Source organism: Raphanus sativus, chromosome 2 (genome assembly GCF_000801105.2).
Source record: "Raphanus sativus cultivar WK10039 chromosome 2, ASM80110v3, whole genome shotgun sequence".
NCBI lineage: Eukaryota > Viridiplantae > Streptophyta > Magnoliopsida > Brassicales > Brassicaceae > Raphanus > Raphanus sativus.
This window is the reverse complement of record NC_079512.1, coordinates 19154091-19223695: the sequence shown is the minus strand read 5'-3', so window position 1 is coordinate 19223695 and position 69605 is coordinate 19154091. Positions and strand designations below refer to the sequence as shown.

The window sequence follows — 69605 nt, the reverse complement described above, 5'->3', positions numbered from 1 at the left end:
CACAGGGGTGCGATGGTTCGGTACTATTGGACGCTGCACCGGCGGATGGAGTAGAGGGTGAAAAGGGAGTTTTACAAAACGCTAATTCTCTAGACGGTTTCGAGGTGATCGATGATATTAAAACTGCTCTCGAGAACGTTTGCCCTGGAATTGTTTCTTGTGCCGATATCCTTGCTATCGCAGCTGAAATTTCCGTCTCACTGGTAATGTAATATAATTCTCAAAATATGCGTGCTCTCAGTTTTGTCCACAGCTTGCATTAGCGACAAGATTAGTAGAAATCATTACGAGACCAAAAGTAGAAACGGTTAATCAACTAAAACAATTTCTGAAAATATTTCTTTACGATGAATACTAATCAGTTAAAAAATAATAATGAATACTAATCAATAGTTAATGAAAAAATAAAAGTAACATGAATTTATGTTCCAGTTTCTTAAGTCTTACGTAAACATTTTAACATACATATTGTGAACAGACACAAATTAACTATGAGAAAACCATTTATAGAGAAAAAACACAATTGAAACAAATACCCATTTTCTGGTTTGTTTATTGATTATATAAATACATAATTAACATTCTATTAGACCGGCCCATTTTCTGGTTTGTTTATTGATTATATAAATACATAATTAACATTCTATTAGACCGGCATTTTACAACCTTGTTATCTACTAAATACAGTTTTCTTAATCTTAAAAAGTATACCGTCCGATCCAACGAATGTGATATTTTAACTGGTGCATTAAAATTTAATACACTTTCTAAAATCAGTATATATATTTTGATGTTCGTTACATTCAAGGCGGGAGGACCGTCATGGGACGTATTGTTAGGAAGGAGAGATGGTCGGACTGCAAATAGTGCAGACGCGGCGGCTTCACTTCCACTCGCGGGTGACTCTCTTGACATCCTTACCTCTAAGTTCTCGGTACATGATCTTGACACTACCGATCTCGTCGCTTTGTCTGGTAATATGCACATTCACGTCTTAATTCTTTTTTTCTTTCTATGTATCATTGGCCGTCATATAGAAATATGATTATAATTTATTATATGATTATAATTTATTATACGTATAAAGATCTGGACTTCAATAGTAAATTGAAACGATGAGTTTAATTGAAATTTTGAAACCTAATAAATGTACAGGTGCTCATACCTTCGGGAGGGTGCAGTGTGTAGTGATAACCAACCGTCTTTACAACTTTAGTGGTAACAACGGACAGTCAGACCCGAGTATTGAACCGGAATTCTTACAAACTTTGCGACGACAGTGCCCGCAGGGCGGAAGTGGCACCACCAGGGTCAATCTTGATTCTACGAGCCCTGACTCATTTGATAACGACTATTTCAGGAACCTTCAAAACAACCGTGGAGTAATGGAATCAGACCAAATCCTATTTTCTTCGACAGGAGCGCCTACTGTATCTTTGGTGAATCGTTTCGCAGAGAACCAAAGTGAGTTCTTTAGAGATTTTGCGAGAGGCATGATCAAGATGGGAAATGTAAGAACTCTCACAGGAACTGAAGGAGAGATTCGTAGAGACTGCAGACGGATCAACTAATTGGATTTGCATAAATGCATCTTCAAGTGATCAAATTTTACGTGTTGTTATACATGAAATAAGTGGTATTAATTTGTGCTTTTCCACAACCTTTTTCTTCATTGGATTCTGTTTTACTATTAAGGCTAAGCATCCCATTGTTACTACTATTGAATATATTTTTTCTGAATAGTTGTGAAATCATAATTTCTTTTCTAAAGGGTTAAATAGAACCTCTAAGTGGACCAATAATATACAAAAAGGTATGATGGAAATAATATTAACCGGGAGTTTTTGGGTAAAATCTCACTTGTAGTCATGAAACAAACACGGTCTGATGAGAAATCAGTAATCGAAATGACACAAAATTCTATATTTTTTTTTGTTTTCAAAATCGTTTAGAATTGATATATGTGAACCAAGAAATCTGACTAAAACATCTTTTGCATGTCACTCTGACCCAAGGGGTGAAGGTAGAGAGGAAGTTTTAAGAGAGGCACTTGCCACCAGCATGTTAGTGAGCATTATAAATAGGATTCCACTATTGCTAATACCAAATTCAGGCTCTAACTGGTGACCTAAAGAATGAGTGGGAATGGGTAATTCTTTTTTATTCCTTAAACTTGACACCATTTATAAGGAATGAAAATAATTAATTCCTTTTCATTCCTTAAATTCGACACCATTTATAAATAATATCTTTGGGATAATTTGAAAAATACTCTATTGATAGTTTAAAATTTGAAAATAACCCTTTCTTTTTTAGTTTTTGAAAAATACACTTCATTAAATGTCAAAAGACATTTTTATCCATATAAAATATTTGAACAAATAATAAAATTCGAAATTTTTAAAATATAATTATTAAGAATATTTATGCTTAAGATTAGTCTGTGGTGAAATAAATATGTTATTTTACTATTTATAATTCTAAAATAACAACGACACTATGAAAAAAAAACAATTATGAAGTGTTTCTAATTTTATCATAAGGTTTATCTGTATGCTTCTTTTATTTTTTAAAAACTTTATATAAAAAATTTGCCGTAAACCATCATTCTTCTACAAAAGAAAATTCATGTCATTCTCTGTAAATATTTCATTCTTGTAACAATATTATCTATCAAAAAACTTTTAAATGAATAACATCATGTTTACAAAATCGAATTACAATCAAGGACACAAGCAAAGAATTGACAAGTCTGAGACTACGAAAAGAAAAGAAAAGCTTGAGACTACGAAAACTAGAAAAAGAATGTTTTGCAGAAAGAGAAAACAAGAGATTACGATGAAGAAGATGAGGCTTGTTCTCTTTTCTTTTAAAAACCAAATTTAAGATATATTTTAAAATATATGTGTAGATATTATTAAGAAAAAAACAAATTTTGTTGAAAATGTTAATTTAAATATTGTATAAATTTTATGCTGATTATTTTTTTTGATAAAATATTAAATATTCAGACATGGCAATTTAATAAATTTACATATACCAAAGTGTATTTTTCAAAAACTTTAAATAGTGGTGTATTTTTCAAAATAAAATCTCAAATAAGTATATTTTTCCAAATTTTCCCAATATCTTTTCTTCAGTATTCCTTATCATTCCTTTTAATTTAAGGAATCAAAGAAGAAATATATTCCTTATGAAATCCGGGAAAGAACAATAGGGAACAATATTCCTATTATTTTTTTCCTTTCCATGGTTGTTCCTATTATTTTTTACTGGTCACCAGTTAGAGCCTCAGTTTGACCCAGAGGATTCTACTAATGTTAATACCAAACTCAAACTTAAAATGATCAAACAAACTAACAAATCAACCAAAATGAGCTCAAACGACAAGGCATATAATAGAAATCTTTAAATAATCACTTCAATAAATGCATATGCACATAATATTTATATTCTTTTTTATTTTGGTGATATCATAATTTTTATTCTTCTTAGACAGAAACTAAATAATAGAAAAATGCAACTAAAATAGTTTAAATTAATAAATTAAAAACTAGAATTTGATCCGCACGGTTTTTATTCAAAAAATGAAATGCTTGCACAGGATAACCATATCAATTAAATGTAATCTAAACAATATGCAAGATTGAGTGATAAATGTGGTCTCTAAATTTGGAAAATGATTTAAACTATGTGGTAAAAAATCAAATTAAATAAATAGTTCTGTTTATATTTTGGACATGAATTATTAAATTTATCCAAATTAAGTTATTAATTAAACAAAGTGTGAAAAAATATTAGAAACTCTAAATAATCAGTTAAAAAAGATAATAAAAAAATCTGTACTTTTGTTTTAATAGAATAGATATAGATATGGTTTAAACCTTCATAAAACATAATATAGAGATACAAAAGTAGCTAAAGGTTAAACCTTTGATACAGAGATTTTCTAAAATATTTTCTTTACCAAAAAAGAAAAAAATATATTTTCTTTATCAATAAATATATACTAAAATAAAACTCTTAACAGTTAAAGAAAATTAGTTGCTGCATTTCGCTTGAGTAAGATGGTGTCATTATCAAATTTCATCACACATATCGGCTGGTAATTATGAAAGGTACGTAGGCAGAATAAAGTTCTAAAATTCTAATTTTCGTGAGGAATTCAACGAATCAATCTTTAAGCAGATGACAGCAACAGTGCCCAATTATTTTGAGAAAATTGGCTCCATTTTGATGGCTTCAAAAACAAGCAAACAAAACTACATTCAAATCTACGCGGGGGTGAATAGTAAGCATTATCAAACTTCAACAAATCATTATTTGATTGACAACCTGACGAGATTTTTCTTTTTGCGAGCTTTCGCGGATTTTTGTACAACAGATCTGTAGCTTAATTTATATGTTTAGTGAATTAATTCGATAAATGAAATGGAAATAGTTTTTTCTTGCTAATCTAAAATTATTTTGTGTAGGTAAAATGATTACGTGACAAAGACGGTAAAAGGTGATTAAAACGATGATTGATATCATTTCAAAACGGTAAGTTAATATCATTCAGATATTTTGTACATATTCTATTATCTTATTTAATAGCTCCGTATCCAGTAAACTAATATGATTATTTGTGCTGATATTTTTAATGGATGTGACTGGGACTGGGGGAACATATGAGAGTAATAAGGTGAAGATGGTATAGAATAGTAGAAAGAAAGGGAAAAGGGAAATTAAATGGAGTAAGTTTATTTTATTATTTTTCTCTTTTTATTTTAGATCAAAATTAAAACAAAAACGTTTTATTTTCAAACTATGGGAAGAAAAAAATAGGAGTAATTTTTTCTTTCATTTTAATTTGATTGATGAAAATAGAATAATTGAGAATTAGTCAAAATAGTTTCATTTCTAAAATTTGACCAATCATCGTAACAGATCAGCAAACTTGAAGCATTATGGTATGTGGGATATTTCCTAAGATGGTAAAGTGGTTTCACTACCTAATCTATCAATATATATGAACGAATTCCTCGTACGTAAAAACGCAGAAATTGTATTTTCTTACTAAATTTTTAATTTTCTTACTAGTGGTAATGGAACTCCAGCTGGAGTGTCCGCCCTGGGTTCGAGTCGCCTTGGCCATCTTCCCGTCTATAACCGTGCGTGCCCGGATGGAAGGCCTTGTGGGGATTAGTCTGGGCTTACCGCCTGGGAACCCCACGGTTATCAAAAAAAAAAAAAAAGTGATCTGTAGTTGTCTTCGCTACCTCATGACTTGAATTAATATGCAATTTTTATCCGTATACTTCAAGAAATGAATAAAAAAAGTTGTTTTCAAATGATTGTTAGTTTGATAAATTGATTATAAAAGTATAATATTTTTTATGCTCAAAACGCATAGATTGCTTTTAGCGTTTTTTGATTCTTGAGGACTTAATTATTATTTTTGTTTAGCAAAATTCATTTACAGTATTGGTATATCGTCTGTGTTTTTCTGTCCCACAAAAACCACCTATGATCAGTGCCGGCCTGACACGAAATTAAAAAATTAGAATGTAAATTTATTTGTTAAAATAACTATATTGGTCTATTACACCAAAAACTATATTTATATAAAAGTAAATATTTTTTAAAAAACTTATTTTGTTTTTTGATATATGTATTTTATATTAGTTTAATTGACCTAGCTACATAATATTTATTGATTTGACATGTTTTGATATTTTATTTTCACTAAATATGAAAACATATAGTTTTTATAAGAAAATTGAAAATAAAAAGGAAAAAAATTGTACACATGAAATGTTTATGATTCATGAGTTTGTCCTCAAGTCCGGCATTGTCTATGATAGGACTAGCATTTTACCCAATATCTAGATCCGTACCCGAATCCGACCCGAAAAATTCGTACCTAATTCCCAATTGAAACATACAAAATACCCAAACGAATATTGAATTAGGAAAAATTAGATATCTGAATTCGAACGGGTAATATCTAAATCCGAACGGATAATATCCGACCGAATAGATATCCAAAGATAACCGAATTTATTCAGATTTAACCTTATATATTTAGTTTACTTCTCTAATTTTATTTAAAATATTTATATTGATGCTACCGTATTTTAAGATCATGTAATATACATATAATTACGAACAAAATGATTTAATACTCACTTAAAATGCATGTCAAGCCTTTTATTTCATGCATTAACAAAAGTTACATCCAATTTTTTTAAAAAAAACAATAATTAAATTAGTGTCTTTTTATTTTTAAAATGTTATCTCCAAATTTATTAATCATTTAATCTATTAAAAATAAATAAAAAATCAGTTAAGTGAAAGTTATATTTTTAAATACAAGAAAATTGAGAAATAAAGAATTTAATTTTTTCAGAATCTAAATATACGAATCCAATCCAAAATAACCGAACCCGAATTAAAATTACCCGAAGCCAATCTACAATAAAGAAATATCCGAACGGATTCTACACCTCTACACTGAAATACCTAAACGGGTTCCATATCCCTGTATTGAAATATCCTAAAATCTAAAATACCCGATCTGAACCTGAACTGATATCCAGACGCCCACCTCTAGTTTATGATTAGGAAAACCTAAACACATTTTATGTTCGCTTTAGGGCTACTCATAATTTATACTTCACCAACGTAACTAATTAAACTGATAATCATTATATTATGATATATTGTGTATTACAAAAGAATAGTAAAGTCTATACATGTAGAATTTTCATAGAACACGTAGAATTTTCTTCTAACGTTTTTTTTTGGTCAAAATTTTTTTCCTTCTAACGTTAAGGCACACAACCTCTCTATAAAAAGTTGTGAAATTCTTTCTTTTAACATCAACCCACTAATTCCTTTCTAGTGTTCTTATCTCTCGGTTTTAACAAACGGAGAGAGACCAAAAATGGTTTTAAACAATACTGTTCCCTTGCTTTTGCTCTCTATTTTGATGTTAGGGGTTCTGGGTAATGCGCAGCTTACCTCTGATTTTTACTCCACGACCTGCCCTAATGTCACAGTCATTGCTCGGAGCCTGTTGGAGCAAGCAAGCCGTAGCGACGTTAGACTCACTGCTCAAGTCATGCGCCTTCACTTCCACGACTGTTTCGTGAACGTAAGATCTATTTCTATTCATTTAGCATTTTTGGGGTTACAATGAAACCGAATGATTCAATGCGCGTTTGGTCTCATGATTCATGTTGAATAAAAAGAATTATCATGATTCATGTTGAATATAACAAACCGTGGTTTACATTGATAAGGTCACTCACAAATCATAATTCTAGTTCTTTTGGCTTCAAAAGGTATTAATAGTTCATATCATTGATTGACCATACAAAGTACCTACATACGCGTTGTAAATTGTGACTCACAATTTTTTTTCTTTGTTTTTATCTTTTAAAAGTGGCCATTTTTTTTCTCTTGCTTCTGGTCGTTAAATTTCTAGAACCGGCTCTGATGGTGAGTTTAGTGGAGTCATTGATTTTTAAGATCAAATTTGAAGTTTTCTAATGTTTAATTATATTTTGGAGTACATACTCCTTTATTCAGATGATTTTATATTGCGATGTAAAAAGCCTATAAGTTAAAATATTATTTTTTCCTTTTGACATTTCTCTAGCCATGGGATAACTAAGTTACATGACATAGGAAAATACCTAGTTACGTTATAGATTTAGAATTTGACTAAGATAATTATAAGACATATACTGTGAACCGCAGGGGTGCGATGGTTCGGTACTATTGGACGCTTCTCTGGCGGATGGAGTAGAGGGTGAAAAGGAAGCTTTCCAAAACGCTGGTTCTCTTGGAGGTTTCGAGGTGATAGACGAAATCAAAACCGCTCTCGAGAATGTTTGCCCTGGAGTTGTCTCTTGTGCCGATATCCTTGCTATCACAGCTGAAATCTCTGTCTCACTGGTAATGATAATTCTCAAAATCTACGTGCTTTCAAATATTAAATTTTATGTCCATAACACGTACGCATTAGTAGAAATCATGAGACGACATCTTGAATTTATATTCCAATATTACGTAAACATTTTAATATAACTATTTCAACTTTCATTTCATTCAAGGCGGGAGGACCGTCATGGAACGTACTGTTAGGAAGGAGAGATGGTCGGACCGCAAACCGCGATGACGCCGTAGCTGCACTTCCACTTGGACCTGACTCTCTCGATATCCTTACCACTAAGTTCTCCGAACACAATCTTGACACTACCGATTTGGTCGCTTTATCTGGTACATTCGCATTTTAATTCTTTTGGCAGTCTTATAGAGATATGATAATAATTCATGAAGTATAAAGAGCAGTGACTTCAATAGTACTTTGAAGCAATAAATCTAATAGAGTTATGAATCATAATAAATGTACAGGTGCTCATACCTTCGGGAGGGTTCAGTGTGCAGCGATAAGCAATCGTGTGAACAATTTTGATGGTATCAATGGACAGTCTGACCCGAGTGTTGAACCGGCATTCTTGCAAACGTTGCGACGACAATGCCCGCGAGGCGGAAGTCCCACCGCCTTAGTCAATCTTGATCCTACGAGCCCTGACTCATTTGATAACGACTATTTTAAGAACCTTCAGAACAACCGTGGAGTACTTGAATCAGATCAAATCTTGTTTTCTTCAAGAAGAGTTTCCACTGTATCTTTGGTGAATCGTTTTGCAGAGAACCAAAGTGAGTTCTTTAGAGCTTTTGCAAGATCGATGATCAAGATGGGAAATGTAAAGACTCTCACAGGGACTGAAGGTGAGATTCGTAGAGATTGCAGACGGGTCAACTAATTTGAGTTGTTTCATCGCATCTCCAAGTGATCAGATATTATTTGTAGTTATACATGAAATAAGTGGTAGTAATTTGTGCTTTTCCACAACTTTTTTTCTTCGTTTGATTTTGTTTTACTATTCGGCTAAGCATGCATTGTTAAAACCAACCCAAAAGTTGATTGCAACCCTAAAAGTACACCCCATATTCAATCAATTGCAAACCCAACCTAAAAGGGTGTTAAAACTACTATTTAGTCCTTGTGACCAAACAAAAAAACATAAAGTAATTTTACTGTTCTGTCCTTCGTAAGTCTACACATAACAAACATAGTCTACATATCCGTAGACGTTATACACAGTCTACATTGTCGACTTAATTTGTAGTCTACATTGCAATTTAATCTAGTTAATTACGTTTAAAAATATATAAAATTAATTTTTATGAAATTATTAATTAATCATCAATGTAAAGGTTAATATGAAGTTTATAAACTAAATTTGTATATAAGTGAACAACTAAAAAGAATATATGTTGATTTGGTAACCATTTGAGACAATGTTCATGGTTTAGTAACAAAAGGTTACATAACATGTTATATCTTTAAAGGTTAGATCTTTAGGGTTAGATTTAGATTGATTTTGTTTTTGTTTATATTAACATGTTATTACTGAATAGTTTATATTTTGTAAATTTGATATCTGATACAATAATTTCCTATCAAACTAACATATAGGGTTTGAGTTTCGTGGTTTAGGGTTTGAGTTTTGTGGTTTAGGGTTTTATAGACTTACAATTCAGTCTACTTTAATAAGTGTACAAAAAGTCATTTTTCTTCTATAAATTGAGTCTATGAATAAAAAAGTGAAATCACACATTATAATATTAATAAATAAAAAAAGAAATTTGGTATTTCATATATAAATTTACTAAAAAAACAAAATAAAATAGGAAATTAAAATATTGTAGACCGACAAAAATGTCAGTTCTCATCGAATTTAACCTAACCGGAGTGAACCAAGTAAATTCTAACCAAATTCATTCTTCTCTCCGGTAAGTAAATATCTCCGGTTTAGTGTCTGTCGACGTATCAAGCTAGCATTTTAGGGTTTAAGTTTTGTGGTTTAGAGTTTCGTAGACTTAAAATTTAGTTTACTACTTTCAAATGAATGTATAAAAAACCGTTATTTTTGGGAAAGTTTTATTTTCCCGCTTAAAATTTTCCCGCTTTGAATATTTTTTTTTCAGAATTTTTTTTTTTTTTTGAAATTTTACATAATAATATATTTTGCTTTATTATATTAAAATGCAAAACCCTAATCTCATAATTTTTTTTCTCTCCCTCACGGCGCTCTTCCTCCTCTTCTCCTCTTCTCATGAACTCAAGATCCGACTCAAATCTCTCACGCCGGACCACCTCTCTCACGGTTACCTCCCTCTCTCTCTCTCTCTCTCTATATATATATATATATATATATATATGTCTCTCTATGTCTCTCTGTGTTTGTGTGAGTTTTGATTCATATTATTTTTGTTCTAGGCGGAGGAAGATGGAGAAGAAGTTTGACGGAGGAGGATGTAGACGAAGCTTGACGAAGGAGGCTCCTCGCCGTGACTTCTCCGACGACAAGCATGGTCTCACGTCTCCAGATCTATGCCGCCCTTTGTCCAAGCTTGCTCCCCTGTTTCTCTTTTATTTTTATGTTTCTATCCTTCTTGAAGCAACTTCTGATTCTTCTTTTTTATTGGAACTGTTTCAGATCTGAAGAGAGTTGTGTTGAAGTCTCGATTTTGAGGAAGAGGAACGAGGATCTGGTTAAAGGTCTGACTTTTCCTTTTTGGTATGAAGGATAAGGAGTTACCAGAAACTAACACAGTCCATGTCCGAGCTGGACGATGTATTGTCATTATTTATTTGCTGTAAAGTTTGCAACTTTTTGTTTGGGTTTATTTATATTGACTTCAATTTCGGATTATTCCTAGGTTGTATCCGTAGGTTCAAGGACTATGAGAAGCAGTTACCAGAATCCAAAGGTTCCTCCTTTTTTTTCTTTACTTTTGCATCATTTTTGTTCCTTGGGTTTTGTTTTGATTGGTTTTGTACTTTTGTTGATTCAGTTTTGGCGAAAGAGGCTGGCATTGATGAAGATATGGCTGGGGAGCTTCGAAAACAACTTAAGGTTTACCCTCTTTATTTCTCCATCATGTAACTACGTAACGCTCTTGGACTTGGTTCATAGTTTCGTAACTTTGTGTTTACTTGTGTCAGCTGATGTTTACTTCTTCCCACCATCCTCTTGACGCCAGAAATATATTGCTTGAAGGTAACTCGTGGAGAAGAAGCTGTAATTTGGACTGGTGACCTTGTAGGTACATGCTTCCCTTTATTACTTCTGCTCCTTTTATCTGGTTCCATTGTCTTCTAATCTCCACTATGAACCATAAAACGCAATCCGATGGTTATTCACCATTTTATCTCAATCATTATAAAAAAAAAACTTAAACTGTGACTGAGCCACTTTTGTCAACTTAAAACCTAAAACGCAAGTCCATGTTATTTCTCTTTTGTGCTTCCAATTAGTGTTTTATGTCAGTCTCTCACATAATATACAATGTCCATAACTTCTTTACCTCATCGGTTTCTTTTTCTTTTTCCTGATTTCAGTGGTTATGCAATGCATGCAAGTTACCGCATGAACCTTGTTTGGCTCGTGAAGTGACTCAAAGAAGATCATCTAGCGACTAGCTTGAAAGATTCATGTTGTTGAAGACTATAATGTCTATTCCCATGTTTATGATCTATATGTGTACCCTTTCAGTTGTGATTGATTGCTTTTGTAAACTTGCCAAGAGAAATCGTGAGTAGTCTCAGTCTTATCCATCTTTCTTAAGCATTGATTGCATTCTTTGTGGCCGCTACAACTGCCTTAATTGTGCAACCATTTTCCTGGCTATAATTGGAGGATACTAAGTTTTGGGTAATAGGTGTTTGTATTATATATAAGTTTTGGGTAATCGGTGTTTTTATTATATATGCCTGTACTAGACTATATTGTATTGTGTTTTTGTATCACTGTTGTATTATGAAATTTGCTTGGAATTTTTTTTTTGGAAACACTTGTAATTTGCTTGGATATTAATTTTCTTTACGGACTAAAAGTAGACTTCTTTAATACAACTTGAAAGGAATACATAAAAGTTAAGGCTCGCAATTTATCAAAAGTTCATCATGTAATACAACATCAAAGCAATAGAACATGTGTTGAGTACACAATACGGACTCAAGACCACAATTTCAATATAAGTATGTGTTTAGTACATAATACTGACTCAAGACCACAATTTCAATATAAGTTTCACATTCGTCTATCACTCGTAACATCTATTGTAACTATGTTTGAGAGTCTCATCTAAACATTTCTGATTTTTTTTTTATCTCAAGATACTTGGTAATGATCTTACCTGTCACTCTTCCATAAACTTCCTAACATTCTTCAACCACAAAAAGTGTTCTTTCTTCACTTTTAAAATTATAAACGTAGACGTACAAATATGTCTACACTTATTAACTAACTACATAGTCAAATCAAAAGGTTGATACTTTCATAACTATAAAAGATTTAACTTTTCAAAATAGTTCAGGACCATTAGGATTAACTAACAAACAATGTCAAACAATAAAATCTTAAAAATACATCATGAATAACACACAAATTCACTTTTTATATATTTTCGAACGTAGACTTTTTTTTCCGTCAACAAATAAATAGACTTTCTTATCAGTTTACGTTTGTAGACTGTCTTGTAGGTCTACTGTTTGGGTTAGTTTTTGCAATTGCAAAATTCACGGGTTACTATCTGTATTTTAAAAAATGTTGTAATTTTATACAAGTAGACTTTGTTTTCAGTCTACATTTTGAAAATGTTAGCTTTTGCAATTGACCAGAATTCATCCCAGATTTGACTTTGAAAAGTAGACTTCATATATAGTCTACAGTTTTTTATTTCTTAGAACAGGTTAGTTTTTGCAATTGACCAAGTTGACTTTCGAAAACTAGACTGACACGAACGTCTACAAATGTGTAGATGTTATATGAAGTCTACACATTAATCCGCTGGGTTAGTTTTGCATTTGACCAAAATAAAATAGTAGACTTCATATGCAATCTACTTTTTTTTTCTTGATTTTAGTAGACTGAATAAGAAATCTACACTTTTTTTCCATCATGGTCAACTTTTTATAATTTTAGTCAAATACAAAACTAACTTAATCAACGGAGTCAAAGTTTGGGTCAAATGCAAAACAGACCTTATGTAGACTTCCATAGCAGTCTACTTGTTGTAGACTGTTGGAGAAGTCTACTTTGAAAAGTAAAAAGTTTCGGTCAAATGAAAAAACTAACCTCTTTACGTAGACTTCTTGGTAAGTTTACGGGATATTTTTTTTTTTTATCAAAGGAAAAGTCGTAGACTTCCAAGGAAGTCTACTTTATAGGTTTTTAAGCATTTTGGTCAATTGTAAAACTAACTTGTGCGTTGACTTGTAGACCGCAATGTAAGTCTACGTATAGCCGTAGACCTACAAAACTGTCTACATTCGCGACACAGATCTGAAAAATGACGAAAACTATGTGAATAGTTACCTTTTTGCGGTGTGAAACTCGTTTCCACCCTTTTCCACCGTCTAAACTCCAAATATGAGCAAAAGGAAGGAACTTTGATGATCCTTAAGAGATAACACTCGAAAATTTGAAGTTGTGCTTATGAAAATGAAAGTTATGTGAGTTTTTAGATGAAAATGAAGAGGAAATAAGAGGAAATGAAGATTTGTTTGTTTAGAAACACAAAAAATGGTTGAGAATTGAATGATAGAGGTGTAAAAAGCTCAAAAATGGTTGTTAATGGTGGTTGAAGAATTGATGATAATGGCATGGTTGTAAATAAGAAAAAATGTGTAGGGTGTTATAGGTTTTATAGCGTTTTCGAATTAATTAAAAAATTAATTAATAATGTCAATTCTGTAAATATTTCAAAAACATAAGGATGAATAGGAACTTTCAATGATGAATAGTAATGACAAAAAAAAAGAGGTTGGTTTTGGGGTTGACTTGAATTTCTAGGTTGTTTTTGCAAGTACCCCTTTTTTTTTAAAGTATACATATACACATATGAGAAGAGCTTCACGTTCTTTCTAATTTGCCTACAGATTGTCTTCTATTTAGACCCTATATATAGTATTGTATTTTTGAAAAATTTGCGTAATTGTAATTCCTTAAAATTAATTCTTAAGGATTAAAGAGGACCTCTAAGTGGACCCATAAACACGAAAAAATGGAAAGACATAAATAATATTAAATAATTATGACCATGAGTTTTTCTTTGGAAAAATCTACACTACTCCTGCATGTTTTTTTTTTTGGGTGCAAATATTAAGACTACTTCATGTTGCATGTGTTGTATTTTTTTGTATTATATAAACATCCGCAATAACAAACCAGGATTGAAGTCATATTGAAAAATTCAAACCCTAATGCATTAAGATTTAACAAATAGAAATCTTTCAACCAAAAGGTCCAAGACTATCATTAAATCACATAATTTTACCATAACAACCGGATATAGACATATAGTACACCAATTGATTTAGACATAGGTGCTACTCTGAAAAAAAAATAGAACCGAAAAACCGAACCAAAACTGAAACGAAATACCTAAAATGGGAACCAGACCGAAACCTGCAAATAACTAAATGGTTCTTATATTTCTATATCCGAAATAATCAAATCGAACCAGAACCGAAAAAGGTACCAAGAATATACAAAAGTTTTAATTAGATATACAGACATATAACATAACTAAATATATACTTATAATTTAAAACCTATTAAAATTATCCAAATTTTTTTTAATAAAACTAAATTATTACAAAGTATCCGAGCTACCAAAAAGTATCTGAAAGTATCTAGATATTTTTATCTAAATATTCAAAGCAATCCAAAATATCCAAGATTTTTATCCTAATCATTCTAACTATTTGATATTTTACTCAAAATGCCTAATATTTTACTCAAACGGACCAAAATATACAGGACACTTTGAAAATTTTTGATAAAATTTTGGATATTTTGGATGCTTTGAGATAATCAAACTAGAACTAGAACCGAACGAGAACCAAAATTTTCTGGAAGTTTTACTAGCTGAAACTGAATCGAACCAAACTAAAAATAAGTCAAAAAGTAAATAGATCCTTAGCCTCCTATTCAAATTATCTGATACCCAAAATAACCGAACCGAATTGAACTGATACTCGAAATGCCCAAGTCTAAGTCTAGGTGCTTACTACTGTTGTGTTCCTAACTTAAAATCTGATAAAACGAGTGCTTTAATATATATACATATTAAAACAAACATAACAAGAATTATAATATAAAATAAAACAAATATTTTCATAGTTTAAGTGTAAGGAAATCTAAAAGTGAAAATAAAAATTGATAAGTCAAAGAAGCATAACTTCTGCAAATGATTTATATTTACACTTAAAAGCTAATAAGTTTTTTAAAAAAATATTAGATATTAAACTTTTACTTTAAAAGTAATATATGTTTTTAATTTGTTATTATCGTGCATGGCGCTGGCAAACTATAATATATCTGAAACCACATGTTTCCATAATTATCATTTATTCTATTTTTTGTTTGAATGCTATATCACTTGTTCTGTCACCCAATGATGACACTAACATGAGCCGAAAGAATAATTCGTTTTATGAGGCATGAGCCGCATGACCAATTCAATCAAAGAAAAAAAGATTATATTTTTTGGAGCAAAAGAAAATATATTTTATTTTTCTATATTCATGTTGGCTTCTAAAGACTTCTTCTTTAGCTCACTAGGTCAAAACGCGGATTACGCGGATTATTGCGATATATACCTAATTTACTTAAAAGTCAATCGTTTTCGGTCATCGTTTCATTACTTAGTTATTTTGGTCCGTTTTAGCCACCTGCAGTTTTTTTTTTTTGAAAACTAAAAGGTTAAACCCGAATCTACTAGAAACATAAACCTAAACCTCTGGATAGGACGTGCAGCCCACAGATAAACTATTTTCTGAATATTCAAATGGAACGTAAGCATAGAGCCATATCCGCGTGACCACGTGTAGAACTAATAATTTCGCACTAGAGGTGTAACACCCGTCTCCTCCTCTCTCGAGACCGGCGTGCTACTTACCAAAAAAAACCAAATTAAACCGAATTATTCCAAAACCAAAAAATATTAAAATAATTAATAAATTATATCCAAAAGAAATACATCTTTAAATTTAATCATACAAAAATATGTCAAATAAGTCGAGTTGAAAATCGAAATAAAATACGACAATCCCAAGACACCGTCCGTCCAGATATCCGACTACTCGTCAAGCTCACCTACAAGGGAAAAAGAGGGGTGAGCAACAGGGGAGTCACTCAGTGAGGTATGGGATGCTAATTCCAAAATCCATAGACCCGGACATAGTACTCCGAATAAATATAATTTAACCCTAACATGAGTCAAACACGGTACCCAAAACACCCATAAAACAAACAATGGTCTTAGCGGGGTGCACTCCCGCTGCCCACTAACGGGCCAAAATCTCCGCCGAAAAAGTGCTCGGTAACACACGCCCGTAGACGATTTATCGACCTCGAAGCCTTGGCACAACAGGTCGACTAAGCTGTGCCGCAGCATCTCCACACCAAATCTACTGGTCCCCGGCCAACTCACAGAATTACGTCTCTGTGGTCGGCTAACATCCTAATCACCTCAATATAATATATATGTATATGTAATCAATTATAATGAACAAGCATTGTTGAACCATCTAACATCCTATTTCCATTTTAAACAAAGAACCTAAAACTAAACAAGCAAAGACAGACTCGATTTCACGCAAACGGAACATATTAGAAATAAATTATACTTATCCAGAATTCTAAACCGTGTACGAGAAGTTCAGGAATAGACCCTCACCTTAGCCACTGATTTAGAGTTGAAGCGAAACTGGTACAAGTTTAACCAAAGAACACAAACCGAGATACGAGCCATAACCACAGCATGGAGCAAGATTACATAATGGAGTCATGAATATCTCACATCAGCATCTCGAGAAGGACAAATAAATACAGAAGAAGATAAGCTGATTAGATCTAGGAATTATGAAAATGATTACTTGTTGCTCAAGTAATAAAAAGAAAGGCACTTAAACCTTACGCATGAGATACGTTAGGTAGGTGGTGGCTCCGGTTACGTTCATGTTCTCCATTCCCCGGATCTGGTACGTGGCACCAACAATGATGAGGCTGATCTCCGGTGATGAATTGACTGAAGGCGATGTGGTGGTGATGAACGGAACGAACGCGACGGCTCCGGCTTCATGAGTCTTCTCTCCCACTTGGCTTGATCACGTACGCATGCAACACATGACTATGATGAACAAAGTAAATGGTGATGAGATAACGATGGTGAAACTCGACTTCCATGGCGACAACCAAAAGGAGAAGGAGAGAGATGACAGTGGCGGCTAGGGTAAATCGAAGAAGAAGACCCATGTATATAATTATATATACACGTGAGTTTCAAGTGATGAAAAGATTGGTGTTTGGTTTAAATAAAAAAAAAAAAAAAAGAGAATTAAACCATGATTAGTTTACGAATGATTTGGTTCAGTCCAAAATAATTAAGGAGAAAATCAAACCAGCCGGTTAAGAGAACCGGGTCGTTACAATTCTTCCCCACTTAACTGGAATTCGTCCCGAATTCTGTGAAGAACCGAGAAAGAACTTCAACGGTTACAGAGGAAGAAGAATATGAGATCGGAAATAAAGGAAATGAACATAAACTTGGTCTTCTCCTGCAAAAGAAAATAAAAAAAATCAGAAACACTACTGACTAATCAAATGATATTGGACAAAAGGGTGTCATTTTTTTTTCAAAATCCCAATCCCAAAAACATTTAAAATCACTGAAATCCGAGTCCCATAAATCGCCGTCCCGGGTCAGAGCCGGGACGGAACCCCGCTCTGATACCAATTGTAACACCCGTCTCCTCCTCTCTCGAGACCGGCGTGCTACTTACCAAAAAAAATACCAAATTAAACCGAATTATTCCAAAACCAAAAAAATATTAAAATATTTAATAAATTATATCCAAAATAAATACATCTTTAAATTTAATCATACAAAAATATGTCAAATAAGTCGAGTTGAAAATCGAAATAAAATACGACAATCCCAAGACACCGTCCGTCCAGATATCCGTATACTCGTCAAGCTCACCTACAAGGGAAAAAGAGGGGTGAGCAACAGGGGAGTCACTCAGTGAGGTATGGGATGCTAATCCCGAAATCCATAGACCCGGACATAGTACTCCGAATAAATATAATTTAACCCTAACATGAGTCAAACACGGTACCTAAAGCACCCATAAAACAAACAATGGTCCTAGCGGGGTGCACTCCCGCTGCAAACTAACGGGCCAAAATCTCCGCCGAAAAAGTGCTCGGTAACACACGCCCGTAGACGATTTATCGACCTCGAAGCCTTGGCACAACAGGTCGACTAAGCTGTGCCGCAGCATCTCCACACCAAATCTACTGGTCCCCGGCCAACTCACAGAATTATGTCTCTGTGGTCGGCTAACATCCTAATCACCTCAATATAATATATATGTATATGTAATCAATTATAATGAACAAGCATTGTTGAACCATCTAACATCCTATTTCCATTTTAAACAAAGAACCTAAAACTAAACAAGCAAAGACAGACTCGATTTCACGCAAACGGAACATATTAGAAATAAATTATACTTATCCAGAATTCTAAACCGTGTACGAGAAGTTCAGAATAGACCCTCACCTTAGCCACTGATTTAGAGTTGAAGCGAAACTGGTACAAGTTTAACCAAAGAACACAAACCGAGATACGAGCCATAACCACAGCATGGAGCAAGATTACATAATGGAGTCATGAATATCTCACATCAGCATCTCGAGAAGGACAAATAAATACAGAAGAAGATAAGCTGATTAGATCTAGGAATTATGAAAATGATTACTTGTTGCTCAAGTAATAAAAAGAAAGGCACTTAAACCTCACGCATGAGATACGTTAGGTAGGTGGTGGCTCCGGTTACGTTCATGTTCTCCATTCCCCGGATCTGGTACGTGGCACCAACAATGATGAGGCTGATCTCCGGTGATGAATTGACTGAAGGTGATGTGGTGGTGATGAACGGAACGAACGCGACGGCTCCGGCTTCATGAGTCTTCTCTCCCACTTGGCTTGATCACGTACGCATGCAACACATGACTATGATGAACAAAGTAAATGGTGATGAGATAACGATGGTGAAACTCGACTTCCATGGCGACAACCAAAAGGAGAAGGAGAGAGATGACAGTGGCGGCTAGGGTAAATCGAAGAAGAAGACCCATGTATATAATTATATATACACGTGAGTTTCAAGTGATGAAAAGATTGGTGTTTGGTTTAAATAAAAATAAAAAAAGAGAATTAAAACATGATTAGTTTACGAATGATTTGGTTCAGTCCAAAATAATTAAGGAGAAAATCAAACCAGCCGGTTAAGAGAACCGGGTCGTTACAATTCTTCCCCACTTAACTGGAATTCGTCCCGAATTCTGTGAAGAACCGAGAAAGAACTTCAACGGTTACAGAGGAAGAAGAATATGAGATCGGAAATAAAGGAAATGAACATAAACTTGGTCTTCTCCTGCAAAAGAAAATAAAAAAAATCAGAAACACTACTGACTAATCAAATGATATTGGACAAAAGGGTGTCATTTTTTTTTCAAAATCCCAATCCCAAAAACATTTAAAATCACTGAAATCCGAGTCCCATAAATCGCCGTCCCGGGTCAGAGCCGGGACGGAACCCCGCTCTGATACCAATTGTAACACCCGTCTCCTCCTCTCTCGAGACCGGCGTGCTACTTACCAAAAAAAAATACCAAATTAAACCGAATTATTCCAAAACCAAAAAAATATTAAAATATTTAATAAATTATATCCAAAAGAAATACATCTTTAAATTTAATCATACAAAAATATGTCAAATAAGTCGAGTTGAAAATCAAAATAAAATACGACAATCCCAAGACACCGTCCGTCCAGATATCCGTATACTCGTCAAGCTCACCTACAAGCGAAAAAGAGGGGTGAGCAACAGGGGAGTCACTCAGTGAGGTATGGGATGCTAATCCCGAAATCCATAGACCCGGACATAGTACTCCGAATAAATATAATTTAACCCTAACATGAGTCAAACACGGTACCTAAAGCACCCATAAAACAAACAATGGTCCTAGCGGGGTGCACTCCCGCTGCCCACTAACGGGCCAAAATCTCCGCCGAAAAAGTGCTCGGTAACACACGCCCGTAGACGATTTATCGACCTCGAAGCCTTGGCACAACAGGTCGACTAAGCTGTGCCGCAGCATCTCCACACCAAATCTACTGGTCCCCGGCCAACTCACAGAATTACGTCTCTGTGGTCGGCTAACATCCTAATCACCTCAATATAATATATATGTATATGTAATCAATTATAATGAACAAGCATTGTTGAACCATCTAACATCCTATTTCCATTTTAAACAAAGAACCTAAAACTAAACAAGCAAAGACAGACTCGATTTCACGCAAACGGAACATATTAGAAATAAATTATACTTATCCAGAATTCTAAACCGTGTACGAGAAGTTCAGGAATAGACCCTCACCTTAGCCACTGATTTAGAGTTGAAGCGAAACTGGTACAAGTTTAACCAAAGAACACAAACCGAGATACGAGCCATAACCACAGCATGGAGCAAGATTACATAATGGAGTCATGAATATCTCACATCAGCATCTCGAGAAGGACAAATAAATACAGAAGAAGATAAGCTGATTAGATCTAGGAATTATGAAAATGATTACTTGTTGCTCAAGTAATAAAAAGAAAGGCACTTAAACCTCACGCATGAGATACGTTAGGTAGGTGGTGGCTCCGGTTACGTTCATGTTCTCCATTCTCCGGATCTGGTACGTGGCACCAACAATGATGAGGCTGATCTCCGGTGATGAATTGACTGAAGGCGATGTGGTGGTGATGAACGGAACGAACGCGACGGCTCCGGCTTCATGAGTCTTCTCTCCCACTTGGTTTGATCACGTACGCATGCAACACATGACTATGATGAACAAAGTAAATGGTGATGAGATAACGATGGTGAAACTCGACTTCCATGGCGACAACCAAAAGGAGAAGGAGAGAGATGACAGTGGCGGCTAGGGTAAATAGAAGAAGAAGACCCATGTATATAATTATATATACACGTGAGTTTCAAGTGATGAAAAGATTGGTGTTTGGTTTAAATAAAAAAAAAAAGAGAATTAAACCATGATTAGTTTACGAATGATTTGGTTCAGTCCAAAATAATTAAGGAGAAAATCAAACCAGCCGGTTAAGAGAACCGGGTCGTTACAAGAGGGGAGTTAAACCATGGCCTCGACCAACAAGGCACTCCTTCTCTAGTGAAGACCACTAAACCACCACAACAAGGTTGCCACCTGCAGTTGTTTTTTACGATGTATGCCTTTTTATCCGCTACTCATAAGAGATGAGTAAATAGTTTTTTTTTTAAAACGCCAGATATATTATGCTATTATAAATTCTGAGAAATATTACGGTACTCCTTCTCTTATGGTCAAGATCTCTTGTAAGCTCTTTATCCATTAATTCACATAATTTCATTTTCTTCGGAAATCGAAACCACACCACCTAATTTAGAAAAAAATAATGAATTCTTTGTCAAACCACTAGATCAAGTGGAATCCCATGAAATTTTTAAATAATTATCAAAAGGAATGCTTGAAAATAATATTTTTCTTGATTTCTTTAGGTTTAAAGAATTTACAAGCAATAGTTTTATAGATGGTTCATATTTCTTTTATTTTATCTATTTTAAATAAATTTTAGAATAAACATATTATCATCAATTTTTTTTTTAAAAATAACAAATATCTTACTATTCCTATTATTTTGGGTTTCCTGCATTCTTTTCATTTTTATTTATTCAATTTATTGGTTCACTACAAAAACATGGCACATTCTGAAGAAAAATGTGACGGATAAAAATATCGTTGGAAATTCCTGGGGAATTTCGAAAGAAATACCGAGAAAACTCAATATTAGAATGTCGTTGATATTTCGTCAGAAATTCCCGACAAAATTCTGATAAAAACACCTTTATATCGAGGTTTCGGTTTGAAATTTTTATTTCATTAGAATTTCATCGGAACATTCTAAACAAAATTCTGACAAAAACACATTCATATTGAGGTTTTTGTTTGGAATTTTAGTTCTTCGAAATTTCATCAGAAATTTATAACGGAATTCCGACGAAATTGATATTTTCGTCGCAATGCCATCATAATTTTCTGACGGAATTCTGACAAATAATTAATTTCAGTATGAAATAATTAATATAAATGTAAAACCAGATACCTACATGGTAACACAAACATATATTATGTGTTTAACAGGATGTGAATCAACAATCGTTCAATTTTTATCAATTTATTAAATCATCGACGAATATATCAACAAAACATAATATCTTTCATAAAGTATTAAGTACTTAAATAAAATTATATTGGTAATCTAACTTACCAAACAAATTTTGTGTAATATCATCTCATATAAACACTTATAAACTAATACATGTAGATAACTCCATATAATCATCAAAATTATATTAAAACATTATTGTGGGTCAGATTTCCCATGTTTTAAACTCCTAAATCTGATTCCATCAGAATTTCGTAAGAATATTTTGACGAATACTAACCGTAACCAATTCAAAATGTGCTAAGTCCGTCAGAAATCCGTCAAAAAATTCCGACGAATTTCCGACGAATAGTCCAATTAACGAATATCAAAATTCTGACGAAATGTATTTGGTCGTTGGAATTTCGTTGGAATTTTACATCCCCGGGAAAATTAACCGCCAAAATTTTTGTGAACCGCCAAAATTTTTCGTAAACTGAAAAAATCTAAAATATTCCGATAAAACTCTGAAGAACTAATTCCGTCAGAAATTTTTAATTTAAAAACGCTAGCCTCTTCTTCTTCCTCATTTCTCCTCTCTCTCTAAAATCTCAACAATTCTCTCCAACTCTCCCTCTCTAATCCGACGGCCCAACACTGTTTTTTTTTTTTTTTTTTTGAACACCAAATGATATTAAAAGGTTCCAACCATCCAAACTAGGTGGGGAAAGCAGAGTACAAAGCAGACTTAGCCAAGGAGTCGGCCTTACAATTCAGCGAGCGAGAAATAAAATAGAACGAAATGCTACAGAAATAAGAGGATAGATTCTCGATGTCCCGAATGATCCCGTAGAGGTCAGCCGAGTAGTTCGTCGAGGAGATGGCAGCTATGAGTGCCTGACACTGTAAACCCTCAAATTTCCCCATAAATCATGTAATTCACTAATTCATATCTTTTCTTTTCTTAATTGAGTTATGTTAGTTTTAGGATATTAGGTTTTTGGGTTTTAGGTTTAGGTTTTGAATAGGTTTTTGTTAGTATGAAGAGTTTATGAATTAGAGCTTAAATTTCGTTGTTAGGTTGTGGTTTAGATATGTTTTGATTGTGATTTCGTAGGTTGTTTGTTTAATTTATAGTTTTGTGAAATTTAAAATTTTTTTATTATTTTATGAAACTTTTTTCAATTTTAAAACATTTTTCAAGTGTTCATAAATTTTTAAAAATGATTAAAATTATATTTATATAGTTTAAAAAAAATTCAGTTTTTTTTAAAGTGTTCTATGATTTTGTAAAACATTTTAAGGCTTTAAAAAAACTGTTCTATGATTTTGTAAAACATTTTAAGGCTTTTTAGGTTTTTAAAATTTTAAAAGTTTAAAAAGTTTTTAAGTTTGTTATAAATCATAAAACATTTTTATGTTTTTTTAAATTTTATCAAAACATTCTTAAAATAATTATATTATAAATTTCAATTTTTTTTATTTTTATATGTAAAGAATATATTTAATATAAACGATATTGTAAATTTTATTTTACAAAATAACTAATTTTAAATATATTTTTAATTAATTTACAAAATTTCTGACGAATAATATCCGTCATAAAATTTCTGACGAAACACTTCGTCGGAAATTTGTGACGAAAAATATTCGTCTAAATTTTTTACAGATAATATTTGTTGAAAATTTGTGAGACTGTCCGACGAAATTTTTTTAACGAAATAAAACTGACGACATTTTTGTCGGAAATTCGTGGAAAAAAATTTATTCCGACGAAATCTTTCGTCGAATTAATATGTTTTCTTGTAGTGGTTGTTAGTTAGAATTGGTGATAGTTCCTTTAAGGGAAGTTGCACCTTATAATCATTAAAAAAAACATAAATTCACTATCTAACCAAAAACACACTCTCTCTCCTTATTTGTCTTCCTATCTCTCTCTACTCTCTCTCTCTCTCTTAAAATCTAATTTTCTGGTTATTTGGCGGATATCCCCTTCCTTTAAACTAAAATCACTCAAAAAATAAAGTGTTTTCACTTCCGCAACCATATTGGTTCCTATTTCTCTAATTTATATTGCGTGATAAGCCTAACGGGAGTGTATTAGAAAGGACAAGACTTAGGTTCATCCTCTATGGTGAACCTTTAAATTCACCACTCCACTTATAACCAATCAAAGTGTCATATAGATAATTAAATTAAAAATATTAAATTAATTTAAAAAAGAAATAACATCAATTTTAATGCCGTTAACTAAACCCTAAACCCTGAATTTTAAAATCTAAACCAAAACCTATACCCTAAACCCAAATCTTATACCCTAAACCCAAATCATATTTCCAAACCCAAATTCTAAACCCTAAATCCAAACGTATACCCTAAACCCATCATATATCATATACCCTAAACCCAAATCCTATACCCTAAACCCAAACCATATACCCTAAACTCAAACCATATACCCTAAACCCAAATCTTATACTCTAAACCCAAATCGTAAACCGTAAATCCAAATCCTTAAGTTTAGGGTTTGGGTTTAAGGTATAGAATTTAGGTTTAAGGTATGCGGTTTGAGTTTAGGGTTTAGGATTTGGGTTTAGAGTATAGGATTTGGGTTTAGGGTATAGGATTTGGGTTTAGGGCATATGATATATGATGGATTTAGGGTATAAGGTTTGAATTTAAGATTTATGGTTTGGGTTTAAAGTTTAGAATTTGAGTGTAGGGTATATGGTTTGGATTTAGGGTATAAAATTTGAGTTTAGTGTATATATTTGGGTTTAGAATTTATGATTTAGGGTTTAGGGTTTAGTTAGCATCATTAAAATTGACATTATTTTTTTTTAAACTATTTTTTAATAATTTAATATATTTTATTTAATTATCTAAATGACACTTTGATTAGTTTTAATTAAAATGGTGAATTTAAAGGTTCACCATAGGGGGTGAACCTAAGTCTTATCCTATTAGAAATGAGCCCCCCACCCCCAATAGCCTAAGCACAAGTAGGAAAACCCATATAAATGTGATAACGTAAAACACACACGTAAGGTTGTAAGCTTAAACTTACAAGTTACTTGAGATCGATTTTATAAAAAAATGTTCAAATCTAATCGTGTCTTCTCACTTGCCTTACACCTACAATGACTAGACTGTACACAAAGCATCATAATTCTTGAAGTAAAATCAAGATCTTTGCTCATTCAACTGTTATTATACTCATCTTCACTTCATTCATCTTTCCCCAAGTTATATTTATAGATACCCTCCATAATCTGAACCATCAAAGCTTCAACATGGGAACATTGGTGGGTCACATCGTACCAGGATTTTTCTTCTTTGCACTTGGTCTATGGCACCTCTTTAACCACATCAAACTATATTCTCTACATCCAAACTCATACATATCATGTGTATGGTTTCCCCTTTCCAAACCAAGATATTTAGAGCCTCTCTTGATCATTATAGCCTCCTCACTTTCCATTTCTGTGGAACTCTTTCTTGGCCAAAAAAATCACCAACCATTTGATCCCAATGACGGAACTATCCCGTCAAACCATCTTCATAACTTTGAACACTCTTGCATCTCTATCACCTTCATCACCTATGCAGCTTTTGCCATCGTCTTTGACAAAATAAGACCAATGGCTCACAGGGACCTCATCAACTTGATTGCAGCCCTCGCGTTCGCCCAACAACTCTTTCTCTTCCATTTCCACTCGTCCGACCATACGGGCGTCGAGGGCCACTACCATTTGTTGTTACAGCTAGTGGTTTTTGTCTCTTTGGTAACAACACTCTTGGGGATCGCCTTGCCAAGTAGCTTCTTGGTGAGTTTTGTTCGGTCACTTAGTATTTCTTTCCAAGGAATATGGCTCATGTCAATGGCTTGCATGCTTTGGACGCCAAGTCTGGTTCCCAAGGATTGTTTTCTTCACATTGAAGAGGGTAAACATACCATTAGATGCTCAAGCGTCAAAGCTCTTCATAGAGCATTATCATTGGTTAATATCCAATTCAGCGGGTTTCTGGTGGTTGTGACCATCTTTGCAATGTGGTTTTATATTTTTTTGCAAAGGATCTATGGTGAGACAATTGAATATTCTGAGCTTCGAACAAAGGAATCCAAAGACGTGATGTGACCATGGTTGATGAGGTTCATTATTCTGAGTCACAAAATGAATTTAAGTCACTAGCTTCTTCGGAAAACTACCAACTTCTCACGATGTTTTAAGTATTCCAATTAAGATAGCTTGACCATGGATTCATGGGAATATATAGACTTATTATGTGTTTTATTAAAGTAACACTAAAAGTTCAGGTGGAAGACAATCCATATAAGTTTACAAAAAAAAAAAAAAAAGACAATCCATATATGTACAGTGTGTTGTAAATATATGAGCGTGCTGTAATCTAATATATACAGATGGATATATTCTATTAAAACCGAACTACAAAATAATATTAACCTATTTTAAATAGTTTCTTACAGATTTTCATTATTTTTAATTTATTGTTACCATTTCATTTAATGTATTCTAATTAATTCGACAATATTTATTACAAAGTAAAAAACCAGAACTTAAATATGTTAAAGTGTTTGATCACATCCTTTTTTTTTACTATTCTTAACTATTTTATTAGTAGTATTTACTATAATAATTCAACATCATTTATTTTACATGTCAACAATAATGATTTCATAAGTTTAAATGATTTTTTTTTGTGACAAAAATTCAAATCAGTTAATAAATTTTCTTTTTTTTGCTACAAAACCAGTTAGACATTTGCATCCAAGTAGGGGTGGGCGTTCAGATATACTCATAAAAATCCTGTTTATCATATTCCCAAAAAAGTATGATTTATCATACACCAATTATCAGTATAAAATGGAGAGTGTTATTTTATCCTGAAAATGAAAACATCATGTTTACGTTACGTGTGGGATAGTGTTATTTTGTACAAAAATGTTACTTAATTTTTACTGAAATTTAAATATGTTTAAAGTTCAATAATAATTTTAAAATAAATTAACTTCAGTTGACAAAAACATTAATTTCATAAATAATTTTATTTATCTTAAATATTATTAATTAAATAACTATAATTTAAAAATATAAAGAAAATAGTTGCTGATAGAAAAGAAGTTTAAAATACGTCAAATTGGATTTAGCATTTAGTGACTATTGTTTAAATTTTATTATTTAGGGTGCTGAGTTAGGTTTATAAATTTTCAAAAAAGTTTTATAAAAATTTGATGAGATTATATTACATCTGTTTTCTTTGCAACATGTAGAAAATCATTGATAACTTTTCTTACATGGAGCCACAAATCACGTAAATTTGTTGTTAAAGTAGTTAAGTTTCATTTCAAATTTTACAATACTATAACTATAACTAAGTTAAATTATCGATCTTTCCATTGCTGAATTTGCGTGAACATGGCTCTATATAAGGTAAGCTGAAAGACAAAGTCTTTTTATTTACAGCAAATTGCGTGATCAATAGGCTATATGGTATGTTAAAGAAATTTGAGCGATATTTTTAGAGCACAAGTTTTGGTAAATTGATTTGTGATTATTTTATATAACTAATCAAATAAGAATCAATACTATTAAAACAGAAGGCCTTTTTTTGAGGTGTCCTTCTGTTTCAACAATATTTACCATTATATGCCACTGCATTTATTTTTAATCATATGCTTCCTTTTAATTATTGATAATAATCCACGGCAACTTTAATTCCAACTTCACGTTTAATTCCTTTCCCTTTTGCATCATATGTCATCCCATAGTTGTGAACATCTGAGTTATTCATTTTATAATAATTGTATTGATTGTACAGAAGTCAGTCCATCGATCTTCATTCTTATAAAGTGTATTTTTAGTTTTACATGTTTAATCTTACACCATCTGGCACATTCAACACTCACAATTCAACATTTCACTGATTTCAAATTTACATACTATTATATACCAGCATAGAGCTTATTATGTTCTATGATCTATAGCACTATTCAGAATATGAGTTCTGAATCCTGTATGAAACGTAACTATATATTTGAAAGCTTCACAATTTTTTACGTATTGTATGGAATAGATTTTTTTTTTTTGTAAACCATGAATAGATTATTTTCTTCTGCAAAACTTAATACTACATCGTAATTTGGTTCATGGTTTGTCATCTTTAAGCATGATCATAACTCAATAACTTCTAATTTACAAAACCCTTAACCTCAGTATCTATTAAAAATAAACTATAAACCTACAAACATGGATAACTACCAAGATCTTTAATAACAATGCATATTACACGGCCAATCATTATATTTGCACATCTGTTTTAAAAACTAGAAAAAATAGAAAGAAGAGATTAGTGGAGTTTTCGAATATACTCTTTCGTAAAGTACCCAGCCAAGCAGTATAGTTGAATATCTTCTACATATCAATAAAAGAAAATAAGAACAATAAAATCGGAAATTTTATCACTAATATAGCATATACCACATCAGAAAACAATATATTCTTTAACTTAAATTATCTTTATCCCGAGATATGTGATCCAGCCAATCATTGTATTTGTAAATCTTCCACATATCAGTAACAGAAAATATAAACCATAAAATCGGAAGTTTTATCATTAATATCAAATATACTAAATCAGAAAAACTAATTTTTCTATAACTTAAATTAGATTGATTCGCAAGATATGTGATTTTATGAAAATATATTCAGTAACAGAAAATAGAAACTCACGCGTTAACCCTTCTTATATATACGTTGAAACCATCTTCCGAAACTCAAAGCAACACGTTCGTTTCTTAAAGAAATAGAGCATATACTGTCTTCCAAACAAAAGACAGAAGTTTCTTCATGACGTTTCTGTTGGAGAATGAAGATTGCTATAACAACTAATAGGCGGTGATATTCAGAGTGGCATCTAGAAGTTTCTTCATGACGTTTCTATTGGAGAACGGAGGTTGTCATAACAATTAATAGGCGGTAATATTCAGAGTGACATCTAGAAGAAGATTTGAAAGTTCTGACATTGACAATAAAAACAAACCTCATATTTATTTTATGTTTTTAGTTTTTTTTTATATATTAAATGATATATTTGTAATATTAAAATATAAATTTAGATTAAAAATAATATAGAAATATATATGATGTTGTTGTTTATTTTTAGAGTTTGACCCGTGACCATATAAATTTTTTTTTTTCACATTAAATATTTTTCTTTGTACTAATGGTGTATATATATATATATATAATTTGTAAATTAAAATGTACTACATAATTTTTCATATCAATACTATTAAAACAGAAATTTCTTTTTTGAGGTGTCCTTCTGTTTCAAGATTATTTACCATTATGTGTAACTAAATTATTTTAAACATATGTTTTTATTTAAATCATAATTAAATCTATTTAGTCCTAACAGAATCTATTTAATCCAACAATATTTAATTTTGATTTTTTAAAAAATAACTGAACAACAATAGAATCTCATATTTTAAATAACCCTTTATTTTAGGATTCATTTGTTTGTTGTATAATTGTTTTGTTCTATTTTGCAAACTTAAAATATTTCAGTATATTATTTACATCCGAAATTAAATAAAAACTAAGTGAAACAAAATTTTCAATATTTAAAAAATATTTATATGTGTTGAAATTATCATTTAAAATGACCACATAAATGTTATTTTTAACTTTAAACAAAAAAACTACAAAGATCGCATTTTCTAAACAAATTTTTAAAATTAAGCAAAATAGTAACATATAAAATGACGCCTTTTTTAGTTTCCATTGAATTGATTTAGTATTTTCAAGTGTACCATTACTTTTATTAGTTATAAACCATTTTAATTATTTTAAAACAAAACAATATATTTGTATTATTAGAAGATCTCTTAGATATTTAAGATTCCATGATTCTTTTAATCATTTAAAACTATACCAACAAATGTGGGCCATTTAAATTTTTATACAAACTACTTCCCACAAAACATTACTAAACGAATTGACATCTTTTTATTCTAACATCTATATACTATTAAATTAGAAACATGACCTATTAATATATGTTTAGTCCAATAAAATAATCACATAATACATATTTATAAAAATAAGCGATAATATTTTGTAATGTATCTAAATATATATTTTGTAACCACTAATTTAGTTCCTTAATAGTAGGGATTCCCTAACAATAATTAATAAGTAAAACTGTCGACTGACATTAGTTCCGTAACATACATTTTCTTATGTAATGCTATATCATCATATTATTATTATTTTTTTAAAAAATCATATCACCCTGATATAGATACAACTAAATCCTAAATTGATTAAAACAAATTGGGTTATGAACTTTAATATAGGCTTTGTTTTTTTATGTCGTTAAGAAACCTGAAAACTTTGATAAATCTAATAATCTTAAGAAATTGGATTACACAATTTAAGTTACATATCTTCAGCAACATAAATATTAATACTTCAAATTATAGTGAATATTCTTGGTTATTTTTTTTATAACAAGTTATAATATTGTTAGTGAATATATATTAAAATATAAAATGAATTTTATAATATATTTAGTTATAACATTTAAATTTTAAAATTTAAAATTTAAAATACTTTTAGAAAATATTTTTACATTTATTTATCTACAACCATCTGCAACCGCAAATATTATCCGAAGTCATTTTTTAATTTTAAAAGTGTGGAACAATTTTTGAAACAAATTATAATGTTTTGTGATCATTGCAAAACGTTAAAAATGTTATCTTAATACAACTGCAAAAAGAAGTTGAAGATGTTTTTATTTATATTTTACAACATAAAGAGGGATGATAACAAATATGTTGTATTCACGGGTGAGAAAATAATATAAATTATTTTTTCGTACCAATTAGTAACACAGGTTTCTTGTGAATTTTATTTTATTATATTTTACAACATATATATACAGTGGACTATTATAAAATTATAATAGCTAACTGATAACAAAAATAAACTAATTCAAATCAAACAATTAGTTTTGTTAATACATTCATAATCTACAAATCATATCATCTTTTTATGACAACTGAAAATTTAACTTCCTAATCAGAATACAAACAGATTCTAATAATAGAACTAAAAAAAATTAAAAAATAAAAGTTGCGTATTGGTTCAACCAATGGTTTAACTGATAGGCTGTGTTCTGTGCGTTATTTAATATATAAAATCATATCATATATTTTTATGAAAACTAAAAATTTAACTTCCTAATTAGAATACAAACAGATTCTAACAATATAACTAAAAAATTAATAATAAAAAGTTACGTATTGGTTCAACCCGTTATTTAACTGGTAGCCGGGTCCTTAGTTTTAGCAGATTTTTGTAGGTTTTACTGGATTATTAAATAATATTTTTTTCATAAAACTCAAACCGGATTACATACTTGATAACCGAATTTATCTATTTAACTGCGGGTCCAGTTCGGGTTTCAAAACACTAGATACAAGTGTATAGCTATGCAACATCAAAAATTCAATAAAAGTATCAAAACTTTTTACTAATAATTTTTTAAAAATGGTATACACATATATGATTACAAAAAACATAAAAATTAAATTTCTAGAAAAACCTAAAAAATAAAATATACCCGCCCTCTCAAAGGGCGGGTCAAAATCTAGTTAATGATTTAAAATCTAATTCCTCTTCATCGTGTATATAAATAGGTGCTACTTGAACACATCCACTCTTCACAATCTTCTTCCCAAACCTTCATTACATATTTTTAATAGGATTGCAAACGAATAGTTTTGAAGACATTTTTTCACAGCAGTTGTGGTTGTTTGAGTTATTATTTATTTTCTTATAGTTTGTTCTTTTCATATTTTTTATTCTATTGACTTGTTTCATTTTATCTTATATTCATAATTTACATTATGAAAACAAATTTTTTTGCCTATGTTTCGTTTTTGCACGGGAAGAATAACTAATTTTATATATGTTTTTGCTTACTCATATATATTTCCTTCGATGATCCATATTTCAACTATACACAACCAATAAAACAAATTAGAATAAAAGCCGAAGCTTACCTTATATAAACATATACAATTTCGTTCAATCATTCAGTATATAACATGTAATATTGTGATTTTACATTTTTAATACTCATAAATTAAAAGTTATAGTTTTTTTGGTCCATTCATCCTGCCCTGTATAATGTTACATTTGCAACGGATTGTTCTCAACTGGTAAAGATGGTTTCGGAACCTGAAGAATGGCCGGCTTTTGCAAGTTATTTAGAAGACATCAGGAGTCTTAAAAAGAGTTTCCATAGCTCAGAGATTATTCATATACCAAGGACGCAAAACATTATGGCGGATCGCTTAGCACGTGGTGTGAGGCAACAATCGTCGTTTACGGTCCATATGGATACAGAGCAACCAGTTTGGTTTACAGATTCTACATGAGTCTGTAATGCTGTTGACAAAAAAAAAAAATCCTGCCCTGTATAAGCAGGTTTTTTTTTTCATCTAAAGAAATATATTAAAGGGTCTAAGCCCATAACCGAATTACAACCAAAAGCCCGATACACTGGGCAAATAGAACAACCAACAAGGGCCTAAAAGCCCAAAAAGAAACTAAAGCAGAAGACATCACACGTCTCTCCACTCGCCAAACCCGCCCACACGGTACTCTCAACCAACACCCGCTCCGCACGTCACACTCATCGCCTCGAGATCCGAAACATCACATCGAGATCTAGTACATCGAGGCTTACCGGAGAAGACGAAACCACCACCGTTTCGTCGGATCTCGACGGAGCTTGAGCGACGGACCTCATACGCTTTTCGCCGGACTCGTCCCAGAAACACCACCACATGCACCTTCATCATCTGAACAAACTTCCACCGGAGAACGATTGTCGACTCATCTCGCAATCTCGTCCGGTCGCCAAGTATTCAGATCAGAGATTAAAACCAGATCAACATAGATCCTCTTCCTAGCCGTGGTTTCAACTTCGGAGAGCTTCCATCAACTCCGTTGATATCTCATCCACAAGCGAACCGACAGCTAGAGGAATAGAAGGTCACGAGAACATCAAAACTCAAAGAAGTTACCCTGAAGCCGACGACGCAGAGTTGAAGAAACCTCTACCTCCCGGAAGCTTAAGCGGCGACAGCGGAGTTGAATTAACCTCAACCCCCCGTAACTTTTGCCGGCGTCAACGGAGCTTTATGAGCCCCCGCCTCCCGAAACCCTAAAATCAACCTTAAAAAGCAAAACAAAAAGAAAAAATAGAATCCTCTCCCTCTCAGACCAAGACGTATAGGTAGCTACTGGAAAAGAAAAAACACTACCGGACCGACGGTGGCTGAAGGAGCCTACCCCGTCGGCCAGAACTAAAATTCTCGGCGGTCTCTCTCTTCTCTCTCTTCTCTCTCTCGTTGCTGAACCGGTGTACTCGTATAAACGGGTTATATCACCTAGTATATTATATCAGTATAAATTTGCTCATATTTGTCAAATTGTATTGGGCTTCGGGTTTTTTTGTACTGTGTTCTTATTGGGCTTTCATTTTAATGAAGATAAATGGGCCGAAAAGAGTTGAATTTACGTGCCAACAATCAACGGAAGAGAAACCATCAAAATCTTCAGAAGTCTCTCTCTCTCCTTCTTCTCCATCCTCCAACAGAGCTATGGCCCTCCACCGCTTCTTCTTCTTCTTCTCTCTCACCCTCCTCACCACGACGACCCTCTCCCTCTTCGAACCCGACCCGGATTCGATCTCCACCGTCTACGAACTCCTCCCCAAGTACGGCCTCCCAAGCGGCCTCTTGCCGGACTCCGTCACCAAATTCACCCTCTCGGACGACGGCCGATTCGTCGTCTACTTGGCCAAGTCCTGCGAAATCGAATTCGACTACCGCGTCCGCTACGAGGAGACCGTATCCGGACGGATTAGCTACGGATCCATCACCGAGCTGAAGGGTATCCAGGTGAAGCGGCTGTTTATCTGGTTGGACGTCGACGAGATCAAGGTCGATCTACCTCCCACGGATTCGATCTACTTCAAGGTTGGGTTTATCAATAAGAAGCTTGGTATTGACCAGTTCAAGACTGTGCATTCTTGCGGCGTCTCTGGGTCTTGTGGAGGTTCTTGGAAGAGTTTTCTCCAGGTGAAAATTGATTTCTTTGACCTAATGTGATCTTGCGTTTCTGGGTTTTTGAAATTTATCTCAAAGTTGCCAACTTTATGGAGTTTTGATCGATGATATGATTTGAATTTTCGGACTTTTTGGTAATAATGAATCAGTTTACGCCATGATGTACAGATGGCAGCTTATGGGTTTTGTGTAGGGAAAGACTTGCTGGATTTTTTTAAATTGTTTCCTCCTAACTTTGTTGGATGCTTGGGATTGTAAATGACCATCATCTAAGCTTTCCTTTAAACCAATCCAACCACAAAGGGTAAAAGCAAAGACCTTGGGAAATGGCCTGGTTTTTTGCTTCTCTTTTTTGCTCTTTTAGCTCGTATTGGTAGTAGCTTACTAGGTAGCTGATAGACCTGAAATGCTGTTTTGTTAGAATGGTATTCACAAGACTCGATCAAGTGTTGTGATTTTGGTGTGATTTCTCTCGAGTGTTTATTGCCTTGGCTCCTTTTCAAACCAGCCAACTCTCAAAGTGATGAGGTACCTGTTACTAACAGAACTTTTTTGTTTTCCTCTCTGAAAAGGGCAGCTTCCAGGAATGATGAATGAAGCTGAGATGCTCATCACCGAGTAATTACTCTCAACAATCACTCAACGCCACAACTTTGGAGTTAGAGTGTCAGTCAACTTTGTAGTTTGTACAGATACGTTCCCACGAAATGTCAGATATTTCCGTTATGCAAGTCTTGTTTCCACAAAAAAATTAGAAAAACTGTATCTATACAAGATGACTAAATGTTTCCCAGTTCGTTCCTCATCACCACAATAGACTCTGGCCGTTTCAATTTCCCAACTACTAGTAGCTATGTTATGTATGTCATAATAACTAAATGGAAGATGCATTCAAGTAACACACACGTTTGAGTTGGAGACCATTCACGTGTACATTGAGCTCGAACTCGTGGCTGTTGCGACTCTCTTACTTTCACATGGCCATGTGATATTCTGGTGGTTGTCCATTACTTTAGCTTTGTTTCTCATTTACGCAAGAGTTACAAGAAGACAACAAATACAAACGTGTCCACGTAAACCGGAAAGCCCACCCGGTGGTTTTCTAGTTTGCCTTTGCTTTGTTGCTTTAGGAATAAAAATATCTAAAGAACTTGTCCCTGATTTTGACTGGCTAGTATTCAACGTTCATTTTCCATCTTACACACCCAACTCGTGTTCTCCCTGTTTTTTTATTCTTACCAACTGTTTCTTGATTTCTTGAAGTTAGTTTTCCCCTTTCATCCCAAAAAGAGGGAAAAGTTTCGATCTTGTTGTTTGGAGTAATGGTGGGTGCTCTGTTTGTTGTTGGCTCATCGGTGATGGATTCATGTTTATGTCTGGATGCTCACACTAGGACCAGGAGCAAGAAGAAGATCCTTGGCAGTGCCAGTGCAAGAAAGATGGAACTAGGGAGCTCCTTTACTAGTTCAGGCATTGTTTTCAGGATTTCTTCGAAGAAGCGTGTCCCAAGGATTGCGAATCGAAGAAAGAAGCTCTTGATTGTGAGTGAGGACGTTGCTGGGAACTACGATGATACCTTCGGCGATGTCAAAACGGTGAGAAAGATTTGTTCTTGGCATGATAAAGCTTATGGCTCTCTAATCACTTTTCACTTTTGCAGAACCTTGTTAACTATTTCACGTACAAAGCTGTGAGGACGGTTCTTCATCAGCTCTACGAGATGAATCCTCCTCAATACACTTGGTTCTATAAGTGAGTTTCTTATGGCTTAGGTGATCAATTTTTTTTGGCTACTGATCTTATCTTATGTGTCTGCTTTTGTTTTACAACAGTTACGTCGTATCGAACAGACCAACCGATGGTAAACGATTCCTCCGCAAACTCGGCAAGGTAATCAAGTTTAGTTTATATCATCCTATAAGCCTAGTTGAAGAAATTAAGCAGCTCAAACTTTAACTATGGGTCTACTATTAGTTTATATCATCCTATAAGCCTAGTTGAAGAAATTAAGCAGCTCAAACTTTAACTATGGGTCTACTATTAGTTTATATCATCCTATAAGCCTAGTTGAAGAAATTAAGCAGCTCAAACTTTAACTATGGGTCTACTATTAGTTATCGTAGGACTGTTTGTAGCTGACTGTAGCTCTGGTGAGGTGGTTAAAGAGCAGTTAGTTTAGGACTCAAATGATTGTCTAGAAGGGTTTGGATGAGCCTATGTGTTGAGAGTTCTTCCTAGTTTAAGCAATTTCACAGATGTTTTTTTTTTAATATCATAATCACACTCTGTGCTGTGATATACTATGTTTGATTCAGCGTTGTTTAGAGCATGAATACAGAAACTGAATCTTTTTTTTTTAAATCTTGTCTTAACTACTTGTAGGAAAATCAGGAGCTTGCAGAAAGAGTGATGATCACGCGTCTCCACTTGTATGGCAAGTGGATCAAGGTACAATCTCCTGCGTTCCGGTTTCTAGTTATGTTCTTCCTTTACCTGCCATGTGAACCAGAAAGGACTAATCTTGTATAGTGTTGTTGTTGTATCTGTAGAAATGCGACCATGGGAAGATATACCAAGATATATCGGATGAGAACTTGGCGTTGATGCGTGAACGCCTCATGGAGACGGTGATATGGCCTTCCGATGACTCGAGCTCCGAGGTTATTGGCTGAAGAAGGCTGTGTCACAAACGCAGCATTTACTTTGCTTTCGTCAACTCGCTTCACAATTTTAGGATCTTGAGTTTCTTTTAGTTTGATTTACATATAATGAATCATTAATGATACAGTCATTGAGCATTGTGTATATCAGTATATGTATCTATTCTTTCTTGGCATGTACTATTTATGACAATAGGGAAAAAAACCTATACCCTTCTTGTGCTCGGAAACTTTCTCAGTCACTGGACATGAACATGACTTGAGAACACTTGGAGTTGTGCAAGAACTGTCACAGTTGAGATATATCTCAGCCTTGACAAAACTAGGATTGAATATATTTGATTAAAGTCAAGAGCACAGTAAGGGAAACAAAATCTCTTACTCGACTCAAAGGACATACAAGATTTCCAATAAAAGAAAACAACACCAGGGTCTGATTAATCCAATAAAAAAACAACACCAGGGTCTGATTAATTAGGTATTGATAAACCGATGTTCTTTGCAGTAGAGAAGAGCAGTCTCGTTCGCTGAGTACAAATGTCGAAATAGCAAGATAAATTATTACATTATCGATAGCTACATGCTCTCTCTTGTCCGATCATATTCATCTGGCCAGTACACACCATGACACCACCCAAATACTTGTCTTGAACAATCTTAAAGACCTATATTAGAAAAATAGATAGAACTTTTATGTCCATGGGCATCAATAGTCAGATAAATTTCACCTTAACGGCTTATCAATACTCTCACCGAGGCATATTACGTTAGAGGCAAAATTTCTATACTTTAATTTTACCTGCAGAACATACCTGAAATGCAAAAGCCACTTTCCTAGTTAAAAATTATATCCATCGCAGAAGGCAATTAACAAGTTACTCTTCAATTTATGGAAATAGATACAAGAAGAATGATCTAGAACAAACCTATCTTCTTCACTAGTCTTCTGGTCAATCTCATCAAACTTCTGTGTTAGGACTTCCGAAGCAACAGGTGAGAGAGCATGTGGGATTATTAGCGCTTTAAGCTTCTTGGGAAATAACGCTGACATGAGTTACATGATACAAGTCTGTTAGTTCGCGTCAAAAACTCTGCAAAACCAAAATGATGAAGTGCGCTAGAAGCCTTTTTGTAAACTCACTACCATTGCAAGGAGAACATCCCGAAGTTTAGATGCATCAAGATTCCAAAGCATATGCGCAACACGATCGATCATCTTCTAAACAAAGATAATACGTTCACCAGGATCTTGCTATTGTCCCTCTCTGAAGCTGGGCCTGAACAACTGGGTGAAGTGTGCTCCAGTTCTCTACTTGTATCGACCGCATTAACTTGGTCATGGACTAAGAAAATAAGCCCATGAAGTGCTTGGTAAGTAGAAAGATCTAGATCATGCAGGGGCGTTTCTGCACGTAATGTTCTGATGCCTTTAGACAGCTTCCCACCCGCCGCCCCCCAAGAGTGAGGGCTGTTCAATTGAGGTACCAGACGTTAAAAAAGCTCATGCCAGCAACTCCGACAAAAACAAGAGCTGAAAGAAGCATGCATACCGTCTGAATGTCTCACAACCTTGAGTTTGAACCTTCTCTTCTTTCTCATTATTTAGAATTGGAAACTAGACAAAAACAAATGTACAAACATGTTCAATCAAAGGGGACCAGAAGCACAAGAAAGAAAGCTGAACATCATATGAACCTGTGCTAGGTATATTTTTCAATTTTTAAATAATATTTTTCATATTTTCTTCTTAAGTTTCGTAAATGCTTTTTGATTTTAAATTTTATTTGAAATGTTTTTAATTCTTTAAAACACAATAAAAATAATTAAGTCTATTAAACATAATTACTTAGAAATTATATATTTTGTGGAACTAATTCTAAATAAATACTAATATATGGATAAAATATATTATATATAAATAAGACATAATAGATAACACAACCAATATTTTGGTTTGGCATAGTGATTGAGCATATGGTTATAACATGGTCCGAACCCAGGTTTGATGTCCTCCATCCACATATTAAAAATTATAAAAGGCAAACACCCATTAAATTCACATAAACGTCTGTTACCATTTGTCTAATGGAGATATTGTCAATGAATGGATAATCCTAAATATCTATGTTTGTGTATGAAATTTGAATATATTATATGTTGATATATATTTTAGCACATGATCCATATTTATGTACTGATCGGGATTTCAACCGTCTGTTGATGTATGAATTGGTCGATTTTCTGACTTATGACTATAAATTTAACCAAAGGTAAAGTAATTTTTTTTTCATGTAACTCGAAAAGTAATTTTTGTTTTAAGAACAAAAGTCTCCATGTTATTTAGGCTGTTTTCTTTCTTCTCTTTTTTGGGGAATTTTCAAAAATACCACTTTCAAGGTACCATTATTCATCTTTACCACCACTAAAGACACATTTTCAAAAATACCTTATTTATTAAAATGGTAAAAACTCTTATATCTTTGTTTTTATATGCTTTTCAAAATTCTAATCTCAAATTCTAAATCATAAACCTCCAATTCTAAACCCTAAACCCAAAATCTTCAACTCTAAACCCTAAACCCTAAACTATATACCCTAAATTCAATATCCTAAACCCTAAACCCTAAAGTCTAAACTATAAACCCTAAATCTTCAACTCTAAACCCTAAACTATATACCTTAAACCCTAAAACATCAAATCTTAACCCTAAATCCTAAACTTTCAAATCTAAACCCTTCATTAAAAGTAGTGGTAAAAGTGGTTAGTGTAAACATGAAAAGTGGTACTATGAAAATGGTATTTTTGGCAATTTCTCCTCTTTTTTTATCCCTTGGGTTTTTTCAGTTTATGAAATAGTTTTTTTTTGTTTTTTGACTTTCCAAAAATTATTTTTTTATCCAATCATGATTTAACAAAGTATGATTTCTAATTATTAAGAGACTAGTTTTCCATTGTTTTACTATTTTATGTCTAAGAGGTAAAATCCACATTTTTCTGGTTTCTACACACGAAAACCTTTTATTTATTTTGCAAAAAATATTAACTTAAAAAAAAACATCTACTAGATATATTTATTATACATAACACATGAATAAAAATCACAAAATAAAAAATATTCTTTAAAATTAAGTTATTGGATTTTTGTTTAGGTAAATTATTTATTTATTATTTGATTAATATTTTGTACTATAAAATTTATATAAGATTAACTAATTTGTTAGTTATTATTATCATACATTTATTACATTGTATTTTTATTATATATAAAATAAGGTTATTATTTTTATGTTAAAGTATTTGAGTTACATAAATTTTATGTATGATATCCATCTTTGAAAATGTAGGACTAAATGTGCTTTTAAAATTCAGTTATGGATATTTATTTTATAATATTTGAATCGCATAGTTTTTATTTATTTTTCATATTTTAAAATATAACCAGTTAAACAATATAACTTTTTAAAAAATCTTAGCTATTAATTGTGTATTTTGTTGGAGATATAAATTAGATGTGTGTTTCAAATGTAACTATAAGTTTTTATTTAATGATTTACTTAAAGTAAAAATTTATTATAAGTTTTTATATTAACAATAATACTATTTTGTAATTTTATTATTCATATATGATCAAAAATTAAAAACTAATATGTAAAATCCAAAAACTAAAATTTAAAAACCAGTTAAACAATCATCACCTAAATCATATTTGGTGAGATCAATTTGATGCAAGATCGAAATACATCACTTTAATCAATTACCACATTTCCATATTATTCATTTATTTACAGTAGAACCTCTATAAATTAATAATGTTGGAACTTCAAAATTTTATTAATTTATATAGATATTAATTTACAAAAAACCCTTTTAGATGTTTTTCTACTTTGAATATTTATATTTATAAAATATAAATTATATTTGATTTTACCGTGTATAAATTAATTAAGTTTTGGAAATTTGACTTTCATATTATTTTATTATATTGTTTGGTTTATATTTTTGTGTTTCATATAAGGTTTTCGATATAATTTTACTAAATATTATCAAAATATACTGAAATGTTAAGAAAAATAGGAGAATTTCATTGTGAATATAAAACCAACAATATAATGCTTAGTTTTTACTTATATGAAATGTATATATAGAAATATTATTAATTTAAGATTTTAGTGGAACCATATATTTACATAGAACTTTCTAAAAAATATTATCTTATTATTTCATCGATTTGTGTCATATTTTGAACTAGTCCAATTCAAAACCGTAAAAATTTATTAATTTATAGAAATTATTAATTTATCAAGTATTAATTTATAGATGTTCTACTGTATATAAAAAATTCATATTTTCCAAGATACTATTTTAGTTATATTTAACAAAATTTAACCGAAAATTACTTAAAATTAGCGTAAACTTTCCATTAGATCAATAGCCTAGTTCCACGTATATATATTCACTTCCATTTCCAGTTTAACAGTGGAGAAAGTCGTCCAACTGTCCAAGCATATTCCGGATAACCCAAAACCATACCAAAATCTTTTTCTTTAGACCAGGCAAAATCTTACTACATTTGAAAATGTGGACTTCATAAAAAAATCATAACTTAAATATAAAAGATATATTCCGCAAATAAAATAATAAAAGCCAACTTTTAATTATATATACTATACATAAATAGTTGGAAATACAGCTAATGACATATTATTATTACTTTACTTTTCTTCTTCTTTCCCTAATTTAATAATGGGCTACCCGCGCGGCCCACGCCAGATACCACCTCAAATCACGACTAGTAGGAAAAAAAACGGAAATAAATAATTAAAACAAATATATAATTATCTCTTCAGACCTCATCCCCTCCTCATTCCGCTTACTCTCTCTCTCTCTACTCTCGCGTCCCCTAATAAGAGGAGAGAGACAGCTTTTTAACCCTAGTTTTTCCCGCCGCCACCTTGCCAATGGCTACCGACGCGAATCAGCAAGCACAGCTCGCGATGGTCCTCGGCTCCGATACGGCGCCGTTCGAGACTCTCATCTCCCACCTCATGTCCTCCTCCAACGAGCAACGCTCCTCCGCGGAGGCTCTCTTCAATCTCGCCAAGCAGACCAATCCAGACACCCTCGCCTTGAAGCTCGCTCACCTCCTCCAGCTCTCTCCCCACCCCGAGGGCCGCGCCATGGCCGCCGTTCTCCTCCGCAAGCTCCTCACGCGGGACGACGCTTACCTCTGGCCGCGCCTCTCCCTCCCCACTCAATCCTCCCTCAAATCGTCGATGATGGCTTGCATCCAGCGCGAGGAGGCCAAATCGATCTCGAAGAAGATCTGCGACACGGTCTCCGAGCTCGCCTCCGGGATCCTCCCGGAGAACGGATGGCCGGAGCTGCTTCCGTTCGTTTTCCAGTGCGTGGCGTCCGATTCGTCGAAGCTCCAGGAGTCGGCGTTTTTGATCTTGGCGCAGCTGTCGCAGTACGTTGGGGAGACTCTGACTCCTCACATCAAACATCTACACGGCGTCTTCCTCCAATGTTTAAGTAGTAACGCCGTTAGCTCGGACGTTAAAATCGCCGCGCTTAACGCCGTGATTAGTTTCGTCCAGTGTCTATCCAACTCCACGGAGCGCGATAGGTTCCAAGACGTTTTGCCAGCGATGATCAGAACGTTGACCGAGTCCCTCAACAACGGGAACGAAGCGACCGCGCAGGAGGCGCTGGAGCTTTTCATCGAGCTGGCCGGCACCGAGCCGCGGTTCCTCAGGCGGCAGCTCGTTGACATTGTTGCCTCGATGCTTCAGATCGCTGAGGCTGAGTCTCTCGAGGAGAGTACGCGCCACCTGGCGGTTGAGTTTTTGGTGACTCTTGCTGAGGCGCGTGAGCGTGCTCCTGGGATGGTTAGAAAACTGCCTCAGTTTATTGACAGGTTGTTTGCGGCGCTGATGAAAATGCTCGAGGATATAGAGGACGATCCTGCTTGGTACAGCGCTGAGACTGAGGACGAGGACGCTGGCGAGACTAGCAACTACAGTATGGGTCAAGAGTGTTTGGATCGGTTAGCGATTGCCTTGGGAGGGAACACTATTGTTCCGGTTGCGTATCAGCAGTTTTCTGCTTACTTGGTTGCCTCTGAGTGGCAGAAACACCACGCTTCTTTGATTGCGCTTGCTCAGATTGCTGAAGGTTGCTCAAAGGTAAAATTCTTTGTGATTGCAACTGTGTTATCTGTATTGAGTAAATGTTTTTTTTAGTTTCGATGTGTTTGCTTTCAGTTGTGTGTTATAAATTATAATTGATTCTGGCCACGACTTGTTGAATACATGCATTATTTTGTGTTTTCATTTTGATATTTAATATCTTGAACTTTGATGTAGGTGATGATTAAAAATCTAGAGCAAGTGGTGTCTATGATTTTGAGCCAATTTCAAAGTCCTCATCCTCGTGTAAGGTGGGCAGCCATAAATGCGATTGGACAGTTGTCTACAGATTTGGGTCCAGATTTGCAGAACCAACATCATCAGAGAGTGCTCCCTGCGCTTGCTGCTGCTATGGATGATTTCCAGAATCCACGAGTGCAAGTTAGATATCCTAGCTAAACCTGTATTTCTGAAAACATAATCTTCTGACCTTTGCTAAAGCAGTATCGTGTAATGTCTTTTAGGCTCATGCTGCTTCAGCAGTACTCAACTTCAGTGAAAATTGTACACCTGAAATATTGGCACCTTATTTAGACGGAATTGTGAGCAAGTTGCTTGTGCTCCTACAAGTAAGTCCATTGTGCAACTTTTTTTTTACAATAAATAACTAAAACGTTTGCGCTCAGTTATTGACTTTGGATTATAATGTTGTTACAATTAGAATGGAAAGCAAATGGTGCAAGAAGGAGCTTTAACAGCTCTTGCTTCAGTTGCTGATTCATCGCAGGTATATGTGAACAAGTTATGTTTGCTTCTATTATTTTCCTCGCATGCAACTCTTTATCTGGCAATATCTGAAATTGCAGGAACACTTCCAAAAATACTATGATGTTGTCATGCCTTATCTCAAAACTATTTTGATGAACGCAACTGACAAATCAAAGCGGATGCTTCGTGCCAAATCTATGGAATGCATCAGTCTTGTTGGAATGGCAGTTGGAAAGGACAGATTTAAGGAAGATGCTAGACAGGTATCGGTCAAATCAATTTTCAAAGCTTATGGTATCTGTAAATTCCAGTCCATCTATCTATATTACTTTCATCCTATTCATATGTCATGAAACTATTTTACATGTCTTTTCCAGGTCATGGAAGTGCTTATGTCATTGCAAGGTTCTGAAATGGAGGCAGATGATCCGATAACGAGTTACATGTTACAGGTGAATTTTGGTTACAACTTGCTAGGCCTATATGGTAAATTCACTTACTTACATTTACCTTGCATTTTCATAGGCATGGGCTCGGCTTTGCAAGTGTCTAGGCCAAGAATTCCTCCCATACATGACTGTGGTGATGCCTCCTTTGCTTCAGTCAGCTCAACTTAAACCAGATGTAACAATTACATCTGCTGATTCAGAAGATGAAGCAGAGGATTCTGATGATGAAAGGTTTTAATTTTTTCTCCACTTCCGTCTGCTTGTTGTGATGTCTCTCTACCTTGCTTTAATATATCGTCTGCACTGGCATAAAAAAAGACTATTTTAATCTTGTTGTGAAAAATTGGCATGAGTAGTCTCTCTGTATTGTTTGAAGTGCAGCTTCCCCTGTATAGTTTTTTATTTTGTCTTGAGATATATAATATGCTGAGATTTCGTTCCTATTAATATGTGAAATGTTTTAATATTTTCTTTTTAATGCAGCATGGAGACAATTATCCTGGGGGACAAAAGAATAGGAATCAAAACGAGTGTCCTAGAGGAAAAAGCCACAGCTTGTAACATGCTTTGTTGCTATGCTGATGAGTTAAAAGAAGGATTTTTTCCCTGGGTTGATCAGGTTAGTATGATTAGATAACTCCATTTATTGTGAGTATCCGATATTGTTCTTGGGACTGTGTAGGCTGATTTGTATATTGTAGGTTGCACTTACACTGGTTCCTTTGCTGAAATTCTATTTTCACGAAGAAGTTAGAAGAGCTGCTGTGTCAGGTAAATCAGTAAACATATTCTTTTTTTTTCTCAACCAGTAATTCAATCTTTTTGGATTATAAACATATTGTCTATAGTCCAAACTCTTTGTTCTGTAGAGCATAATTCTAATTAATCGGATAACTTTTCTTTCTAGCCATGCCGGAACTAATGCGCTCAGCCAAACTGGCAATAGAGAAAGGACAAGCCGATGGGCGCGACATATCCTATTTGAAGCAGCTTTCTGACTACATTATCCCAGCCATGCTGGAAGCTTTGCATAAAGTTAGTGTATATTCTATTCTTTTTTCTTTTCTCTCTTTCGGCTTTGATCCATTTCTAATGATTGAATTTTATATAGGAGCCTGATACGGAGATTTGTGTCAGTATGTTGGAAGCTATCAATGAATGCTTGCAGGTAATTTTTCATTAGCAATGAAGAGAAAATTTTAAACATTCCTTATACTATGTGCCTCATGTCTCTCTCCTGCATTTCCATTTGATAATCCCTGCACTTTCTTTGGTAGTTTTGTTGTGATAGATAACTTATTTTGAATGAAGTCTTTATAACGTTCCTCTTAGAGTTAATCGTAGCATTGCATTTGGAAATGGTATCTTATGACCTGTCACTGTTTTTCAGATCTCTGGAAATCTTTTGGACGAAGGGAAAATTAGATCCATAATTGATGAGGTAAAGCAAGTTATGACAGCAAGCTCTAGTAGGAAGCAAGAGAGGGGAGAGAGGGCCCATGCTGAAGATTTTGACGCTGAAGAGGGAGAGCTTATTAAAGAGGAAAATGAGCAAGAGGAAGAAATTTTTGATCAGGTTACTTTCTATGATTCAACCCTTGTCAAGTGGAAGTATGATGAAATTATACGATCTTCAATGCTCTTACTAAAATTTGTCTACACATAGGTTGGAGAAATATTGGGAACATTGGTAAAGACTTTCAAGGCCTCGTTTCTGCCTTACTTCGATGAATTATCCTCTTATTTGACTCCTATGTGGGTAAGTGGTCGTCATCACTCAAGTCTCTTTCTTTTTGGCCCTCCATGATATTAAGTGGAGAATTTTTTATTGTCAACAGTATGTTTGCTTATGTTATTCATATTTCCTAACATATATAACTTAACTGATATATAGCACAAGTTAATAATTATAGAAACTGTTAGCACCATGGTTCAGATGAATAGACTTTCTAAATATGTGTAGTTCAGTTCAGGTGAATAGAGTTTCTAAAATATGTGGCTGTGGGCATGGCGCTTATACAATAACATCTTAGTTCGCCTTGGGTATTCTGTTTCGGTATTGATTGTGGATTGTATTCGTTGAGTTCAGGGAAGGGATAAAACAGCTGAAGAGAGAAGGATTGCAATATGCATCTTTGATGATGTTGCTGAACAGTGCCGTGACGCTGCCTTTAAGTACGGATTTGCATTCACTGGATTTTTGTACATTGCACGTTTTCAGTATCTAGTCTTCTTATGCGTTTTATTCTGCTATTTGTTTATCAGATACTATGATACTTATCTTCCATTCGTACTGGAAGCTTGCAATGACGAGAGCGCAGATGTTCGACAGGTATTAGCCTGCATTTGTGTAACTGTTGTTTCTGGAGCTGTGTACTAAATTTTATGAACTCTCTTGTTTGTTTCAGGCTGCCGTTTATGGGCTTGGTGTTTGTGCTGAGTTTGGCGGATCTGTATTCAAGCCTCTTGTCGGAGGTATGGAATATCTTCCCTCAGTAGTAGCTCTTGGGGGGTTCAATACATACTTTGGAGCTAAGTAGTTACATATGTTTTTTTGTTTCAACAGAGGCCCTGTCAAGATTGAATGTTGTGATACAGCATCCAAATGCTCGGCAGTCTGAAAATGCCATGGCATATGATAATGCTGTATCCGCTGTGGGAAAGATCTGCCAATTTCACCGTGATAGTATCGATTCTTCTCAGGTAGCTATGATAGCTAACTAGCTATGATAGCTAACTAAGACTCATCACGTATTCGTGTGGTTGTTTTTGTTGATCAACAAGTTAACTTTTTTGGGTAATATTAGGTACTTCCTGCGTGGTTGAACTGTTTGCCTATAAGTAATGATGTCATGGAAGCCAAAGTTGTTCATGATCAGCTCTGCTCAATGGTTGAGAGGTAATCAAATGGTTTAAAATCTAATATCCTTAGCCTTGTTTTTTTTAAAAAATTATTCATTGCGACTATGATTACAACTTACAGGCAAGATGTGGACCTTTTAGGCCCCAATAACCAGTATCTGCCAAAAATCTTAACAGTATTTGCTGAGGTTCGTGTAATGACGCTTCCTCTCATAGACATTTTTCACTCGTTGATCTTTTGTATTTGTTAAAGAAAACCAATGTTATGTATTGGCTGGCCAGGTGCTTACAAGGAAAGATGTGGTGACAGAAGAGACGGCAGGTCGTATGGTTAATATAATAAGGCAACTTCAGCAAACACTGCCACAATCGGCATTGGCCTCAGTATGGTCAACATTGAAACCAGAGCAGCAGGTCGCTCTCCAGTCCATGCTTTCCTCCTAAAATTCATTCCAAAAATGGGGTCTCAGTCTTGTGAGCGTCGTCAGTTTTGCATTTTATGTGTTTACTACATTTCTTTTACATTTTCAACATTTGTTTTTTTTTTGGGAGGGATGAATGGGTCTTATCTATCCTTCATACATTATGAACTGAGATGTATATTAGGAGGAAGGAGAGATTGTTAGTGAAAAGAGTGTCAACTGGGGAATGGTTCCCCCAAAATCGTAAAGGTTTGGTGTTGGCTTCTGAGTTTGGGGGAGTGATGAAGATTTTGGTGCTTATACGATAAACTGAAATGGTCTCGATTTTTTTGGAGTTTTGTTTTTGTATGCATGTGAGAATTTTGGAGGAATGATTCTTTTCTCTCATTGCCATTGTTTTTTTGGTCTTTTTTCTTGGCTTTTTTTTCAGATTGAAATTCTATTTTTGATTTTTATATCGGTCAATTTTTCGTACGTAACCACTATTGACATCCATCGGAAAAAGTGTCTATTTCAACATGAACTTTACGCGTCGTGCCTTTTTCTTCGCGAACTTTGTAGTAGTGCATATTCTACACTGAACTAAACAATTTTTTTTAAATACATGAATTTTACGCGTCGTATCTATTCTTTTATGAACTTTATAGTAGTGCGTATTTTACATTGAACTAAACAAAAATTCGAAAATACTACATAGACTTTCAAAATCGTGCTTATTTCAATATTGAGTATTAAATGTGTTAGTCATCCGTTAATTTCTCAAAACAACGTCATTTTGTATAAATTTTGTGAAATTAAAAATTAAAAATAAAATATACTCTCAAAATCATGCTTATATAAATTGACTGTCAAAGGTAATAGTCATCATTGAATTTATCAAAATCGTTTCGATAAATTAACGGATGACTAACACCTTAAACCGTCAATATATAAATAAGCACGATTTTGAGAGTCTATCTAGTATTTTTTGAAAGACTAACACTTTTGACGGTCATATATATATATTGACCGTTAAAAGTTTTAGTCATACATTAATTTATCAAAACAATGTCATTTTGGATAGATTTTGTAAAATTAAAAAAAATTAAAAAATGATGAATAGTTTCATAAAATTTAACCAAAATAAAGTCTTTTGGTAAATTAAAGGATGACTATTACATTTGACAGTTAATATATATAAGCACGGTTTTAAAAGTTTATATTTTATTTTGATTTTTAGTTTCACAAAATTTATACAAAATGACGTTGTTTTGAGAAATTAACGGATGACTAACACATTTAATACTCAATACTTAAATCGGATTAAACAGATCTAAGAAAATTGTTTAAAAGGTTTCTATAATACAAGAAGTGTTCTTGAATACGGTTCTTATTTACGTGTCTCTGAACTTTCAATAGACACGACACGTAAAGTTCATGTTGAAATAGACACTTTTTCCTACATCCATCTTCCTCAGTAGCGACATGGGACCAAGCGCCACTTGGCTTCTTCTTCGGCCAAGAAGTTGTGTGTAGCTTGTCTTTGGCATCGGGGTTGTTATATTTGGGGTTCACTATAAGCCATTGACTTGAAACAGTTCGCAATCTCATAAAGTCAACCACACCCGCACAGGAAGCCCACAAAATCGCTCAAATAGAATATAGTTAAAGGATTGATATGCCATGTATCATAAATTTTACTTCATTATGTGGCTTTTTTTTTTCTTTTTTTTTTCATTATGTGGCTTGTGTATTAAATATCTCTTTGAGAATCTGTCTAAGAAGTATTTAATCGATAAACAAAGACTGTCCATTTGATATTTAGTTAACAAGTTCTGGCACATACAATTAGAAAAGGTTAAACAAACCGATTGAACGAAGAAGCTTTAAAATCACACTGCAAACCCGCAAACCAAAGATGGAGAAACTCCGGCAAATTGCAAGACGTGAAGACAAAGTTAAGACAAATAATGCACTCGTAATGTTTCCAGGCAAACTTCCATCAAATAACAATCCATCAGCTAATTGCATGCTTCTTAACGCCTCAACAACCACCACCAAGGTTTGGAAGGAGGAGGTGGATACACTCTTCCATGTCCAGAGGGTGGTGGCGGTGGAGACCTCCTGTAGTAGTAGGCGGTTTGTGGTTTAGGAGAAGGAGGAGGAACATCAACCGGAGGTTTATACACCGGAGTAGGAGGAGCAACAGGAGGTTTATACACTGGGGTTGGAGGAGCAACAGGAGGCCTATAAACTGGAGATTGAGGAGGAGAATGCGGCTGGTAACTTGTCAATAGCTTTCTGTTGTTATTGTTGTTTCCTTTAACAACTGTGATTAAGGTTGCAAACAGACAAAATAAAGTAACGAAAAACCTTTGGGAAACCATTTTTGCCGGTTAATAGTTTTCTACTTAATGTTAAGATTCTTAAGACATACTCCATATAGTAAGCATATATATAGTAAGCTTCTTAGAGGGTTTCCACTAATCTGTGACTTTTTGTCATAATCATATTCAACTGTATATTAAGCTCAACATGTCTTCAAATTAAAGCAATAAACACGACATGTTTGTCTCTTAATAATTTCATTTTCTGTATTAAGAAATTAGAAAATGGTGCGCACGTAACTAAATCATGGAACCCACATAACATAAAACATCTGCATCATCACCTAAAATAATAAGAACAAGTCCTCAGAAAACGAGGCACCCACTAAGACTTGATCCCAAAACAAACGAGCACAGAAGTGAAACACTTAACTTATATTTCCTTATAAATACTTATATTTCCACCATCTCTGTACTTAGATTCATACAAAAAAAAATGGAACAAAAAACAACCCAAAAGCAGAAAACAAAAGAAAAGAGCAAAGGTAACAACAAGAAGACCAAGTTCGTTGGAGTTAGGCAAAGGCCTTCAGGGAAATGGGTGGCAGAGATCAAAGACACGACACAAAAGATACGAATGTGGCTTGGAACCTTTGAAACCGCAGAAGAAGCTGCTCGAGCCTATGATGAAGCTGCTTGTCTCTTACGTGGCTCCAATACTCGCACCAATTTCGCAAACCATTTTCCAAACAACTCTCAATTGTCTTTGAAGATCAGAAACCTCCTTCACCAGAAGCAGAGCATGAAACAACAACAACAAAAGCAACAAAACAAACCCGTCTCTTCTTTCTCGGAATGCAACATCAATTACACTTCGACTGCTACTAGTCCCACCGCCAGCAACACGACCACAGTGATGCAGCCCAATGATGTATACCGTCCTGATTCATCAGCCATGTTACAACAAGAAACGGAAAGTGTCCACTTCCCTTACTATTGTCCCTTTGACTCTGGATTCAATCATCAGGTTCCTTCGACTCAGGGAGGCGAAGAAACACATGGAAATTTCAACAGTTCAAACTCAACCGATCAACATTTGGGTCTAGCTGATCTCCAAAGAGAGATATCTTCGTCCCTATATGCAATGAATGGAGCTACCTACTACAACAACATGAATGCAGAATATGCGATTTTCGATCCTACAGATCCAATTTGGGATCTCCCTTCACTCTCACAACTCTTCTGCCCTATATGATCTCATCTTACATTTCCTTTTCAATTCATGTAAAGTAGAACACATCTCTACAAAGTCCTAATAGACAAGACTGTATCTAAAGAAAAAAAATGGACACTGTAAGAAGATGAAAGTTTGGTTACAGAAATGAACACTTAAATTCCCAATGGTCGTTTTACCAAATGAATGAACCAAAATAAAAACAGGAAGTGCAACGAATATTGTACAGGATTAAAAGGAAACATGTAATCCACAAGAATAATAAGTAGAAATAGAAATTTGAAAAAGGCTTTTGGTTGCACATTGCTTGAGAGAAGAAGGTGTCAATACTCTTCACCTTCATCTTCCTCATCGTCTCCACCTTCAGCACCCACTTCTTCATAATCTTTCTCCAGTGCCGCCAAGTCTTCACGTGCCTCTGAGAACTCACCTTCCTCCATTCCTTCACCAACGTACCAGTGCACAAACGCTCTTTTCGCGTACATCAGATCAAACTTGTGGTCGATCCGTGAGAACACCTCTGCAACGGCTGTGTTGTTGCTGATCATGCAGACCGCTCTCTGGACCTTAGCGAGGTCGCCTCCCGGAACAACTGTTGGAGGTTGGTAGTTGATTCCACATTTGAAACCTGTTGGGCACCTGCAAATAAAAAAAATGTGTTAACAGAAGCAAAACATGAAGCTAAGTAACGCAATAGCAACTTGTTCCGGTTTGTAGATCATACCAGTCGACAAATTGAACAGTCCTCTTAGTCTTGATAGTACCAACAGCAGCATTAACATCCTTAGGAACAACATCTCCACGGTACATCAAACAACAAGCCATGTATTTCCCGTGCCTCGGGTCACACTTAGCCATCATGCTAGCTGGCTCAAACACAGCATTAGTGATCTCAGGGACCGAAAGCTGCTCATGGTAAGCCTTCGCTGCTGAGATAACCGGAGCATAAGAGGACAGCATGAAATGGATTCGGGGGTAAGGGACAAGATTGGTCTGGAACTCGGTGATATCCACATTAATAGCTCCATCAAACCTCAACGATGTTGTCAAGGACGATATGATCTGAGATATCAACCTGTTGAGGTTCGTGTAAGTAGGCCTCTCGATATCAAGTGATCTGCGGCAAATATCATAGATGGCTTCGTTATCCAAGAGAACAGCTACATCGGTGTGTTCAAGGAGAGAGTGCGTTGAAAGAACACTGTTGTAAGGCTCAACAACAGCAGTAGAAACCTGAGATCAATCAAAAAGGCAACGCATTAAAACAAAGGAAGAAACTTTCAAAGTAATAATTACCAATGAGTTTTAAAGTACCTGAGGAGAAGGGTAAATGGTGAAGCCAAGTTTAGACTTTTTACCATAATCAACAGACAAACGCTCTAACAAAAGAGACCCCAAACCAGAACCAGTCCCACCACCGACAGCGTTGAACACCAAGAAGCCTTGCAAGCCAGTACAGTTATCCGCAAGCTTCCTCACACGGTCAAGACAAAGATCCACAATCTCCTTCCCAACTGCAATCACATTAACACATTAAAGCACCAATTTTTTCAAAGAATCCATAAGAAAAGGTATCTCACCAGTGTAATGGCCTCTGGCGAAGTTGTTAGCAGCATCTTCTTTCCCGGAGATAAGCTGCTCCGGATGGAAAAGCTGCCGGTACGTTCCGGTACGGACTTCGTCGATAACCGTGGGCTCGAGATCAACGAAGACGGCTCTGGGAACATGCTTCCCAGCGCCGGTCTCGCTGAAGAAAGTGTTGAAAGCATCGTGCGCTACACCAACCGTCGTATCACTGCTTGCCAAGGGAAAACCCTAACGTTAGTCTCCTCTCCTCTCTCTAAAAGAAAAAAAACAAAAATTGAAATGGGGAATTTAGGTTAAGAGTGTACCTGGGCATCATGCCATCGGGCTGGATCCCATGTTCGAGGCAGTAAAGCTCCCAGCAGGAGTTACCGACTTGGATCCCAGCTTGACCGATATGAATGCTTATGATCTCCCTCATCTTCTTCGCGAAACCCTAATTCTTCGAAATGAGATCTTCTTCTTTTTTCTTTTCATTATTGCTTCTTTTGGAGTATTTATTTATTTATTTGGGGTCCGCCAATTTTTGTGACAGCCTGCCCTTGTGGGGCTGAGATTAGACAAAAAAGTACGTTAGGTGGTTCGATCTGGAATCTTGATATTTTTATCCCCCGGTTTGTAACTTAACCGGATTTTTAGAAGTTTTGATGAGTGTGGAAACTGGAAAGGAACACCTTTACCCAATCAAACCGCTATTTCGGTTTAGAAATGGTTTTATTATTTGGATTTAGGATATTGTGTGCCAGACCGGAAATTATGATCCCGTGAGATTTGATTCTCCATGTTATATGATTTTGATTCTCTCTAATGTTCTTTTCTATGATATTTAGTAACGTGCAGATATTTTCATTCATGACCGATATTAAAATTGTGTCTTCAAATTTTGAAATAAAGATTTCGCATTATTGTTTTTCACGAGTGGGGCTAAGTGCCCTAAGTTACGGCTAATTTGCTGAATTGATCGAGTGGGTGAAGAGGACAAATGATTCCGGAAATAGAAGACATCGCCGTAGTGTTTTGTAATCCGATCCGAACATGCAGTTGAACCGATAAATCCGGTGATCCAAGATAAATATAATTCGGATTTTATGAAAAAAAAAACAAAATTTAAACACCCAATAAAATCGGCTAAAACCACTAAAACCTGGAATTCGGTTACCGGTTGAATCACTGGTTGAACTAATAGAAAAGTTTTATTTTTTTAGTTTTTAATTATGTTTTTAAAATCTATTTTGTATAATTTTTAATTAAAAGATTAGATTTTTCAGTTTTGTTATAGATAATTTATTAATGATATTTTACTTTTGGTATATTTTGGATTTGAAGTTTAATTTTATCATTTACATTAGACATATAAATATTCATGAATTTGTAAGTCTTGACATTTTTGTTAAATTTCATAAATTTTAACTTGTTATAATTTTTTTTAAATAATTGCTATGAAAAGTATCTTCAAAACTCTATAAAGTATGCAAAGATTTATATAAACTTAGTTATGAATTTAAGATAAAAGAAAAATAGATAATCGAATTATTGATTTCATAAGATTAAACGAAACATAAACAATGTAAAAGTAAAATATGAAAAGCAAAAATTATAAAGAAAAGTCTCTAAAAACTGAAAAAACCACAACTGCTATGAAAAGTATCTTCAAAACTCTTTGTTGCCAATCCTATAAAAACAGTAACAAAGAATATAAACTTACCAAACTACACAGAGTTATAAATCAGAACTCATTAAACGAAATGTATTATCTTTTTTCTGAAAACATCGTTTTCTGGAACATCATTGGGCTCAAACACAACTTTGGAAAACCCAACAATGTTAGTCAAGTTCTTGAATCCACCTTATCATGACAAACAAAATAATTTGAGCAAAATATACAGATAATATCAGCTCTACTACTTTAAAAACAAAATTATTGCAGTACATGACCTACTCCCCAATTAACTTGCCAAAAGTGTAAAATACATAACGACCTACTCCCCATTAATTTGCCAAAAGTGTAAAATACAGAGTACAACGTTTGCATCTGTCGAATTTCATAAATCTTGGAAAATTTGAGCAAGTGTTCCATAAGCAACACACTTAATGACGACGTTACTGTAAGTAGTGAAAAAAAAAAAAAATTTAAGCACATATAATGTCTACAAAATTTGTCAATTATTTTTATAAATGTTGAATACTTACTCCATATCAACTACAAAGAAACAAATTCTATGATCGATAAAACCATTGTTCCCGTCAGTAAGTTCTGTTATATATTCTTCAAGAGATTCTACTCCTACCACAGACGCGTAAATATCTGTTTGATATGATAAATTTTACTCCTACCACACATTCACAGTAACTTGGTAACTTTTAAATTAGAATAAATTAGATGTAATAGAAAACATACCAATAGAAAACTTACGATAGCTAAGCCACAATAAACATCAATGAAGTTTGGAAAACAATAAAAGTTGGACTTGAGGATTGGATCGATCTTCGAAATGACAGAGGAGTTGTTGAGGTTAATATGACATCGGTGCTTTGTCAACCGAACACGCTCTGGTGTAGGATTTATACAAAAAATTTTAATTTCATAGCAGTGACCTTCCTCCAGAGACATTTCGGTCGAAAAATCCAAATCTCCGAAAAATATGGTTTGTATGGTATTTCCCTGTTTGAGACACGTAAAAATGCATTAGTAAGAACTAAAAAAAATTAACATAACGGATCCATGTAAGTTTTAACAATAAAGCAGCTCACTTTCTCATCTCCTACTATCAGTTCGGTTTTCTGGACCCTCAATCGAATTTTTGTCTTTTCCTTGCAGATAACCTTAATATGGACTGGAAGTAAAGATTTAAAAAGACTCAATTCTCCCAATAATGTATGACTACCCATAGCAAAGCAATGTAAGAACAATGAAATCAAATATTTGAGTTGATGCCTAGATGTTAAAAATATACTAAACCTCGATGTGAATCATTAGTACTCAATCGATTTTTACAACCAACCGGTAATAAATTTATAGATTAATTGACGTCAATTAAATATTAACTTCTTTATTTATTTTTGGTAATTGATACAATCAGCATTTGTGTGATCCGATATTAAGGCTCATATATTGTTTTCATATATCAATACTATTAAAACAGAATAAGTTTTATGTACTTTTAAGTAGTCTATGTTGGACCATTATATTTTTAACTTCCTATTATTTCTCCTCAACTAATTTAATTATTATTAAATATATATCATATCTAACCAACTATTTTAATATTATCAAAATAAGATATCTAAAAAGATATTCCTAAATATTTTTTTCAAAGATTACATTTTGATAATATCTTTTAATATCTTTTATTTAAAATGTAAATATAAATTTTGTTTTAATATTTAAATAATAAAAGTCATAATTAATATTAACTATAACCAAAAACGAATATTGATTCACCTTCATCTATATAATAAGAAATAACATTTCTATAGTATTTATATATACATAATTTATATCCATAATAGAATTACTACACCAATTAATAAATATAAAATAACTTAATTCATTTATTAGCTATTTTATAAAATATAAAATAACTGAACAAAATATATTCATTAATTTTATTAGATACCTCAACTTAGTACAACAAATAATAAAGTAAGAAATATAAACTAATATATATATATATATATAAATTAATATATTAGAAATAATTTAATATATTTATCAAGTATGAGATGTGTTAAATGAAAATAGTTAATTTATATAATAAAGATGAAAAAAATCTAACAATAAATTAAATTTTGACCAATATGATAATCAAAATAAATTTGTACTATAATTAAACTTTGGTAAAAAATAAGTAAAATTGATACGAGGTGGGTTATATAAATGAATTATCTTACTTTCATAAAATTATATTACTGTAAATTTTAATTTAATTATATATACTTCAAAAAATGTGTTTATAAAAAATACATATGTATAAGATTCTAATTTTCATAAATAAGTTTTTGAAAAAAGTCTAATACGAATAATAAAATTAAATTTGAAAATTTAAAATAAATGAAAAAAGAAAACATAAGAAAAATTCTAATAACATGCGAACAATAAAATTAAACTAAATAAATAAATAAGCAATTATATTTATTTCAAACTTAAATCATCTAAACATTTATGAATTAGAATACTTTAACTGTGATAATTTAAGTCAAATTGTATTACATAATGGGTCATTCATCGGTTCAACCGGTTGCCGAGTCCTATGTTTTAGCGATTTTTGTGGGTTTTATAGAACTTTTAAATAACAAGTTTTTTAAACCAAACCGAATTATATATAGGGTCACCTATTTTGCCGGTCTAACCGCATGTTAGGGTCGAGTTTCAAAATACTAAATATAATGTTTCATGTGTAACATTTAAATGTGGATACACCATCAAAAATACAAATTTATATCATATTAATATGGTTTGTTTCGTAAATATCATGCGTTTTAAAAACGTGGATCAAAATCTAGTTCCATTATTAAAATGTATTAGAGGCCTTCAAAAGGTTAAAATTGGGTTTCACTGTCACCTTGCTTCCTTGACAGCCGTAATTGGAATACTATGTCCATGATTGATCGTGTGGACACGTTGGTGAATGAATGGAAGAATGTGAGTTCTCTGAGGCACGTGAAGACTTGGCGGCACTGGAGAAAGATTATGAAGAAGTGGGTGCTGAAGGTGGAGATGATGAAGAAGATGAAGGTGAGGACTATTTATACCTTCTTCTCTCAATCAATGTGCAACCAAAGAGTTATATTTTTCCCTTGTGAATCTTGGGGGATTACATATTTGTTATAATCCTGCACAATTTCGTTGATCTTTCTTTGCCGTCCTTTTTTTATATTGGTTTAATTTATTGGTAGAGCAGCATTGTGAGTTCCATTGTTCATTATCAAGCTTCTATTGTACCAGAGCTTCTTTATAATTTTCTTCCATGTCCTATTATTTGTTGTAAAAATATACTCGGTCGGGAATATATCAATTGGCCATGACGCCATGTAGTGTTCATGTATCTGTCTTTTTGTTTTGTTTTGTTTTGTTTTGTTTTGGGCAAACCATCCATTTAAAAAAACCCATCCATTTTCATGTATTTGTCTTTTATGTTGTACACCAATCATGTTATATACCATGTTGTGTTCCTTAAAGGAAAATATCTTCGGAAAAAGCCAAAATAAGAATTTTGTTTTTTCATGACTTTTATAAATGAGAAAAAAATATTGACTTAAACTATCAATTTTCTTGTTTTTACAATTTATTTCCTCTTGTATTTTTCTTCCCCACCCCTGTATAATTCTAACACCAGTCACAAGCTTGTTGTGTTGTTGAAGAGCTTTTATATACACATAACACATTGGCATCAATATTAACAGAATCTAAAACTCTACTGGTCCACTAGCTACTACGGCGTGAAAAGTGCCAAAAAACACAATCGTATTTAATGAAAATGCAACTACAAAAGGTCTATTCAAAGTTTAGAACAAATTTCAACTTTGATAACTAGAAAATTAGAGACATAAATAGATTTGCTTAATTTCAAACAAAGAAGCCTAAAGTTAATAATTTGAGATAAAATAGATTCAAATCTAAATCGATATAATCCAAATAAAATAAATAATCTGATGGTTTGATGCGGTTTAGATATAAGCTGGGCACTGTTGGGATATATATATAAAAGCACGTAAAGCTTCCTTCTTTGTTTCCTCTCCACCAAAGCGAGAGTTCGGAATCCCTCTTCTTCTTCTTCTTCTTATAGTTGCGCGTTTCTATATCCCCGAGAGAAAAAAAGGAGGAGATGGCGGAAGAGAAAAAAGTAGCTCCGATTGGTGTGTGGAACACTGTGAAGCCCTTCGTCAATGGCGGTACCTCCGGTATGCTCGCTACCTGCGTTATCCAGCCGATCGACATGATCAAGGTACGTTAAAAAAAATGTTTCTCGATACACGTTCATGTAGAAGAAGCTCCTTATTCACATCTGAAGAAAAATTGGTTCATCAGATCCGAGTGGATTGAGCTCAGATCTGGATCAAATTTCATTTCTCCCAACATGTTTAAGACTCATTTGTGCTGTGAGCTGTTGCTATAGTAAATGTTTAGATTGAAAGGTTTTGAATTCCAGATCTGGATTTTTTTATTTATTATTTGGTGCATCACAATGTACAATTGAATAATATGAATCTAATGAATTGATAAAATAATGTGTGTATTTTGGTTTGGTGGTGAAGGTGAGGATTCAACTAGGTCAGGGATCTGCAGCCAGTGTGACCTCTACCATGTTGAAGAATGAAGGCATCGGTGCTTTCTACAAGGTGAAGATATATATGTTTTCTATTGGTGTTGATGCTCATGTAACAGTTTCTTATATGTTAATCTGTCATGTTGTATGTATGTATGTATGTATGCTTAGCTTATTTCAAAGCCAACATTTTTTTTTCCTATGTCTTGCTAATCACAACATTACTCTTTTTTTTTGTTCCCTTTTTTCTGCTATGAAGATGTCTCATGTGCTTATCTGATTTTCCAATAGGGATTATCTGCTGGTTTGCTGAGGCAAGCAACTTACACCACTGCCCGTCTTGGATCATTCAAGTAAGTTCATCATTTGTATGTTACCTCAAGCCCATCCAGATGAATGCTTTCTTTTATCACCTTTGTTGTACTTATCAATGAGTGTCATTATGAATTATCAGGATGCTGACTGCGAAAGCAAGTGAGGCGAACGATGGAAAGCCACTACCTCTGTATCAGAAGGCTCTATGTGGTCTAACAGCTGGTGCAATCGGTGCTTGCGTCGGTAGTCCAGCTGATTTGGCGCTTATCAGAATGCAAGCTGATAACACCTTGCCGTTAGCTCAGCGCAGGAACTATACCAATGCGTTCCATGCGCTTTACCGTATTAGCGCTGATGAAGGAGTCTTGGCACTTTGGAAAGGTTGTGGTCCCACTGTGGTCAGAGCTATGGCTTTGAACATGGGAATGCTTGCTTCTTATGATCAAAGTGCTGAATACATGAGAGATAACCTTGGTCTTGGGGAGACTTCCACTGTCGTAGGTAAGCTTCTCTTCCCTGTCTCTCATACAGATACATATATTTTTTTCTACTACGCCTTCATATAAGTTACCGTTACAGCACGTAGTCTTCTGAATACACGAGTGCTGTGTTGTCATATAGTTTAGAGAAAATACTTAGTGAGAGGAGACTCTAAAACTCTCTACCATTGTCCAAATTGATCCGAATGCATTCTCCTTGCTCCCTTTGTAACCCTTCATGTCTCTAACTTACTGTAATATGTATATTACTGAACTCCTAAACTAGTTAAAATAGTTCTGCTTTAGACTTAAACAAGAGGGCTTTATCAGTTTTGTCCTGTGGTGATGTATTCCCACGTAAATATGTCTTTGAGTTTGATGGTTGTGTGATTGTTTTGGGCAGGAGCAAGTGCTGTTTCAGGATTCTGCGCTGCGGCTTGCAGTCTCCCATTTGACTTTGTCAAAACTCAGATCCAGAAAATGCAACCGGACGCTCAGGGTAAATATCCATACACGGGTTCGCTCGACTGTGCCATGCAAACCTTGAAATCAGGAGGACCTCTGAAATTCTACACAGGTTTCCCTGTTTACTGCGTCAGGATCGCCCCTCACGTCATGGTATATTTTCTCCCTTCAATGTTATTTCACTACTCACGTCTGGCTTGTCTCTGATCTTGTTTTCTTTTTTTGGCAGATGACATGGATCTTCCTGAACCAGATTACAAAGTTCCAAAAGACCATTGGTATGTGATCTTCAAGCGATCCTTGTGAAGTGAGGAGCCAATAATAAGATGGGAAAGAACGAAAACACAATTGGAATTGTGTTCATTTACCTTTTTAACAATATACGTGCCTTAGAAGCATTATTGGAACTGTTTGAGACCTGAGAGATATTCTTTTTGCCGTAGTTGATTGGTCCGTGAACTTTTAAAATTTTAATTTGGTTTGGCCATAAGTAACTTCAAAACTACTGATGCATCGAAATAATATTTTTATTTACTTGGTTAATGATGTGTGGAAGCAAAACGTTGAAAGACAAGCATGTTTCTACGTTTATATGGTCTAGTGCGGAGTCCCCCATTATTTCATTTTGAAACCCAAACATCAGTAGAGAAGCACTCCAAGTCTCAACATGCCTATTTTGAGACAACTAAATTTGAAGCCAGTACCTGCAATTGAAATATAAGACATGATTCATCCTACGGCCCTCAGTGAACAAAACTCAGCAGAATGGTGAAAGTAGATGTTCTCCTATATATTAAAAGATAAGCATTATAATATTTGAGATAACTATGTGTCATTACCACAATGATTTCTAATTTTTTTAGAAAAATAGGTTGGTCCATCTAAATACTTTATATAATAAGATTTTTATTAAGCTAATCATAAATTAATTATTAATATTTTTCAATCTTTGTTAAATAAAAATACAGAATTTCCTAATGTGACTAAAGTATATATGTCAATTAGTGATTTGAATAATAAAAACTTGATAAAAATTAGTGCGGCCTCTATCATTTTTTAAATTTTAATTTATCAAAATAAATAAAACAATCACATTAACCATATAATAAAAATTTATATTTTTTCATACATGTCATATTTTGAATTTAAAAAATTTACTATAAATTATTAAAACTGTTATAAATCTCTCACTGGAAATTTTGTGATCCATGGTTTAAAATTTTTGTTATGACAAGATATAAATGATTACAAAATCATACAAGTAAAAAGTCTCATTTTATAAATAAATATATATACATATCTTTTAAATTAAACTATATAGTATAAAATACGTAAATATTTTCATTTTGAAAGTTGATCTGAACAATTCTTTTAAGACAGTAAAGATAGAAACATAATGGGGATAGTTAAGACAGTAAATGTATTTTTTTACACTTCATCTATCTATCTATGTTATTAAAATTGAAATACAAATAAAGACGGTTAAAAAACATGGATTACAATATAAATGATAATTGTTTAGAAACTTGAATTTAAAATATGTTAGTAACTGCTCGATCAACTTTTCCATCAACAGATGTAAATGAGAAAACCATGTTAGTAGATCTAATATTATCAAGACAATATTTGTTTTCTTCGTCATTCTCTTCAAGATCTTGTTCCATAGTGATTTTTTTTTCAACGTCTAAATGGTCGTGAATATAAGTCGATGGAACTGATTATATTTATAAGAGATGTTTAATAGCATATCCGTAATTTATCGTTAGAGAATATCTTAATATATTTTAGTAAGTTGGAATATTTTACGAATTTGCATTTCCTAAAAATAATTCCTCAAAACGCGGGATTTCATACCTTTACACCACAAAACGGTGTATTGAGTACATAATGACCATGCTTAAACTCGTTTAGGATTGCAAACATTGGATTACATATTTATTCATTTGCAGAAGTTAGGTTCGTTTGTGGTTAATTAAGCAACTTATTCATTCATTCCCGAATAGAACTACATATCCCTATATACTAAAGCGCAAGTCGCTTTTCCACTAAAATCTGACACACATAGTTCGCCCTAACTTAATTGTGTGTGTTTTCAAAAAAGGTAATTAACCAATAGACCTTGCAAAATACGGCGATTGATCTAGGGCGATTAGGGCGAACTGTTGACGACGACGGCGATTGATCTCGATTTCACGAAGCCGCCTGCTCTGGCAATGGCGGAGGACACGGAAGCGACAAAACAAGGCGAGGGAGTGGTGGAAGCAGGGGTCTCTCGATCGACACTAGAGGAGGGGAAGAGGACCGTTGTTAGCGAAGTGGAGGTTGGGCTGTTGGGATCTCCGGTGCGGGGTGGAGATTTGGGTGGTTCTGGTGAGGGGGAAGAGAACCTGAGTGCTCGTGGAATTCGTGATGGTTTGGGTGGTTCAGACGAGGGGAAAGAGAAGGTCTCCTATTCTGATGCTTTGCAGGATGCTCTTCGTGAGAGTGATCGTTATAAGCCAGAGTTTACTGTCAAAGATGGTGTTGCGGATGTCTCGATTCCAGAGGAGTTGATGGAAGATGTTGAGCCACTGTGGAAGTGTTTTGTGGTGGGTTATTTCATGAGTGATTCCCCTCATATAGGCACAATACACTCAACGGTGAATCGTATTTGGTCTACCCCAGGGAAGGGGGGGAAGATTGATGTGCAGTTTATAGCCAAGAAAATTGTGCTGTTTAGGGTGGAAGATGCGTTGATGAGGAACAGGATCATCAAGAGGAAGTTCTGGCACATCTCGGATATTCCACTGGTGTTGAATGAGTGGACCCCTGAATCTGCTAAGGCGCCTCCGGACCTGTTTGCTATGCCGCTTTGGGTGGATCTCAGCAATGTACCTGGGTATCTTTACTCAAACAAGGGGCTTAGTTTTTTATCTAGGACAGCAGGAAAATTTGTCAAGCTTCACCCCAACACAGAGAAGTGTATCCGTTTGGACGTTGCAAGAGTCTTGGTTGAAGTGGATTTGGAGAAGCCGCTTCCTCACCAGATTTGTTTCAGGGGTCGGGATGATCAGATGGTCACAGTTCAAGTGAGCTATCCTTGGCTTCCTCCCGCTTGTGCTCGTTGTGCTAAGTGGGGTCACAATGAGAAAGACTGTCAGGTGGAGAAAATATTCACAATCCTAGAAAAGACACAGGAAGACAGCCAAGTGGAAGCAAGAAGTGATGAGGGTAATGTGAGTAACCAAAGGCCGGGCAAGGAGGAGAATCTGCCTGCTTTACATATGGCTGCAGTGGAGGATTCAGCTGTTTCATCGAAGGAGATGAGTCTATTTATTAACAATCTAAGTGATCACAAGGAGTCTGAGAGCTGGGTTACTATTGGCGCGCAAACCAGCCAGCGATCTTCCCCGGTGCGGCAGCAGAAAACAGTGGAGAAAGTTGTATCTCCAAATGAGTTTCAGATTCTACAAAACTTTCCAGAGAAGGGGGAAATAGTTGAGGGAGAAGATGGTGATAATGTGGGGGAGGAGGCTCAAGATTCAGAGTTAAATATGAAGGAGATGGATGGGAAAGTTAATCAGAAGAAGCCGAGTTAAGCAGCAGGGGTTCGAGGGAAAGCAAAGGCGCGACCCCCAATTGCAAACACTCGAGGTTTGATGCAAGCAGTGGTGAAAAAGCAAGAAGTCTTCCTCTTGTAGGAACAAATGACGTCAATTTTTGCATGGAACATGCGCGGGTTTAACAAGCCGTGCAAACAAAAAGCGGTCCGAAGTTGGGTTAAAGTTGCAAAGTTGTCTTTGGGTTGTTTGGTGGAAACAAAGGTTCGAGAAGAGAATTTTTTGGGTGTGTTCAATGCGACCTTTCCGGGATGGCAGTGTCTACACAACTATAGTCATCACAGATTGGGACGTATCTGGGTTTGTTGGTCAGATGAGGTTGATGTTGTTCCGGTTCTTATCAGTGGACAGATGATAACGTGCTGGGTCAGGTTCAAGAGCACGGAGGATGTATTTCTAGCTTCTTTTGTCTACGCGTCGAATTGTATGATCGAGAGAAGAGAGTTATGGAGATATATGGATATTATTTCGAGATCGGTTGCAAGTGGGATAAATCCATGGGTTATTCAAGGGGACTTTAATGTTACACTCTCAGCTATGGAACACTCTAGGTTTCTGGATACAGCAGGGGAGTCATCGGCCATTCGAGAGTTTCAGGAAGTTGTCCGTCTCTGTGATTTTGTGGATCTTTCTCACTCTGGGCCGCAATACACTTGGACTAATAACCAAGATGCAAATCCAATAAGTAAGAAGTTGGATCGCGTAATGGGTAATAGCTGCTGGCTTACCAGGTTTCCACAATCTCATGTAGCATTCGAAGTGGGGGGAGTGTCCGATCACTCGAGAATGGTTACTAATCTTCGGTTAGCTACGCAAGGGAATACTAAGCCGTTTAAATTCTTTACGCATGTGGCTACTCATCCTGAGTTCTTGGAAGTTGTTAGTCATGTATGGAACTCTACCCCACATCTTTTTCATTCTCGCTCAGCGCTGAAGAGGCTGCAAGAGAAGCTTAAGCTGTTGAAATCTGAATTACGAAGGCTTAACAGAGATATGTTTGGTGACCTTCCTGCCAGAGTTAAACAGGCGTTTGATGATCTGTGTGTCAAACAAAACAACGCAATGCAAAATCCCCAGACCTCTACTTTTGAAGAAGCATCAGATGCTTGGGAACACTGGCACCATTTGGCTGGTATAGAAGAGCAATTTTTCTATCAAAAGTCCAGAATTCAGTGGTTGGGCCTCGGGGACCGGAACTCAAATTTTTTCCACAAGACTTGTCAGAGCAGGTATGCAAGGAATGCCATCCGAAGATTGGTTACATCAGATGGTCTTGTTTTAACTGATCCGGGGGAGATTAAAGCTGCAGCAGTCTCCTATTACGAAGAGTTCATGCAGGGACAATCTTTTGATACTGTCGAGGCTTCACAAGAAGAGCTTGAAGATATTTTGGATTTTCGCTGTTCTCAGGCTGATGCAGCTACTTTGATTGCGCCAGTCCAGGATGAAGAAGTTCGCGCAGCGCTGTTCTCTATGCCAATAAATAAGGCTTCGGGGCCTGACGGTTACCCTATGGAGTTTTACAAGGCAGCTTGGTCAGTGGTGGGAAGGGATTTCACCACAGCGGTCCAATCATTTTTCCTGTTCAGTTTTATGCCCCGTAGCACAAATGCAACACTCTTATCCCTGGTGCCGAAAACTCTAACTGCAGAGAAGATGAGTGACTTTAGGCCGATTGCGTGTTGTAATGTGGTGTACAAAGTGATATCCAGGATCATGGCTAAGAGGCTCAAAAACATCCTGCCTCAAGCCATTGAACTCAACCAGTGCGCTTTCGTTCAAGGTAGATGGTTGCTGGAAAATGTACTCCTCGCTACTGAAGTGGTCAAAGATTATCACAAGCCAACAATCTCAAGTCATTCAGCTATCAAGTTTGATATATCCAAAGCTTTTGATACTGTGAAGTGGTCCTTTGTGGAGGTCACGCTTCATGCCATGAACATTCCAGATCAGTTTGTCACCTGGATTATGAGGTGTATGGACACAGCTTCGTTTTCTGTATCCATCAATGGTGAGTTAGAGGGGTTCTTTCCTAGCTCTAGAGGTATCAGGCAAGGCTGCTCCTTGTCTCCGTACCTGTACGTCATTGTGAGTAATGTTCTGTCTAGACTCTTGAACAGGGCAGTGTTGGCTAGGAGCATTGGGTTCCATCCTATGTGTCAAGCTGTAAACTTGTCCCATCTGAGTTTTGCCGACGACATCATTGTCTTCACGGACGGGTCTCCCACCTCACTGAGAAGTACGCTGGATGTGTTTCAAGATTTTGCGAGACTATCAGGTCTATGTATCAATAACTCCAAGTCTACGGTCTTCGCAGCAGGTAGAGGGAAACAAGCTTTAGAAAATGCAGCAGGGGAAGCCGGATTGTCTGTGTCAGCATTGCCTATCAAGTATCTAGGACTGCCTCTCACTACAAAAACAATGACCCGCCAGGACTACGAGCCGCTACTACTTAAGATCAAGGCTCGGTTTCTCAGTTGGACAAGTAAAAGACTGTCGTTTGCGGATAGGCTACAACTGATAAACTCGGTTATAGCTAGTCTCACTAACTTCTGATGCTCTGCTTTTGTCTCCCCCAAGGTTGTATTGATGAGATCGAAAGTATGTGTTCTGCCTTCTTGTGGAGTGGTTCTCCTAACATCACTTCTAAAGCAAAGATAGCGTGGTCATAGGTATGTAAATTGAAGAAGGAAGGAGGACTAGGTGTTCGCAACATAAATGAAGTATCTACAGTCTTTGCTCTAAAACTGATCTGGAGAATCTTTAAAGATTCTGATTCATTGTGGGTGGCATGGGTCAAACAGGTTTTACTGCGGGACTGCTCCTTTTGGGATGTGGGGGTTGGAACGGCAGGGTCTTGGATCTGACGGAAGCTACTGCAGCTCAGGCCTATCGCAAAGAACTTTGTGAGAATGGTCTTAGGTGATGGGTCCTCCACAAAGTTCTGGACTGACATATGGCATCCTATTGGTAGACTGATCGAGGTTTTGGGAGAACGAGCAATACACAAGATGGGTATTGATCGGCATGCATCTGTCTCTAGTGTTTTTGTGAACAATGTGTGGCGGTTTAGGAACACTCGTGATCCAGCTATCCAACAGGTCACCGCGCAGATTCAAGAGGGGACTGTGGTACTAGTTCATGGTGTTCAGGATGAGGCTCATTGGAAGAAAGAGGAGGACACCTATGAAAGGAAATTCTACGCTTCTACAACCTTGGAAAGTATTCGTGTCAGTCACGATCAGGTACCATGGGACAAGCTTGTCTTGTTTGCACAAGGAGTGCCTAGGTTTGCATTCATTACGTGGCTTGCTGTCAGGGACAGACTCTCAACGGGTGTCAGAATGCGTGCATGGGGGATAGTACAAGGCTGTCCCTTCTGTGGTGAGAGAGAAGAATCAAGAGATCATCTGTTTTTTGCTTGTCCTTACACTTACACTCTCTGACTGTGGGTAATTGGAATGCTGTTGCGTCCCCCTCCTTCTCCGGATTGGTATGAGACTGTGGCTCGCGACTCTGCGCCTTCTCAGGATAGGCTACCATCGATTTTGCTCAAATTGGCCTTTCAGGTTGCAATCTACTATGTTTGGCGAGAGAGAAATGAACGCAGGCATGCTCAGGTTGCTCGGCCAGTGGAGCATCTTTACAGGATCATTGATAAAACAATCAGGCAGAGGATCTCGTCTACACGATATTTTGAGAAACCAAAACTAGCCGGTTTAATGCAACTCTGGTTTAGTACCCACATGGAGTAGTTTAGAGGAATAGATATTTTTTCCTAAATCTGTTGGTTGTACATAAACATTCTTTCTCATGATGATTAATAAATTTAAAATTTCATCAAAAAAAAAAGGTAATTAACCATGAAATATTAATAACATTGTTATTTTAAACTATAAATAAAATAAAATTAGTAAATTTATAGATTCAATACATCCAACTTTATATTTAGTTAAATCAAGTATTTTTAATTATGCAATTAAATCATTGACTAAAGTTAGTGGATCAAATAAATTATTTTAAATATATTTAGGTGTATAATTTCTTATGTACTTTTTGAAAAATACTAAAAATATATATAATATAATAATATCATCATTATTGCTTTATATTTTTAACCGCTTTGTTTTAATGTAAACAGTCTAATATTATGTGGCAATGTTCATATAATATTTTTTAAAATTATAATTATTTTCATTGAAACTTATGGCAAAAAATATTGATCTGTGCTTTAGCACGGGAGGTATACATCAATGATAAACATCTACAGCAAATAAGAATACTAAAAATTTAATGTAACAATCTTATGAGGTAAAATTTGGTAAGATAATAATATATAGTTATAGACATGGTAGAACTATAATACATAAAATCACCTCTATCATTGATTCAATCATACCATATAATTGATTATTATATGGATGGAGTTCTACAATAAAAATGATATATATATTATTCAATCATACCATATAATTCGGCTGCGCAAATCTCAAAAATCACAATAATTACATACATCAATTCTATAAACAACTTGTTCAATATTGAATTTAATTGAAACAACAATAGTGGAATAAAAATATATTTAACACATAAAATATTTTCATGATTATATTTTAATCAACTAGGTGTTTTCCTGCACTATGTGCAGTGATGAATTTTTTAAAAGTTAAATTTTATATTTAAAAATGTAATTTATTAATATTATATATTTTATTATTTTTGACCAATAATTAATATAAATATCATTTAATTAAGTATAAATTAAGAGAAATATTTTTTTTATTTTAAATTATATATAAGAATATATATGTATATATATAAAGTTAGAATCTTAGATAGAACAGATTATTTATTTCTTTTTGGTTAAATGTATTAAATCAACTTGTACAAAATTACTAAAAACCATATAACAATTGTATAGTTATCAAAAATTAAAACTAAACAATATTTATATAATTTGTAGATATCTAAAAGAAACTAATGATATTACGATTAAAAAACTATATATTTTTAAATGCAGAAAATTTTAGATAATACAAATTATATAATTATAAAAGTAAAATTATATAATATTTCGAAATTCAAAATGTCATATTTGAATATATTTATTTTAATGATGATTTATGAGTTATTACCATATTCTACAAAGTTTACCAAAAATATAAATCAATATTAAATGTTATATATGAGTTATTGCCATATTCTAAAAAGATTTCCAAATATATATATCAGTATTAAATGTAATTGTCTATGTCATATTTAACCATATGACATGTCATCAATCTTAATGGCCATGTCATAATGTTTTTTGTAAAAACAACTGTAGAGAGGACATGTGGCAAATCACTTTGCAAATAATGTCTAGGGGATTGTAAGACAGAAACATAGATTCTTGTGGGAACCGAAATTACACCGTCGATTTTATTGATAAGAAAAAAAGCCAAGTTATACCTAGTTTCCCCTGAAAGTCCCAATTACCTGTAGGCCCACGCACAACACAAT

At 34.2% G+C, this 69605-nt stretch overlaps 11 protein-coding genes across 13 annotated transcripts in view; 9 read left to right on the top strand and 2 right to left on the bottom strand.

Moving 5' to 3' along the window:
- The window catches only part of LOC108840273 (peroxidase 58), a 2681-nt gene extending 862 nt beyond the window's left edge, over positions 1–1819 (top strand). Inside the window, exons 2-4 of the mRNA XM_018613109.2 lie at positions 6–203; positions 809–974; positions 1156–1819. Of these exons, the coding sequence (XP_018468611.1) occupies positions 6–203; positions 809–974; positions 1156–1571 (780 nt within the window). The 3' untranslated portion in view covers positions 1572–1819. The remainder of the gene's footprint in view (positions 1–5; positions 204–808; positions 975–1155) is intronic.
- A 5065-nt stretch (positions 1820–6884) lies between these two features.
- LOC108840734 (peroxidase 58) lies at positions 6885–9042 on the top strand. The gene is made up of 4 exons (XM_018613562.2): positions 6885–7138; positions 7747–7944; positions 8103–8268; positions 8404–9042. The coding sequence occupies exons 1-4, from the start codon at positions 6929–6931 to the stop codon at positions 8817–8819; spliced, it is 990 nt and encodes a 329-aa protein (XP_018469064.1). The 5' UTR covers positions 6885–6928; the 3' UTR covers positions 8820–9042.
- A 16606-nt stretch (positions 9043–25648) lies between these two features.
- LOC108840137 (uncharacterized) lies at positions 25649–26836 on the top strand. The gene has a single exon (XM_018612965.2). The coding sequence runs from the start codon at positions 25687–25689 to the stop codon at positions 26530–26532; it is 846 nt and encodes a 281-aa protein (XP_018468467.1). The 5' UTR covers positions 25649–25686; the 3' UTR covers positions 26533–26836.
- A 7197-nt stretch (positions 26837–34033) lies between these two features.
- LOC108817272 (uncharacterized) lies at positions 34034–35406 on the top strand. The gene is made up of 2 exons (XM_018589924.2): positions 34034–34577; positions 35143–35406. Exons 1-2 carry the CDS (start codon positions 34098–34100, stop codon positions 35185–35187), a joined length of 525 nt encoding a protein of 174 aa, XP_018445426.1. The 5' UTR covers positions 34034–34097; the 3' UTR covers positions 35188–35406.
- Positions 35407–35733: 327 nt separating this feature from the next.
- Positions 35734–37449, top strand: LOC108817262 (chaperonin-like RbcX protein 2, chloroplastic). 2 transcript variants are annotated; one of them, XM_057002478.1, is made up of 5 exons: positions 35734–36160; positions 36226–36317; positions 36398–36455; positions 36948–37013; positions 37095–37449. In XM_057002478.1, the coding sequence occupies exons 1-5, from the start codon at positions 35888–35890 to the stop codon at positions 37167–37169; spliced, it is 564 nt and encodes a 187-aa protein (XP_056858458.1). In that variant the 5' UTR covers positions 35734–35887; the 3' UTR covers positions 37170–37449. The 2 variants fall into 2 exon arrangements, with proteins under 2 accessions (XP_056858458.1, XP_018445413.2); XM_018589911.2 differs by having other exon boundaries at positions 35736–36160; positions 37115–37449.
- Positions 37450–42079: 4630 nt separating this feature from the next.
- LOC108842446 (uncharacterized) lies at positions 42080–48242 on the top strand. The gene is made up of 20 exons (XM_018615363.2): positions 42080–43411; positions 43592–43795; positions 43879–43983; positions 44076–44141; positions 44221–44385; positions 44500–44574; positions 44648–44802; positions 45055–45190; positions 45273–45342; positions 45479–45606; positions 45683–45739; positions 45962–46147; positions 46238–46330; positions 46661–46746; positions 46837–46903; positions 46980–47046; positions 47138–47274; positions 47379–47470; positions 47555–47621; positions 47716–48242. The coding sequence occupies exons 1-20, from the start codon at positions 42185–42187 to the stop codon at positions 47875–47877; spliced, it is 3345 nt and encodes a 1114-aa protein (XP_018470865.1). The 5' UTR covers positions 42080–42184; the 3' UTR covers positions 47878–48242.
- Positions 48243–49621: 1379 nt separating this feature from the next.
- Positions 49622–50312, bottom strand: LOC108841340 (repetitive proline-rich cell wall protein 1-like). Its single transcript, XM_018614106.2, has one exon. The coding sequence runs from the start codon at positions 50219–50221 to the stop codon at positions 49871–49873; it is 351 nt and encodes a 116-aa protein (XP_018469608.1). The 5' UTR covers positions 50222–50312; the 3' UTR covers positions 49622–49870.
- A 276-nt stretch (positions 50313–50588) lies between these two features.
- On the top strand, positions 50589–51660 carry LOC108841377 (ethylene-responsive transcription factor RAP2-11-like). The gene has a single exon (XM_018614139.2). The coding sequence runs from the start codon at positions 50658–50660 to the stop codon at positions 51414–51416; it is 759 nt and encodes a 252-aa protein (XP_018469641.1). The 5' UTR covers positions 50589–50657; the 3' UTR covers positions 51417–51660.
- LOC108843617 (tubulin alpha-5 chain) lies at positions 51492–53476 on the bottom strand. Of its 2 annotated transcripts, XM_057002462.1 has the most exons (6): positions 53288–53476; positions 52976–53190; positions 52710–52909; positions 52120–52628; positions 51912–52034; positions 51492–51829 (listed from the first exon to the last, which is right to left on the bottom strand). In XM_057002462.1, the coding sequence occupies exons 1-6, from the start codon at positions 53398–53400 to the stop codon at positions 51571–51573; spliced, it is 1419 nt and encodes a 472-aa protein (XP_056858442.1). In that variant the 5' UTR covers positions 53401–53476; the 3' UTR covers positions 51492–51570. The 2 variants fall into 2 exon arrangements, with proteins under 2 accessions (XP_056858442.1, XP_056858438.1); XM_057002458.1 differs by having other exon boundaries at positions 51492–52034; positions 53288–53474.
- A 5217-nt stretch (positions 53477–58693) lies between these two features.
- On the top strand, positions 58694–60986 carry LOC108820547 (mitochondrial dicarboxylate/tricarboxylate transporter DTC). The gene is made up of 6 exons (XM_018593508.2): positions 58694–58924; positions 59235–59318; positions 59537–59598; positions 59700–60061; positions 60443–60657; positions 60734–60986. Exons 1-6 carry the CDS (start codon positions 58805–58807, stop codon positions 60788–60790), a joined length of 900 nt encoding a protein of 299 aa, XP_018449010.1. The 5' UTR covers positions 58694–58804; the 3' UTR covers positions 60791–60986.
- Positions 60987–67015: 6029 nt separating this feature from the next.
- On the top strand, positions 67016–67549 carry LOC108829346 (uncharacterized). Its single transcript, XM_057004186.1, has one exon. The coding sequence runs from the start codon at positions 67016–67018 to the stop codon at positions 67547–67549; it is 534 nt and encodes a 177-aa protein (XP_056860166.1).
- Positions 67550–69605: the final 2056 nt, after the last annotated feature.

What these genes read in the sequence shown, in the direction of transcription:
- LOC108817272 (XM_018589924.2), top strand. Translation starts at nt 34,098, where the DNA reads ATGGCCCTCCACCGCTTCTTCTTCTTCTTCTCTCTCACCCTCCTCACC. An exon ending in CTTGGAAGAGTTTTCTCCAG is followed by an intron (nt 34,578 to 35,142) that starts GTGAAAATTGAT and finishes TGAAAAGGGCAG; the next exon opens with CTTCCAGGAATGATGAATGA.
- LOC108840734 (XM_018613562.2), top strand. Translation starts at nt 6,929, where the DNA reads ATGGTTTTAAACAATACTGTTCCCTTGCTTTTGCTCTCTATTTTGATG. An exon ending in CTGAAATCTCTGTCTCACTG is followed by an intron (nt 7,945 to 8,102) that starts GTAATGATAATT and finishes ATTTCATTCAAG; the next exon opens with GCGGGAGGACCGTCATGGAA. An exon ending in CGATTTGGTCGCTTTATCTG is followed by an intron (nt 8,269 to 8,403) that starts GTACATTCGCAT and finishes ATAAATGTACAG; the next exon opens with GTGCTCATACCTTCGGGAGG.
- LOC108840137 (XM_018612965.2), top strand. Translation starts at nt 25,687, where the DNA reads ATGGGAACATTGGTGGGTCACATCGTACCAGGATTTTTCTTCTTTGCA.
- LOC108841377 (XM_018614139.2), top strand. Translation starts at nt 50,658, where the DNA reads ATGGAACAAAAAACAACCCAAAAGCAGAAAACAAAAGAAAAGAGCAAA.
- LOC108841340 (XM_018614106.2), bottom strand. Translation starts at nt 50,221, where the DNA reads ATGGTTTCCCAAAGGTTTTTCGTTACTTTATTTTGTCTGTTTGCAACC.
- LOC108820547 (XM_018593508.2), top strand. Translation starts at nt 58,805, where the DNA reads ATGGCGGAAGAGAAAAAAGTAGCTCCGATTGGTGTGTGGAACACTGTG. An exon ending in GCCCGTCTTGGATCATTCAA is followed by an intron (nt 59,599 to 59,699) that starts GTAAGTTCATCA and finishes ATGAATTATCAG; the next exon opens with GATGCTGACTGCGAAAGCAA. An exon ending in GGAGACTTCCACTGTCGTAG is followed by an intron (nt 60,062 to 60,442) that starts GTAAGCTTCTCT and finishes TGTTTTGGGCAG; the next exon opens with GAGCAAGTGCTGTTTCAGGA.
- LOC108829346 (XM_057004186.1), top strand. Translation starts at nt 67,016, where the DNA reads ATGGTCTTAGGTGATGGGTCCTCCACAAAGTTCTGGACTGACATATGG.
- LOC108843617 (XM_057002462.1), bottom strand. Translation starts at nt 53,400, where the DNA reads ATGAGGGAGATCATAAGCATTCATATCGGTCAAGCTGGGATCCAAGTC. An exon ending in CCCGATGGCATGATGCCCAG is followed by an intron (nt 53,191 to 53,287) that starts GTACACTCTTAA and finishes CTTGGCAAGCAG; the next exon opens with TGATACGACGGTTGGTGTAG. An exon ending in AACACAGCCGTTGCAGAGGT is followed by an intron (nt 51,830 to 51,911) that starts GTTCTCACGGAT and finishes GAAGGAATGGAG; the next exon opens with GAAGGTGAGTTCTCAGAGGC.
- LOC108842446 (XM_018615363.2), top strand. Translation starts at nt 42,185, where the DNA reads ATGGCTACCGACGCGAATCAGCAAGCACAGCTCGCGATGGTCCTCGGC. An exon ending in TAACGAGTTACATGTTACAG is followed by an intron (nt 44,575 to 44,647) that starts GTGAATTTTGGT and finishes GCATTTTCATAG; the next exon opens with GCATGGGCTCGGCTTTGCAA. An exon ending in TGCTGGAAGCTTTGCATAAA is followed by an intron (nt 45,607 to 45,682) that starts GTTAGTGTATAT and finishes AATTTTATATAG; the next exon opens with GAGCCTGATACGGAGATTTG.
- LOC108817262 (XM_018589911.2), top strand. Translation starts at nt 35,888, where the DNA reads ATGGTGGGTGCTCTGTTTGTTGTTGGCTCATCGGTGATGGATTCATGT. An exon ending in CAATACACTTGGTTCTATAA is followed by an intron (nt 36,318 to 36,397) that starts GTGAGTTTCTTA and finishes GTTTTACAACAG; the next exon opens with TTACGTCGTATCGAACAGAC. An exon ending in TGTATGGCAAGTGGATCAAG is followed by an intron (nt 37,014 to 37,114) that starts GTACAATCTCCT and finishes TTGTATCTGTAG; the next exon opens with AAATGCGACCATGGGAAGAT.